This window comes from Pinus tabuliformis, chromosome 1_1 (genome assembly GCF_031772625.1).
Source record: "Pinus tabuliformis cultivar Carrire ecotype Pingquan chromosome 1_1, CPIR1, whole genome shotgun sequence".
Classification (NCBI taxonomy): Eukaryota; Viridiplantae; Streptophyta; class Pinopsida; order Pinales; family Pinaceae; genus Pinus; species Pinus tabuliformis.
This window is the reverse complement of record NC_142297.1, coordinates 412,258,153-412,328,183: the sequence shown is the minus strand read 5'-3', so window position 1 is coordinate 412,328,183 and position 70,031 is coordinate 412,258,153. Positions and strand designations below refer to the sequence as shown.

Sequence of the window (70,031 nt, the reverse complement as noted above, 5' to 3'; positions counted from 1 at the left end):
TTAAGGATATAAATCATTGTTTAAAATAATAATAATAATAATACTCTTTCACTCCAAAACTATTATACTTATGGTTGACATCATCATCTTGAATCCTATTGATTCTCTTAGAAGTCGATGTTGATAGTACATATATTTGACCACCTCTAAATCTATCTCAATGTCAGTTTATCAATGGATAAGGATGACACCTCATAAATAGATATATATGACAATTATAAGAAGGTGATCTTGCACTTTGTGATTGTCCAAGTACTCATGATATAACATTCCCCCCTAAATCAAAAGTATAACTATACCAAAGAGGCAACATGAACTAGTCAATAAAATGGCATCATTTCTATCTTTAATCTAAAACTCCTACAACTAAGCTTCAAAGAATATGTACCTCAAAACCTACTACAATGGATGTTAAATGGTTCCATTGAAATGAACTTTTGAAAGAGACCAAAAATTCTAAAAATGAATAACTACCATGTCTAAACTTCTTGTGAACAAATAGGATCAGCAATGAATGAATAGGATCACCAAATCACTTTCCAAATTAGACACAATTAGGTGTTGAACAACATCCCAATGAATAGTTGAATATCATTGAGAGGAACCTTGATTCCATGTTAAAACTTCTCGAGTATGTTGATTTCGTTAGTTTTTGTAGCATCCGATGTGTTCTAGCCATGAAATTTGGTGAAGAGGCTAGAATGAATGAGATCTCCAAAACCCAGAAATCGTTTCTGGAAATTCCACCTAGAGATGAATTAATTAGATTATTAATTTGTTTTTAATGTTTCCTAAGTTTAAACTTAGGAAAATTAGTTAATTAATCATAATTAATTAAGTCAATGTGAGAATAGTCTAGAAACTCACACGGATCGACTTCAAGATGCTCCTAGCCCTTGATTAAGATTTAATCTTGGTCGTTGGAGTCCCAATGTAGGATTATAGGAAGAAGTCGATGGGCACTTGGAGAGCAAACCAGAGACACTTGAGAAGTTTGATTTCCTTGGCAGATCGATTTCCAAAGAGCAGCAATAGTTGTCGGAGAGCAAAAGATTGAAGCAGAGATAGTGAGGAGCAGGGATAGTGATCCAAAGGAATATTTCCAGATCCAGAGAGGCAACAGCTAGAGGTTGAGTTATTCCCAGTGCAAGCAGCTCGAGTGCGGGCAGCGCAAGTGCAAGCAGAAGCCCGAGTACGGGCAACCGCGAGAGTATAGGCCTAAGCCCGAGTACGGGAAACCACACGAGTACAAGAATAATCAGGCAACCGTGTGAGTACATGAAGAAGCCCGAGTATGGGCATAAGCCTGAGTATAGGCAGTTACACAAGTGCAGGTAGCATAAGTTATCGGGGTTGCAGGTGGAGGAAGGGAAATTACCTTAGATAATTTCAGCCATATTTTCTTGATGTGGGATTCCAGTTTCACACATCCATATTGTACTCATAATTTCATTGTTGCTTAATAAAAGCCCTTTGTTGTTGCATCAGTTTACCTAAGTTTGGTTTTTTTTACGACTTTTGTCCAAAATAATTGCGTCAATTTTTTGTGTGTGCGCTAATGTATTCTTAGTTTCCCACACTATTTTCTTCCGGAATTTATTTGTGAAAATCATAGTGTGAATTATTTGGTATTTGTCATAGCAGACAACAAATAAATTGTTAAATAAATTAACAATTAGAGAAATAGACGAAATTTTCACATGGTATTAGAGCGTGAGTGATCAACTGAGAAGCTCAGAAGTGAAGGAGAGAATTTCGCTACTCATAGGGAGCAGCAGGGATAAATTCCTAGAGGTTGTGTAGTTCATTGATAGGGAGGCCAAATTGCTGGGGCAAAAATTTGATTTTCAGTTGCAGGTTGGCAGAAAAGTCGAGTTCCTTGGGATAGTGATTCCAACAGTCAGAGGGGGGAGCAGCAGCGCAAATTTTCGCTAAGAAGATTCCTTGGTTGGATGCAGATGGTTTTGTAGCAGCAAAATCAGCGTGGGGTGGAAGAGAAATTGCACACAAAAGGAAAATTCTCTCAGAGGATTTCGAGTTTTAAAAAATCAATTTTTCCAGTAGCATATTGGCAGGTGGTGTGAGCAGAATTCTTCACTCCATAAGGGAGTGCGTATAGAATATCCAGCAATCGAGCAGAGGGAAAGAGGGAGATTTCCATCCCATTTTTTAAGTTTCTCATATTTTTGCAGCTTTCCAAAGGTGGACAGAGGAGATTGCCAGATCAGTACGTACGAGTTAACCATAACGCAGATCTGGGTAGTAGATCAACATCCAGTTGTCGGAGACAGGTGTCAAAGGAAGTATGAGTTATCCAGTGCGAGTTGCAAAGCAAAGAAGGGTCCTAGCCAGGGACTAGTCTCAAAAGGAGGTAATAGGGCACCAGATCCAGGAGGAGTATGAGACTCCAGTGTGCCAGAATGGGCAGGGTCCAACGCATTTGCAACAAGGAGATCAGTCAGATTAGTTCTAAATTGTTGCAATGGGACTATCACCTTTTCTACAAGGGCCCACATTACCATAGTAGCATATTCATTGTTAGCAAATGCAGCTAGTCATTCAAATGACAGCTACATAGCTAGTTGCAGTGACAAAGGCAGTGTGAATTTCTCAATTGCAATATGCAGGTGCAGTTCCAGCCAGAAGATTCCCACCGCAGAGCTTCGCAATCCAATTTCCAATGCAACAAGATAGTGTAAGTTTCCAAGAGGGAGTAGAGAGATTTCCCATTGGGAAATCAAGACTCTGAGGGAGTGTAGCTACAGAGTGGAATCTAGCGCTTCAAGATCTGGGGAGATCAGACTCATTATTGCACGAGTTGTAGCAGCAGTGCGAAAGCATTAACAGAGTAGTAGCAACAGTATGAATATATCAAATTTCGTTATGTTTGCAGTTGTACCTCCAAGAGTGAGTTGGGGTGATTTGGTGGTGTAGCCTCAAAGAGCTACAGAGATTGGGTTGGGTCCTTGAGGAGTCCACCTCATGGATCATTACCTGGCTACGAGGGCCCACAGTATTCAGGAGCAGGATGGATCAGTGGTAGTTGATGTAGTTAGTACCAGAGTGATAGTTACAGACTAGTAGCAGTTAGAGGTTGAGGAGTGCAGAGCAGTGTTGACAGCAGAGCAGGTGGCTCAGTGCAGAGTTGGAAGCCGCACAAATTCTTCAGAGACAATGCAAATGCTAGTAGCATTCAGGGCTTAGGAGACAGATGCATCACATTGAACACAGTTGATTCAGCATTTATTATGCTTAGCAGTCAGAGCAACAATAGATGAAAGGGAGTTGCAGTGTAGATGCGGTGTTCGCAACAGTATGGCAGTGTCAGTGGCAGCACGGATGCAGCATCAAAGTTGCGCAGTGGTTGGTAGGTAGTAGTATCCAAAAACCAACAACGTGATAGGAGATGACACAGAGATAATGTTGTGATATGGTGTAAAATACTAGAACATAGTCCTCGCTAAGAGGGAGTATTATTTTTGGTAGCATCGAATGGGTTCAAGCCACAAAATTTGGTGGAGAGGCTAGAGTGCATGAGATCTCAAAACCCAAAAAACATTTCTGGAAATTCCACCTAGAGATGACTTAATTAAATTGTTAACCTATTTTTTAATGTTCTATAAGTCTAAACGTAAGAAAACTGATTAATTAATCATAATTAATTAATTCAATGTGAGAATAGTCTATAAACTCACACGGATCGACTTCAAGATGATCCCAGCCCTTGATTAATATTTAATCTTGTTCGTTGGAGTACCAACAGAGGATTATAAGAAGAAGTTGGTGGGCACTTGGAGAACATGTTAGAGACACTTGAGAAGTTTGATTTCCTTAGTAGATCGATTTCCAGAGAACAACAGCAATTGTCGGAGAGCCACAGATCGAAACAGAGACAGTGAGGGGCAGGAATAGTGATCTGGAAGAATATTTCTAGATCCGAAGAGGCATCAATAAGAGGCCAAGTTATTCCCAGTGCGAGTAGCTCAAGTGCAGGCAAAAGCCTAAGTACAGGCAGTAGCATGTGTATAGGCAAAAGCCCGAGTACAAGAAGCCGAGTGAATACAGGTAGAATCTTGAGTACAAGCAACCACGCAAGTACAACAAAAGCCCAAGTACAGGCATAAGTGTGAGTACAGGCAGTGGCGCGAGTGCAGGCAGTGCAAGTTGTCAGGGTTGCTTGTGGAGGAAGGGAAATTCTCTTAGATAGTTTCATCCAAATTTTCTTGTTGTGGATCGCCAATTTCAGGGATCCAAATTGTACTAAGAATTTCATTGTTGCTTAGTAATAAAAACCCTCAGTTGTTGTACCATTTTTTCCAAGTTGGGTTATTTTGGGGACTTTTGTCCAAAAATAATTATGTCAAATTTTTATGTGTGTGCTACTATTTTCTCGGTTTCTTGCACTATTTTCTTCTGCATTTTATTTGTGAAAATCACAGTATAAATTATTTGGTATTTGTTGTAGCAGACATCAAATAAATTAACAATTAAAAAAAAAGTCCAATTGTTGTGATATATGAAATTTTCACATATTTGATGAAATTTATTAAAGTGGACATATGTTGGGAAGACTAGTTGTCTCACTAGAATTCCCTACTTATAATTGAATTTTGATTGATATAACATGGAAATGCTTGATTATCATCATTGAAAATCTGCCTTGTCAAGTGCAAGTTGAAAAATATATGAAAATAGAGCAAGCACAACACAAGATAATAATTGACAAAAAAAGGCTTTAGCTATCTCAAATGATATCAATTCATAGCACATGTATTTGAACATATATAAATTTAAATCTCACTAACAACTCATCAATAAATAAGGATGACAACTTACAAAAAGCTGATGTTGGACTTTGTGACTATCTAAGGACTAAGTCTAACACACCCACTCTATCTCTATTGAATTGAGTATATGTACTCCTACTTATACATTTTATCATCCTTCTTGATCTCCCTGTGTTAATGTTAAGAGGGTATGTTCAAATTATGGTAATCTTCACATTGTAAAAAAATGTATTTCGACCTTCCATTGCATATACTAGTCACTGATAGTTTTCTCCAAAAGATGAACGACTTGAAAATAACATTCTTTCAACATATTGGATCCACTTTTTTATTGAATTGAGTTATCGCAAACCTATTTTCTTCCTACTAATTTGGAAATGCCCACTCACTTTACTCTTTTCTCTTTTGAACATTTCCTTACCAATAGCCATATCAATGTCTTGTAACTCAAAATTGATTCACAGTTCATTGGCAGTGTTTCCTCAAGAATTAAGCAATTCTATGACAATATTGTTCTTCATATGCCCATCCACATTTATATTTAAAATGAGTCATCTCATACTTCTTTATGTTTTCAGCAGCATTGTTTTTTATTGAATTGGGATGCCCACTTATTACATACTTTATCATCCTTCTATATATCTTCATGCTAAGATTAACAAAGATGTTTCAGTTATAGTAGTTTTCACATGTAGTCATTTCTGGTTAAACACCACCATTATTGATTTGTATATATTTGAGAGGTCAACCTTAGTGTGCCCTTTTTTATGAGTCCACAACCACCTCTTCGAGGTGCACATGCTTTTTTCAAAGTGCATCTCATTTGAACCGTGTATAAATATTGAGTTATATATAAACACAAAATTCAAGCTCTCATTTATATAATCTCATCATATTGATTCACAATGATCAATTCTTTATCTTATAGAGTTCATATCAGATGGTTCTCTTGTTTATAAATTGATCTACCCTTCTCTTTACGATGTGCTTATGCTTCACACTGATTTAGAGTTTGTTGGTGGTATTATTCAATCATTCAGTCTTATGATCTCAAGAGGCATGTGTTATTAACAACCCCAAATCTAGATGAACTAATTACTTTGCAAATGCTAAGTACCAAGCATGAGTAATTAACTCCATGTCTAGATAAAGTCCATAAAACTCCAGCTCTCATTTATATAATCTCATCATATTGATTTGCAATGACCAATTCTGTATCTTATAGAGTTCATATCATATTGTTCTCTTGTTTATAAATCGATCTACCCTTCTCTTTACGATGTGCTTATGCTTCACATTGATTTAGTGTTTGTCGGTGGTTTTATTTAATCATTCAGTCTTATGATCTCAAGAGGCATGTGTTATTAACCATAAATCTAGATGAAATAATTACTTTTCAAATGCTAATTGCTCTCAACAAGCATGAGTTATTAACTCTACGTCTAGATAAACTCCTCACTTTGAAACACTAGGTGGATAATATGAAGCTAAAAATGGAAGGAAACCATGTTTTCAAATTATGAAGAATGTTTTCAATCTAGCTATGAGTTAAGCATTCCTAAGAAAGATTTTACAGATAGAAACTTCAACCAAGACATCTATGCTACAGAAAAATAGAGGGAATATATATATATAAAGAAGCCAAAAGAATTCTCTATGAAAAATTTATATGATTAAGTGAAGAGGGTTCACTTTAGTCAAAGTAGTCGGAACAAGTTGATAGAATCCCATCTCCCATGTGCCTCCCCATGTTGCAACCTACGCAGGGACATGGGGTGGCAAAAAAAAGAGTTAGGGTTTATCTTCTGCTATTTTGGATATATTGAGGCCTCCATCCCCAGGAGGCCTACACAATGGGCTATTAGCTTATTTGTTATATTGGTGTTGGTGTAGGGGTAGGCCTCCATACCCAGGAGGCCTGAACAGAAAGCAAATGAGGAGAAGGTAGCAGTAACAACAACAACAGAAGCAGTCACATAGTAAGGGAAGAACCAAAGAACATCATAAGGGAAGGCCGATGAAAGAAACAAAACAAATACAAAAGAAGGGTCTTCCAAATCATATCAATCTCATGTCCTTATCAAGATAGATGGATGGGAACGTTGGACCAAAGCAAGCAAATTAGTATTTTGGATCGATCGAGATTGACCTGATACCAGATGATCACACCTATAAACTCTCTTATTTTTTCATTTTTATCGCTAGTTCTTCGAAAAATCTGAGGGTTCTCTCAAATGCCAAGTACAAGTAGTGACACAACCTCGGTTCCACAAAAGTTTGAGCTTGGTTATAAGGTGTGGTTGCATTTATAGATAGAGCACCTCATACGCTACCCCAAGATCACTGTGCGGGTTGCGATGGGTGGGTTATGGTTGATTTGCCTTACCGAATGAAAGCAAGTCTAGATTATTGGTCTTCAAAGATATTGCATGTTGACAAACTTCAAGCATTCAAGGACCACCCACTTTGCCCACAATGCATATACATGTAGTAACTTGTTCACTTAAATGCGTGCAAAGATCACAGAAAATGCATGTTGACTGCACTTTGTTTAGTCATGTTGTTGCCCATACCATTAACCATGTGCTGCAAAATGTCATATCAATGTTAATTTGGAATGTTTCAAGGCCCTTTTACTATCTCTTGTATCTCTTTAGTCATATTATTATCCATTCCATTAACCATGTGCTCCAGAATGTCGTATCAGCATTATTTTGGCATGTTTCAAGGCCCTTTTACATCTCTTGCATCTCTTTAGTCATATTGTTGTCCATACCATTAACCATGTATTTAGTCATATTGTTGTCCATACCATTAACCATGTTTTACATCTCTTGCATCTCTTTAGTCATATTGTTGTCCATACCATTAACCATTAACCATGTTTTACATCTCTTGCATCTCTTTAGTCATATTGTTGTCCATACCATTAACCATGTGCTCCAGAATGCCGTATCAGCATTAATTTAGCATGTTTCAAGGCCCTTCTACCTCTTGCATCTCTCTATATTGTTATTAAACTAAATAGCAATGACCATGTGCTCCAGAATGCCGTATCAGCATTAATTTAGCATGTTTCAAGGCCCTTCTACATCTCTTGCATCTCTCTATATTGTTATTAAACTAAATAGCAATGTTTGTGTGTGTTTTTATTAGTTCTCTATGACTTGGCTCCCTAACTCAAGACAGATACTATAAAATCACAGATACTTTAAAATCAAAGTTACATATTTTTGAAAAAAAATGAATACTATAAATAAGACAGATACTATAAAATCACAGATACTTTAAAATCAAAGTTATATATTTTTGAAAAAAAATGAATACTATAAATTAAAGTGAATGAAACTTCAACAAAGCTAAATTAACAATTTTTGGATTTTAATTATATTTATAAAGATTTTTAAGAAACTTCAACGAAGCTAAATTAACAATTTTTGGATGTTAATTATTTTTATAAAAAAAATTAACAATTTATGGATTTCAATTATATTTCACAATTTTCCAATCAAAATTTTATATTTATAATGCATGTGATTGTGGAGAAATTTGTTATCGTCTCCCCTTACATTTAAACTTCATTCTAATATCAAAACAGATACAAAATCCACCTTGAAAAAATCGCTAACAAATTCCACTAAAATATATCTTTAAATATAAATTGTATTTCAATACCTATGAAGGTTTATTAAATCATTAATATAAAAATAATAAATCTGACTTCCAACTTTTTATATCAAATTTGGTGCCATCCGCTGTCACAACTTTTAACATTTTCTGTAAAGAATCAAACGCAACATGTAACTTTCGCTATAAATAATTATATACAACTTCCAAACTCTCCCCTGAAATTTCAAAGAATTGGACTCGTTAATATAACAATAAAAAAACGTGCGAATCATCTTAAAAAAGCCCACCCGCCTGTTCACCGTGATAATTGGCAACTAATCTATGGGGTATATGTTCAAATCGTTAGTCTAAACTCCCCCTTGAAATTTCAAACAATTGGACTCGCCAATATAACAATAAAAATTGCATTGCCAACAATCTATTTAAAAGCCCACCGGCCTGTTCACCGTGATAATTGGCGAATAATCGAAAGGATATATGTCCACACTATTTTGCTTACAGTAAAACGCATTTGGGCATAATTTTTTGTAGCATTTTGGTCTGTGTCTTTCCTTTGTTTTGCAATATAACAATAAAAACTGCACGGCCAACAATCTATTAAAAAGCCCACCCGCGTTCACCGTGATAATTTGCGAATAATCGAAGGGATATGTGTTCACACTATTTCGCTTACAGTAAAACGCATTTGGTCATAATTTTTTGTAGTCTATAACACTGAACCTCCTACATTAAAGATCGTAATCCCGTCACAATCCCATCCAAGGAATGCGAAAGGTAGGGTACTACTACTCAACGTTGCGTCATATGATACTTTCACGAATTTTGAGTCACTGAAAACTATTACTAGCACTAAACAATTTTATTTTCTTTATTTGCCTTTGCAAACCTTATGCCTTATACTCTCCTGCTTTCTAGGTACCAACATCCTGGGCTATGGCTTGTAAAATCTGTACTTCGCCGTTTATAAAACATTTCAGTTCCCTTACAATTTCGCTCCCAGTGACCCAGAGCACTCTCTAAACGAACCCCTTCATAAAGAAGGGGTGAGTAGTAAAAGTCTATTAATTTGCATTTTTGCTATTTGAACAGAAGACAAATCCTACCCACACGAGTAACCTTATTGAATACTATCAAATAAACTCCTAAAAAATAAGAAACAAGACCACACCCGTCAGATGTATATTAAAAAGACAATGAAATTCAGATAACGAGCGGTAAAGATGATTGATTTGCGTTTTTGTTCGTTGAAGAGAAGACAAATCCTACCTATACCGAATCCACATTGTGGAAACTCTAAAATAAGAGATTAGACCACACCAGTGAGATGAATACAAAAAATCAATGAAATTAAGATAACAAGGAGGTATAAAGATCATGTTAAGATCATTACAAAACAAACAAACAAAAATCCCACCAAAAAATTGCCAAGTTAGCTTAGCAGAAAGCCAAAAAAATGCCAAAATGTGCACCTACTGAACTGGTAAATTTTGACACAAGCAAGTCCTTTGGAAACTTTCTTTGAAATTAGTTATTGATATCCTGATCTCCAAAAAGAACAAAACAGAAATTCCAGCTTCTACCAAGTTACATGGGACCTGCTAGGTAATCATATTCTTACCTGCCTGCCTTTTCAGAGTGGTGACATAATTGTACATTATAAGTGAGCCAAATGACTAAGGTGGGCACTGATGGCCACCAACTTTGATTATGGAAAACAAAAGCAAAGTTATCCTAATGATAAATGTAGTGGGAGCACATGCTAGTTAAAAAACAAAAAAAAATCTAATGCACACGAGTCATCTTTATTTTTGGCATCGACTTCTTCAGCTGACGCTGACGATCCTTCTCTTCCTTCCTCCGGATTGCCTCCGCACTTAGCTTAGTGTCAGTCTCCTCTACATTTTTCTTTCTCTCTTCCTTTCTTCTCTGAATTGCTTCCTGTCGAGCAATCTGCTGTTCTTTATATATCTCCTGAGTGACCTTTACTCTTGCAGAATCTGCCTTGGCACGAGCCTGTCACATGGTTAAATAGAAAAAGTCAGTGACTTTCAAACCAAAATTTCAACACAAACTGCATTTACATTAACAAAAATACAACTGAACATTGTACATAATTATGCAAATAACCTGAGTGCTTAGCTTGTAGCGCCCAACAAGATCAATATAATATGGTACAATCGCAATCAAACGTGTCATATCAGCCATATTGCTGGCTGATGGAAGAGCGAACTTAAACCTGAGCATCTTTCTATGTGAACCTGATAGGTTTTGATCTGTGAAATGTAACGAAATGAGACCTCTTCCATACTTGGCAAATGCTTTTTCACCAAAAACCTGTACCATGTCAAAAAGAAAAGGCGTTATTTTCTCTTATGCATCTCAAAGAATGTAAAATGCAGCTTAAACATTGCAAGCAACACAAACGTGTCATATATTCAGATTCCTGTAATTGGTGTTGCCTACAAATGGCAATATTTCGCAATTCTACATGTTTTAAATGTACTTGAGACATGGTATCCTTTGTTGTTTAGATTCCGAGTACCTAAACTGATGACTTAAGTCCGAGGAATGATGCTACTTTATCACTATATATAACTGAGATACAGACGAATACCCAGAAAGGGCATAAAGCAAAAGACCAGATGTGCGATACAATGATTTTTCATATTATTGGAAAATTCGTCTGCACTTAAATTTACTTAGAAACTGGTGAGAACTAAGAAATTTGATGAGGTCTAAAAGACTAAAAACCTAAACTTGATTTTACATCTAAATTCAATTTCCTTCCATACTCATTTAACTCTGTATAAATCATGTCTCCCCTGGAGAATAAATTCTACAAAACGATATCAGGAAGAATCACCCAAAAAGAAAAAGGAATGCCATAAGCAGCCAGTATGATATTCTAACCTCTTTGAATAGAGCTGAAAAGCTCAAAACGAGAAGCCAACCTCTAATATGCATTTAAATACACTATAAATCATGAGATAAAATGGTTTCTGATTTTCGAGTTATCGTACTAGATGACTGATCTCTATTAGATATTACTAATAAAACCAAGAGTGGTATCTAAGCATTCAGACCCTTTATTTATTTTTTTAACACACCATTGGGGGCAAATAGATTTAGACCCTTATTTAATATTTTCAGCTTGATTGATTTTTTCTATTGATAAAAGGATATTGACGAAACTCCAAATTTTACAACGGAGAATTTAACGTGGAGATTATTTCTTATTAAGTTTCCAGTATTTTCCTAGTCAGCAAGGTCAAGGTAGTAATTTTATGCAGTTCTCTCTAAATTTCTGTTTGAAAATGTTCCAGCCTCACTAATTTCTCCAGCAACAAAACTTAACACACTAATCAAAAAGTTAATATGGGTCCCGTATTAACTTAGGGTCCCGTCTAAATCAAAAAGTTAATATGGGTCGATTGACTTTTTCTATTGATAAAAGGATATTGACGAAACTCCAAATTTTACAACGGAGAAGTAACGTGGAGATTATTCTTATTAAGTTTCCAGTATTTTCCTAGTCAGCAAGGTCAAGGTAGTAATTTTATGCAGCTTTCTCTAAATTTCTGTTTGAAGATGCTCCAGCCTCACTAATTTCTGCAGCAACAACAAAACTTAACATACTAATCAAAAAGTTAATATGGGTGTATATATTTGCTTCTTTGAAGGTGTTGAAGGTGTATATGGGTTTTGAAGAGATATATATTTGCTTCTTTCTGCATTGATTTTACCTCTGGTAACAATAGACATCTATTTCAACGTATTTGTTAATTTGACATACATGTTACCTCATTGTACAGATCCTCGAGGAACACTCTGCCTGAAGTTGGTCCTTGTTTTAATGTTCTCTATGTTAAGTGATAGTTTTGAGCGCAGGTAAAACGTCTCAAGGACTCGAGCTGTGTCTACATGTAATTTTTATTTTGGGACATTAGAGCAATATCATCTACATAGAATGATATGTTGACAGCAAGCCCAGAGTCCCACTATGATTCAAATTTTATCAATACAGAGCCTGAAAAGTATACAAGAACTTCTTTCATACATCTGTTCATAAACTGACAACCTTTCAAACCCTTCCACATTAGCTTTATCTTTATACTGCCAATCTCAATTATTCAGGGATTCAATCTTTCCATATAATCTGTCCCAGAGTTTATACTTTAGAATGGCGTCTAAGGTTTTTCTCAACCCTCCAACTCATCATATCAAAAGACACAAAAAAAATTGCACCGAGGCACTCTCCAACTCAGTATGGAATAGATGTTGTAGTGTAAACATAGACATTTTGACTTTGTCGAATTACATAAAAAGAAAAATAAAAAATAAATTAAGTTAAATTGAGGTCATAGAGTCAGTTTACTGTTGGTAGTTTTTGGACTTCAGGTTTTGACAACCCATAGTTTTGCCAATGGTGTGTGTGTGTCTCTATAAAACCAACCTAAATCCATTTTAACTCTGGATCTATCAAACACCAAGAGGGATAAAATCTATCTGTGTAAAGTTTTTCTCAAGTTTTGAACTCAAAAAAGAGGTTTGCACCTGGACAGACTTGATCTCTCTCAGCACTTGATAGATCTAAAGCTATGAAACCGGATCGTCCCCCAGGCCCTATGTGTCCCGAATCTGGCGAATCGGACATAATTCGGGTGGATTCATGTTCAGAAATCAGGACACATCGTGTCTGATCGGAACACTTCGAATCTGAAACGTGTCCTGATCATGACACTTTGAATCCGGAATGTGTCCTGATCAGGACACTTCTATTTGCACATTCACTTGTTTAGTTTGTTGTGAGTTTGTTATGGATGTTTGGGAGCAAGGAGAAAAGAGTGTAGGAGCAATTTCAAAGAGATTCAAGCAACAGGTAAGTGTTAGAGCCTATCAGATTTGATGATGGTGATACTATAGAAGGGTGATCCTCCACACCAGTAAATGCAAAGATGACTTTAGATATAAAGGAGGATGCAATAGAGGAGAGCAGTGGTGACCATGATGATGAGGACAATGATGTTGATTTTGATTATGACTATGAGAATTGATTACTCATGAGTCATGAGCTACCTATTGCCTTGAAGCTTGTATACTTGTAGTTGTAATTGTTTTGTATTTGCTATTTCTATTTGCCATTGGCATCGCAGTATCTATATAAACAGTAACACATTTTGATTTTGATGATTTAATGAGAAAACTACAATATCTTTATCTTACTATCTTGTCTTTCTCCTATTGGATCGTTGATGAATTGAATATGTATTATTGATGCAAGAGGATCCGGACTTAGCCAGCAATGTGAAGGTTTGTTGAATGTTCACATATTGTGGCTAAACAACTGAATTTCATTGACTTGATGGGTCAAAAATCAGTTTTAGTGAGAGGGTTTAATCTCTCAATAAATGAGTTGTATTTCATTATTGTAACAAGTTAGGAATTGTCTTATTTAGGCTCAAAAAAATGAGTTGTTAGCATAGGTGTGAGATAGAACTAGGAATTAGAAGATTTGTTGTTAGATTTATAAAAAATAGGGATTGATTTGTTAGATACAGTTAGAGTGGTATCAGACATATAAAAAGGAGGAAAAATGTAATGAAAAAGAGAGAGGATTGAGGAGTGGATTTAGTAGAGCGAGAGCAAGACAGTGTGTGGATTGTATTTTTGAGACAAAAGTCTTTATGTGTAATCAAGTCAAGGCCGAGACTCTGTAACTATTTTATTATGAATGAATTGATGTTATGCGCATAGTTATATACATGCAGCCCGTGGAAATACTCGAATGCTTGTTTTTCTCTGTATTCGGATGATATTGGTGCTAGCTCTGTGTTTTTCATACTTTATAATAGAAATATTGTGTTAAAAGATCAACCGGCGAGTTCATTCCATCGTTTTGGTTCCGCAAGCGGAAAACCCAAAATACACTAAGTATTGGGCACAAAACACATTCGGATTTAGAATCCAAACTTCAAATTATTATGGGCAGAAGTTTTTAACGCTATCGGGTCCGTGGAACCCACATCGCATCGCTCCAGTGTAAAAGAATTGACTTGTTGCATCATCGAATTCCGAAATCGTGACATAACCAGATCCGAAATGTTATAGAGACGGGTTGATATTCTATCGGGTCTGCAAGCGATATTGCATCACCACTTTAAAGCGCAAGATGTCTGTAGTTGGACTTGCGATCAGGCTATCAAACCTCAGTCGTTGGATCGCGATCAATCGCGATCGTTGGATCGCTCGACAAACCCGCTACAGTGGATGGTTATCGAGCGCGTTGAAAGCTGTAAGCGGTTTTAAGTAGTCCAGCCCCGATTCCATTGAGGAGGTGCCACGTAGCAAGGCGGAATAGAACGAAACCATATATTGGGCGGTTAAACCTCGATATATTGACCCACCTGAAATCTTTGACAACCGTCAGATCTCGCGGTTCCATATCGACAACCATCAGCGCTCGGTGCATTGACTTTCGTGTACGATAAGCACACCAATAAACAAAAGGTAAATATCAATGTTTTTAGTGGGTTTTCAATGTATTTCGGTTAAAAGGGAAAACAATCAGATATAGTTAAAAAGGGTGATCCGCAGGGTGATTTGGGGTTTTTGTGAATTCGCTTCCGCGTTGCGTCAATTTGTGGTATCGGAGCAAAGGGAATGGTTGTTTGCAGCAAAAATGTCGCCAAGAAGAGGCATTGGTCGAGGAAGACCTGAACCAAATGCAATTCTACTGGAAGAGGTACGGAGTCTGTGTACGAGAATGGAGACAATTGAGACTGCCCAAAGAAGAGCACCTGATGAAGGAGATGAAAGTTCTTCAGAAGAATCTCCTGCAGAGGAGGTAGTAGACGAAGACAATGAAACTGCCAAAGTCCTTAAGATGTTGGCGAAAGTAGGAGGAAAACCTAAGGCGGAAATCCCTATGTATGAAGGGAGTCTGAACACAGAAGAGCTAACGGATTGGATCAGATCCTTAGACCAGTACTTTGACTATGAAGAGATTGATGAGGGGAAGAGGGTGAAGTTTGCAGTTACCAGATTGAAGGGTCATGCAGCTATCTGGTGGGACAAGTTACAGACATCAAGAACAAGGAAAGGGAAGTCCAAGATCAAGCTATGGGACAAAATGGTAAGTAAAATGAAAGCTATGTTTTTGCCTAAAGACTATCATTTGAATCTTTTTAAGCAATTGCAAAATTTAAGGCAAAAAGGAATGTCTGTTAAAGAATATACAAAAGAATATTATAGATTGAATATTAGAGCAGGGTATGTAGAGGATGATGTGGAAAAGGTAGCTAGATATATCAATGGCTTAAGGTATGACATACAAGATGAGATTAGCTTGTTAAGTCTGAAGACTGTTGAGGATGCCTATCAAGCAAGTTTGAAGGCAGAAGAGAAGATATTGAGGAAACAGAGTCGAAGGAATAGAGGAAAAAGCTCAGCAAGAGGTAGAGGAACTACCAAACCAAGGGGACAACAGTATCAACATGAAGCAGGAAGCTCAAGTAGCAGACCACCATAGAGGGGAGACTCTAACAGAGGAAGATTTGTGCCTAGAGGAAGAGGGCGAGGAAGAGATGTTCGATGTTATACATGTGGAGAATGGGGACATATGTCATGGGATTGTCCTCATAATAAACCAGCAAGTCAGAGGAATGTGAATGTGGCTGAGGCAAAGCCAGAACCACCTCGACTTGTGGAAAAGGAAGAACCCCTTGAAGAAGGTGAATCACTGTTATTGAGAAGGACTTTGCTTAGGGCAAAGCCGGAGATTGGAGAACCAACACAGAGGAAGAATTTGTTTAGAACTACTTGTAAATCCAAAGGTAAGTGTTGCAAAGTAATAATTGACAGTGGAAGCACTGACAATCTTGTTTCTACAGAGATGGTGGACAAGCTCAGACTAGCAAAGACCATGCACCCTACTCCTTACAAGGTATCATGGTTACAAAAGGGGCATCAGATTATTGTGATAGAACAATGCAAGGTGGAGATACAAATTGGTACGTATAAAGATGTGATATTATATGATGTAATGCCCATGGATATATGCCATGTATTGCTAGGAAGACCATGGCGATTTGATCGAAAAGCTATTCATGATGGAAGGAGTTAACTTATATTCTGGAGAAGGACGGAACTAAACACACATTGTTTCCATTGAAGGATGATGCTAACAAAGGAACACCTGGAAGCAGTATTATGCTGATAAGTGGAAAGGAGCTGCTATAGGAAGTAGTGAAGAATGAGGAGTTGGATTTTGCTATTGTGGGAAGACCAAAGGTAATTTTGACTTCCACAAACTTGGATGATTTGCCTGAAGAAGTGACAATGTTGTTAGATGATTTTGTTGATATTATTGTGGATGAGTTGTCGAATGCATTGCCACCGATCAGGAGTATTAGTCATCATATTGACCTAATACCAAGAGCAAGTTTGCCAAATAAAGCAGCATATAGATTAACTCCACAAGAGAATGCAAAAGTTGGAAGACAAGTGCAAGCGTTGATGGATAAGGGGCTAATCAGAGAAAGTCTTAGTCCATGTGTTGTACCAACAGTACTCAGTCCAAAGAAAGGAGGAGACTGGCGTATGTGCACAGATTCCATAGCCATCCACAAGATTACAATGAGGTACAAATTTCCTTTGCCACACATGGATGATTTAATGGGTTGTTTGAGTGGATCAAAATACTTTACTAAAATAGATTTGAAGAGTGGATATCATCGAAGAAGAATTCGAGAAGGTGATAAATGGGAGACTGCATTTAAAACAAATAGTGGGTTGTATGAGTGATTAGTGATGCCTTTTGGACTCACTAATGCACCTAGCACATTCATGAGATTAATGAATGAAGTCTTGAAGGAACATGCAGGGAAGTTTGTTATTGTTTATATTGATGATATTCTAGTTTTTAATAGAAGTAAACAAGAACATTAGAGCATCTTAAGTTGGTTCTAAGAACTCTACAGAAAGAGAAACTACTAATAAATCTGAATAAATGTAGTTTCATGAAGGAAGAACTGGTTTACTTGGGATTTGTAGTTTCTAAAGAAGGCTTGAAGATGGATCCAGAGAAAGTCCAAGCAATTTGGAACTGGCATACTCCCATAAATATATTTGAGGTAAGAAGCTTCCATGGTCTTGCAAGTTTTTACAGAAAGTTTATCAAAGGCTTTAGTCAGATTTGTGCACCAATTCTTGAAACAATCAAAGAGATCAATCAGCCATTTAAGTGGACAGAAGCAGCAGACAGGAATTTCAATTGGTTGAAGAAGAAGATCACAGAGGAACCAATTTTGGCTTTACCTGATTTTGAGAAAGTCTTTCAAGTAGAAACAAATGCTAGTGGAGTTGCAGTTGGAGCAGTTCTAAGTCAGGAGCAAAGACCGATAGCATACTTCAGTGAGAAATTGAATGATGCAAAGAAGAAATATTCTTCTTATGATAAAAAGTTTTATGCTATTGTACAGGCCTTAAAGAAATGGAGACATTATTTGTTGCCAAAGGAATTCATATTGTATTCAGACAATCATGCCTTACAGTTCATCAATAACCAGCAGAGGCTGAATCAAAAACATGCCAAGTGGGTAGAATTTCTGCAAAGCTTTACTTTTGTAATAAAGCATAAGAGTGGTAAGTCAAATAAAGTAGCAGATGCATTGGGCAGGGTAAGTTTTATTGTGCAAGAATTCAAAGTAGGTGTTGTATGATTTGATGAAATGATTGAAATGTACAAGGATGATGCAGATTTCAAAGATATATATACAACAGTTCAGAATCCAATGAGTCATAACATAAGTCAGTGGTTGGACTATCTCATTCAAGGAGGCCTATTGTTTAAAAGCAACAAGTTGTGTATTCCCAAATGTTCCATGAGGGAGAATATAATAAAAGAGAAACATAGTGGAGGATTATCTAGTCACTTTGGACAAGATAAAACCTTTGCTCAGGGGAATGCTTTTTATTATTGGCCAAAAATGCAGACTGATGTTAAGAAGTTTGTTGAGAAATGCAGGATATGTCAGCATGCTAAAGGAAGGAGTCAAAATACAGGATTGTATCAGCCATTGCTAATACCAGACAGACCGTGGGATGCAGTTAGCATGGATTTTGCTCTGGGATTACCAAAAACCCAGAGAGGGAATCACTCTATTTATGTTGTAGTAGATAGATTTTCCAAAATGGCACATTTCATTGCTTGTAAAAAGACTAGTGATGCAACACATATAGCTAATTTATTCTTTTCAGAAATTGTAAGATTACATGGATTGCCTATAAGTATTGTGTCTGATAGAGATACAAAGTTTGTAGGGCATTTCTGGAGAACTCTTTGGAAGAAACTGGGAGCTAACCTCAGTTTTAGTTCAGCATACCATCCTCAAACAAATGGACAGACCGAAGTAGTAAACAAGAGCTTGGGGAATATATTGAGAAGTTTAGTGAATCAAAATCCTAAGCAATGGGATTTAGCACTAGCTCAAGCTGAGTTTGCTTATAATGATACTCCAAACCCAAGTATTGGAATGAGTCCATTTCAGATTGTTTTTTGAATGAATCCAAGAGGTGTGTATGAGCTCAGGGATTTGAGTAAACAAGAGACTAAAAGTGCAAAAGCTGAAGAGTTTGCAGAACGAATGCGGAGATTACAGGAAAGCAGCAACAAATACAAACGGAGGGTAGATCTGAAGAGAAAAGAGAAAGAATTCCAAGTGGGAAATTTAGTGAAGATGTATTTAAGAAAAGAAAGATTTCCTATTAAAACTTACAATAAACTGAAAATGAAAAAGATAAGACCATGTAAAATTGTAAGAAAGTTTTTAGCTAATGCATATGAAATTGAGTTACTAGAAGGGATTGGAATATCACCCATCTTTAATGTTGTACATTTGTATACATACAAAGAGGCAGAGACAGAGCTACAGGAGGAAACTACAGGGGATGAAGTTCAAACTGTGAACTAGAAAGAACAAATGCCAAAGACAGCTAAGAAGGAAGCAGACGTTGTTTTGGAGAAGAAGAGAGTATCCAAAAGAATCAGAGGACAAACTTATTTCCAATATCTAGTCGAATGGAAGGGACAGCCAGTAGAGGATGCTAGCTGGTTGACAATAGCAGAGTTGCAAAAGTATGAAGTAAGTCCCGAAAGTTTGAAGGACGATTCTTTTCTTCCCCAAAAGTCTGATGCAGGAGCATCCGGACTTAGCCAGCAATGTGAAGGTTTGTTCACATGTTGTGGCTAAACAAGTGAATTTCATTGACCTGATGGGTCAAAAATCAATTTTAGTGAGAGAGTTTGATCTCTCAAGAAATGAGTTGTATTTCATTATTGTAATAAGTTAGGAATTGTCTTATTTAGGCTCAAAGAAATGAGTTGTTAGCATAAGTGTGAGATAGAGCTAGGAATTAGAAGAATGGTTGTTAGATTTATCAAAAATAGGGATTGATTTGTTAGATACAGTTAGAGTGGTATCCGACTTATAAAAAGGAGGAAAAATGTAATGAAACGGAGAGAGAATTGAGGAGTGGATTTACTACAGCGAGAGCAACACAGTGTGTGGATTGTATTTTTGAGACAGTGGTCTTTATTTGTGTAATCATGCCCAAGGCCGAGACTACTCTTTTATTATGAATGAATTGATGTTATGCGCATAGCTATATACATGCAGCCCGTGGAAATCCTCGAATGCTTGTTTTTCTCTGTATTCGGATGATATTGGTGTTGGCTCTGTGTTTTTCATACTTTATAATAGAAATATTGTGTTAAAAGATCAATTGGCGAGTTCATTCCATCGTTTTGGTTCGGCAAGCGGAAAACCCAAAATACACTAAGTATCGGGTGCAAAACACATTCATATTTAGAATCCAAACTTCAAATTATATGGGCAGAAGTTTTTAATGCTATCGGGTCCATGGAACCCACATCGCATCACTCCAGTGTAAAAGAATTGACTTGTTGCATCGCCGAATTCTGAAATCGCGACATAACCAGATCCGAAATGTTATAGAGACGGGTTGATAGTCTATCGGGTCCGCAAGCGATATCGCATCGCCACTTTAAAGCGCAAGGTGTCTGGTAGTTGGACTTTGCGACTTGTGATCAGGCGATCAAACCTCAGTCGTTGGATCACGATCAATCGTGATCGTTGGATCGTTGGACAAACTCGCTACAATGGATGGTTATCGGGCGCGTTGAAAGCCGTAAGCGGTTTTAAGCAATGTTTTAAAACTCCGACTCGGTATTGACTCAGCCGACTTGATTTCAATGACTCAGTGATTGTAAAAAATACATTAAATATTTATTTTTTATAAAAACACATAATTTTAAAGATTTCATTCATGTTTCCCAAACACACAACATTAGAATATAGATAGAAGACAACATATGATCAAAGTAGGCTCATGAATATATCCATTATATCAAAATGGCACCCAGTGCACTATCCAATACATACACGATGATGATATAGAGATCAAAACAAAAACACATAACCAAGGAGGCTAGAAATGGCCTCTACAACAAAAGTCTGTGACCAATACTACTGGCTACTACTCGAGTTGCCAACGTTATCTAGCTCAATGTTACTTGGGAGCAAGAGCGAAAGTGGGGAGCGGGAGCGAGAGCGACATTTTCAAAAGCTCCCAGTTTGGGAGTGAATCCCGAAGGAGTTCGACAACCAATGTCACTAACATCAAGGTACATAGAGGGATTGGTGCTCTGATTAAATACGAGTTCCATACCAATACATGACAAAATTCAAAGGAAACATTGCAATCCCCCAATCCTGAAATCCTGATAAGTGTGCTGGATTTTGAATGAAATCTAAAATTCTACTATCTCCATATGAAATCCAATGACGCCGGAACCACTCTCAAACATCCTGAGTCATTTTATGGTAATGATAAAAATTTAAGTAAAAGGATGAAAATGAAGATTAAGGAGAATGTCACTTTTACTTTAAGAATTTAACATTACCATGAATAGCATATCAATACTAGGGATCAGAATCAGACAGGGAAATCCATGAGTCAGACAGGGAAGCCCAAGGAGTCCCCAAAAATTTAAAAAAAAAAATCAAAAAAACGTCGTTTTTTTGGGTTCACTGGCCGTTGTACGTAACCCGGCCGGGTTGATATGGACTCGGCCGAGCCGACCGGGTTAATACCGAGCCGGCCAAGTTGTGTAACAACTCGGCCGGCTGAACCAATTCAATGGCCGGGTCACAAAATCCAACGCTGGCTCGGACCAACTCGGCCGAGTCGGTTCCAAGCCAGCCGTTTTTTAAAACACTGGTTTTAAGTAGTCCAACCCCGATTCCATTGAGGAGATGCCATATAGCAAGGTGGAATAGAACAAAACCATATATCGGGCGGTTAAACCCCGATATATTGACCCACCCGAAATCTTTGACAACCGTCAGATCTCGCGGTTTTAGATCGACGGCCATCAGTGCTCAGTGCATTGACTTTTGCATAAGATAAGCGCGCCAACAAACAAAGGTAAATATCATGTTTTTAGTGGGTTTTCAATGTATTTCGGTTAAAAGGGAAAACAATCAAATATAGTTAAAAAGGGTGATCCGCGGGGTGATTTGGGGTTTTTGTGAATTCGCTCTCGCACTGTGTCAATTATAAATGTATCATTTATCATTTATCATTTATGCCACAATTGTATTTGTAATTTTGTTTATATAATGTTACTCTGTAAAACTTACATATAGATAAAGATCTATGTTTGAATCAATGAATTTGTATCATGAATGAGAATTTCTGTAAGAAATATCTCATTTTTAATATTTATATATATATATATAACGTAAGATACTGGAAACGGCTCCCTAAAGGGCCAAAACGCCGTTTTACGTTTCAGATACATATTCACCCCAGAAATGGCTTAAAAACGTTTTTGGTGATTTGGAAACGTATCATATTTTTTAGCCGTTTTTCAAGCGTTTTCATGGAAAAAACCTCCCGTTTAAAAAAAACCGATACGTTTCAGAAAATCCTAAAACGTATTTCAAAATTTTCAAAACGTTTTAGCAAAATCGTGATACGTATTTTAAAAATTTCAAAACGTTTGGTCGCTGATAACTTGCCCGCCGGGAACAGATTTTCAGAATTTGGCATTTTAGGTTTTGAAGTGGTAACTTTTAACTTTACGGCACAGTTTATTATTCATTCTACCCTAACCTAATCCCTAAACGACAAGAGCGCTGACTGCTGCCGCTGAGTTCACTGTCGCCGCTAAGAGTTTCGCTGCCTGTTGAAACTTTGAAAGTTACTGTCACTGAAGTTTGAACCTGCCGGCATCATTGGACAAGGTACACAACTTATCATTGATCAGCTGTCTATTTTTATCGTTTGATTCATCTCCAGAGTCTACACTGTTAGCAGCCAGGAAAAAACGTTGATTTGTGGACTTCATTTGATGGTATTAAAGTTTAAAGCAGATACTGTATGTGTGTGATTGCTTCCCTTAGTTTTTGAAGAAGGTTCTGCGAGGTCCTCTTTACACTGGGTTATGGACTGATATTTTGCACACACAGTGTGCTCTCCTTCAGCTAGAATTTCAGCCTCTTATATGCTCCTTCACCACTGGAAATCGAACAGCTTGGATAGTCAAATCTTTGCTCTGAAACATGAGCTTGTTTATCAAAGAATACTCACACCTGTGACACAAATCTCCTTCTTCAACAATGCGATTACAACTACTTAGAACCTGCCCCGAGAACTCACTATAATCTGCTCAGAAAACTGGCCCGAGAACTCACTAATATCTATGAACAATTGATATTTGATTGTCACCTACGATTCGAGCTCCTTAGCTTAAACTCGGCCTCCAAGGGATTCAAAGTTCAAACGATGTAGAGTCTAGACTCTTCCTTGTTCTCTGCTATAGAGTTTCTAAAGGCTTTATAGTATATACTAGTCTTTGAACAGGAGGGTTTGACTTTGGGACAAAAACATGTTTAGAAACAGTTAGTCCAAAAATTGTTTGCAAGTCTCGGACCATAACTATGTTTGTTGCCCACAGACTTCAAAGTCCAGACATTGACATCGTAGCAATCTCAAAGTTCTAACTCAAAAACAGCAGGCTAGGCCAGTATATGTATACACTATACAGGAACACAATGCACATGCATAACGGTTAACGTTACCTAGCCCTGGCTTAGACACATTTTTTTAAAGCCCTTTGCAGCAAATTTTGCTTGTCATTGACTTGTTTAACTAACAGCAATGGACCAAGCCTTCTAATTCTCACTACAACACACAGTCCAATTCACCTAAACGTGACTACTTGCTCTTGGTTACATAGAAACAAACCACCTAAGCATTTTAGTAGCAAAAGGCTTTTGGAAAACACAGTAGAAAGCTAAGAATCCACCTCACCAATCTAGAGAGTGGTAGGGCAGTGAAAAAAATTCAAGATAATCAAAGAGTGGATCTTATGTTGTCATCTAGTGAATCCTAACTTAGAAATTAGAATATGTGAAAAAGACAAACATTAACAGTTAACTGCTGCTAGTGCTGACTAGTTCTTCAGTTCTTCTTAATAAAATTAACTCGAACTAGGAAATTTACATCATAAAGAGTTGTTGCAACTTGCTGGCATACACAATTATTATTACAAACATAATTCATGTTCAGAGATCTTATACAAAAAATACATCTCCTAGCCTGCTAGTGCTAGATATAAAATTTACAGATGTCTTTGGGCAAAAACTTAAAAGTCCTGTTCTTGCTGCAGTTATTAATTTGATAAAAGACTCCTAAAGTCCTGTTCTTGAAGCCTGACATTAAATAGCAGCCAGTAGCCAACCTTGCTTTCCAATTTCCATAATCTTCAACTAGCTAGTGCACAGTTTTTTCTTACTTTAACTCCCCATGGGCTGAAATAACTGACATTCTTTTATTTGAAGCTCCTGACTGGGATCTGTTGCTCAGATTTACAACCATATTCTTCGTCATACTAGAATCATAGAATGTTCTGCTTCTAAGGTGGCTATTTATTGTTTCTGCTGAATTAAGGTGCCCATAATTAGAATTTACACAGATTGTGTAAGAGTTCTGTGGTCATTGTCATGTACCTTTGCAGTGACTGAGAAAAGGAAGGTCCTGAGTCCTGACTCCTATTACACTGATTTTGCTCATGATTGTTGATTTTGTAGCTTTGGAAGTTCTTATGTATAGGGCCTAGGCTTGTGCCTAACATGCAGGAGAAGAAGACTTTTAAAGTTTTAACTTTTTTCAGTTTTCACTTGTCACAGTTCACTGTCACAGTCACAATTCACTGTCACTGTCACAGTTCACTGTGTTCAAGTCTTCAAGACTTAGAAATTGCAAACTGTTTATCACAGATTTCACTCATTTTTTATTTATTGGAATAATAACTAATCATTATGGAACAGAGTAAAGAGAAAGGCATATAATTTTACAAATAAATGATGACATAATTTTATTAACATCCAGAAATGACCAAATAAATTTTTTTAAATAGTAAAATACATATCTGATATTTGTCAATTTTCTTTTTTCAGTTTCAGTAAATGTCATCATCATTCATGGCAACTTCAAGTTCAGCCATGAATGAGGCAGAGGAAGTGGCACAGGAAACTGAATCAACCCAGAAAGTTGATCCAAAGTCACCACTTTGGAAATATGTCACTACTGTTGGGAAGATCCAAGGAGGTGGATCATTGGCATGGGTTTGCAGTGAGTGTAAAAAGGAGTTTAAGGGGTCATACACACGGGTTAAAGCACATTTGCTTGGGTTAAAAAACAATGGGGTTCGAATATGTAGTGGCCCACCTAAAGAGAATGGGAAAGATGGAAATGGTTTAAGCAAGGTAAAAATTGCAAAATATCAGAGAGAACAAGAAGAGGCAGATGCTAAAGCAAATGAAGCAAATCCTGCCTCCCATTTAAAACACCCAACAAGGTTGGGAGCATCTTCATCAAAGCCTCCACTTTATTCTCATGGAATTGTTGGGTCAAAGCGGTCAAATTTGGGACCGCTTGAGAAGAGTTTTAATAATGATGCTCGAGAGATAGCAGATGCAGCTGTAGCCCAATGCATTTATGCAAATGGCCTTCCCTTTAACCTTGTGCGATCTCCTTACTGGGCAAAGATGGTAAAATGTTTGAATGAAGCCCCAAGAGGGTACAAGAGCCCTAGGTATGAGAAGATACGCACCACATTGTTGAGTGCTCAAGTTAGATTTGGAGGCTAAATTAGCCCCTACTCGTGATTCATGGCTCATTTCAGGGGTGTCCATCATTTCTAATGGATGGAAAGATCAAAGAAATAGGCCTTTGATCAATGTGATTGCTCAGAGCCCACTTGGGGCAATGTTTTTAAGGCAGTGGATTGTGAGGGGCAGATGAAAGATTCTCAATTCATTGCTAACATCTTGATTGAAGCAATTGAATTGGTGGGGCCTGAAAATGTTGTCCAGGTAATAACTGACAATGCAACGGTGTGTAGAGCAGCAGGCCTAATTGTTGAAGGAAAATATCAACACATTTTTTGGACCCCTTGTGTTGTGCATTCATTGAACTTCATGTTGAGGAAGTTGGGGAAGCAAATTGAGTGGATTCGAAAAATATTTGAAGAGGCAAAAGAAATTCAAGCCTTTATCACAAACCACCACGTCCCAAGGCATCTACAGGGAATTTGCTAAGTTGGAGCTCCTTAAGGTACATATGCTTAAACTTTAAAGTTTAAAGTTTATTAAATATTTCATAAATTCTAATTTGTGACTCTAAATTCAAATATCTAAATTGGATTCTCAAATATCATGATTCGTGAATCATAATAGGTTATTCAATCAAATTATGATTTTTGATTTTCAAATTGATTGAAATTTGAAACATTGGCAATTTGACACATGTAGGTTGCTGAGACTCGATTTGCTTCTCACATCATAGTCTTAACAAGGCTCATGCAGGTGAAAGATGCATTACAATCAATGGTATGCAGTTCTCTTTGGAATCAATGGAGGCAATCCCAATCTGATAGAGCACAAGCAATGAAACGGTTGGTTGTTGATGATGAATGGTGGGATAAGGTGGAGTACCTCTTGGCATTTACTAAGCCAATTGTGGATTTGCTCTGTATGTTTGACACAGATATGCCTAATCTGGGAGAGGTGTATGAGGGCATTGATTCCATGATAGAGAAGATAAAGTTGGTTATAAATGCCAAGGAGAATGACCCAGATGAAATCTTTTACAGAGAAGTAAAAGATATATTGACCAAAAGGTGGAACAAGATGACCACCCCATTGCACCTTTTAGCCTATGCACTGAATCCAAAATATTATGCTGCAGAGTTGCTACGTGATCCAAAAAGAAGCGCACCAAACAAAGACCCAGAAGTCACAGAAGGATTTAAAAATGCTTTTAGAAAGCTTTTTGTAGATCCTGAAATTGGGCTTCGGATTCGTGCACAGTTTTCTCATTTTGTGGGATCAGAGGGTTGGGGTTGTGATATTGAGTGTATGCGGGACAAGAGCAGATTAAGTCCAATTGAGTGGTGGAACTTCTATGGTGGGGCACTTCCACATATCCAAAAATTGGCCATCAAGGTCTTGTCACAGGTTGCTAGTTCTCACGGCTTCATCCATTCAGTGAAGCGAAACAGACTGGGCTCTAAGAAGGCTGAGGAACTAGTGTATATTCATTCAAACCTTCGCCTTCTGTCACACAAGAGAGATGAATACAAATTTGGGCCCACCAAATTATGGGACATGGAACCAAAGTTGTCTGACTTGGATATGACATTGAATGCCATGTCTCACATGAGTTTGTTTGATTCGGAGACATCAATGGGAATAGGTGCATCTTCAAGTGGACATGGCAGCAATGTTCCTAGTGCCACTTCTAGAGAGGATGTGGAAGTGGAACATTATAGTGGCATGAATGAAGACATATTTGATGATATGTAAATGTAATTTATGATGGTGTTTTAACTTTTAACTTTTGAACAACCATATGAATTATGAGTAATGATAGTAGACTGCCAGTGATAGGTCATTTTGTACTTTTATAGTATGTAGTAATTAGTATGCATTATTAATTTTGATAATGATGGTGTTTGTGTAACTTGTCATGTTGATAACTTGATGTTTGAAATTTGAAGCAAAAACTTGATGATGTGTTGAAACTTGAAACTTGAAACTTGAATCATGAATGTTATAATAATCGTTAATGATGATGGCAATGTTGAATGTTTATGCCATATGGCATATGTTGAAAGTTGAAACTTGAATTGATGATGATGAATCATGATAGATCATAGATGATAATTTAGATTCTGAAATATGAATGCTAATATGAATTTTTTATTTTTAATATATATATATATATATATTATGTGCCGTTTCCTGCCGTATCGTATCCAGATTTTTTGAAAATTTGCCGTATCCGTTTCAAACCCCATACCCATATCCGTTTTCTAGTAACTTAGTATATAACGTATCTGAACATGTCCTGTTTTGGGGGATCAACGTGTCTGTATCCAACACTCGAATCCCCGTATCCGTCGAATCCCAAATCCCTGTGTCAGGTGACTGAGATCTGAAGTTAAGATGGATCTAGGCTGGTTTTATTTTCCCACTGAACTTAAAATGGTGTAAGATAAAATCTACTTTTCCGTTTTGAAATTAACCTCGGGAAGTTGTGCAGAGAAGAATTTAAGAGCTAAAGTTCAACCAAACCAGCTGTATACTGCAGTTTTTATATATATGCTGTAGCTAAAAAGAGAAGCGTATTCATCTGACATTACTTACAAAGATGACAAGATTGCATGCAATTATACTTGTGTGCATGCGAACAGGATGCAGGAGCATGCTTTTATTGCAAGGATATTGAAAAATGGAATTGTTTTGGGCATCTTCTTTTGTTAAGGAAATAAAAACAGAAGTTTATATATAGTTCTTATTTTCAGGAGATATTTTTGTGATGATTGTAGAAAATAACTGAGATGTTTTATATTGAGGGAACATAATAGATGCCAGCATGCATTGAATGAAATTTGATTCATGGAATAATAATGTCTAATAATGTCTCCAGATTCTTGAGCGTATGTGGTTCAAAGAATATGAATAATATTATCTCCAGTCTCTTCAGTGTAAGGAAGGGGTTCCCAGAATCTGAATATTGTATTCTAGGTAAAATTATTTGATTTGTATTTTTTAATGCTCTTTGGTTAATTTATTTGCAGTTTTTTTTCTGTTTTTCCATACATCATATGGTATCAAAACAGGTTCTGATTTTAGTGGCAGCAATAAAGAGGACAAAGAATTGAGTTTACAGCAATTTCCTCTGAAAAAGAGAAAAATGCCACCAAAGGAGGCAAACGATTCTAGTCTAAATACAATATTTTGAGGAATAGAATTGGTTGTTTTGCCAATGATAATTTGAACTAGCCTGCAAAACAATGTAGCTCAGGCCCATTGACATCTGGACGAAGTGCTAGACATACATGATGGTGACCTTACACCTTAAAGACTGCATACCTCATTCAAAATATATTTTCCTTAACTTCATTAAAGGTGGGTTTTAAACATTTGGGACTTTAGCTGTAAAAAGCTTTTTGATACCTTTAATTTAATAAATGTAGAAAAGTGCAAAGTTTGAACCGAAACAGATGTCAGTGGAAAAGTTACATCAATTGAATGCTATAACAGAGAATCAAGCATCCTATGACATGGAAAGATTTTATAGGCACAAGACTACGGGGGAGTTAGGTTCAAAAAAATTTGAAGTATTAAATAAAAGTCAGATGTGTATATGGATAGAATTGATTGTTTGAGTACCAAAGGAATGTGTTTGCGGGACCTCAAAGAATGGCAACCAGATTCATAAATGGTTGGAGAATTCCCATCCAAAAGAAAATGAGATTTATGAAACTAGTGAATTTGGAGAATAAATTGCAACTGGCATTAAAAGTAGAAATGAAATTGCAGAAAGACAACTCAAGAAGCGGTGGGCAACGCAAACAAGGAGGTCAAGGGATGTAGAATTCATCTTCCAAAATTGCTAAACAAGAAGATCAATATGGTCATCGGAAAAATTTCAGATAAAGAAGAGATTGTTTCAAAATCAAAATTGTGGATGTGGTCCAAGTACACAAATGGTCAAGAACAATAGTAAATTGAAACTTTGACCATTTATTGAATCCAACAAATCTCCAATAATTCACTAAATCCATAGAAATAACTACCCTGGTGACTATAGAATAAATCTGACCCCTTTTTTTAGTTTCATCCATACATTTTGTTGTTGTTGAAAGGGAGGGTTTTCTGCCATGAGCATGTTTAGATCATGTTTCAAACTTTCGAGGCTAAAACAAATGTTTGGATTTTCAATGGCTTGAGTTCAAAAAAAAATGCTACAAAGAAGACAATCCAAATTTGCAAAGCGCAACTTCATTGGAGCTGAGCTTTTCTGCATGGGAGACACGTAAAACATCTAAGAAGCTCAGACACGTAATCTTGGACGTAGTTGAAAGATCTTTAACTATTATTTTTCATTGTATCTTTTAATATTTTCTAACATGCCATACATGGTGAAGGCGAATTTGATATTTTTCAAATTCTATAAACCTACCAATATAGTAAACAAATGTCATATTCCCTAAAGCTTGTAACATGGTGAAGGAAAGAGAACTTGTTTGGGCATATGACAAGGATCTTACGGGGAAAAGGAAATGGCACATACAAGGAACTTTGGCATACAACATCCGAGAAGCTTGTTAGTGTTTGTATCTCAGACAAGTATTTCCATGAGGTTGTCTACTTGTGGAAATCTTCATTAAAAGTATCCTATGCTTTTTCAGAAGTTCACTTTATTGATTAATTAATAAAGTGAACATTCTTTTATTAAAGTGATTTTTAAATTAATAAAGTAACTAAAGTGGGTCACTTAATAATTTATTTAAAAGAGGGCCATTGATCTCATGGTTAGATCTCAACCATTGAAGATCAGGTTTTTGGCTTATGTCAAAGTTATAAAAGAAAGAGAAGACAAAGGACAAAGAAACACAAACATTCATTTCACAAATCACGTGAGTGAAGGAGAAAATCAGATATCTGATTTTAAGCCACTGGCGAGGATTTCAGCAGAATTTCAGCAAGGAGAAGGCAGTCAGTGTTCAGTAAGGATAAGCAGCCAGTTAGCAGCAAGGAAAAGAGTCAGGCCATACCACCATACGGATTTAAGGGCAAGCTGCCTCGATTTCTGTACAAACTGTAAATTTCAGGTTTGTTGATCATTTGATTAATTCTCGGGGCCATTTTTCCCTGTAAGGGATCTCATGTAAATTCTGAAGATAATTTTGAATGATGAACTGATCTAGAAGGGCAGAAATACAAGTACACTGTGTTTGATTGTTTTTCTTGTTTTCCACTGCATGGAAAAATTAATATTACCAGCAAGTAACTAGATCTCATCTGTTTGCTTAAACAGCTGGTTTTAGGATAATATTTTAACATGGTATCAAAACTGCAGCTCTGAGAGAAAAGCAGATCTATAATTTTCAAGTTGATTCAGCAAGCTTGAAAGATAAAGCTCTGAACAGCTCTGAGAGAAAAGCAGGTCTATAATTTTCAGGTTAATTCAGCAAGCTTGAAAGATAAAGCACAAAACAGCCATGTCAGTAACCAGTGTGAAAGTCGAGGATCAACGTTTCCTAGCAGTGATAGTAGGTCCAAGGGAGTTTTGGATTTGATATATTCAGACTTGTGGGGTCCTATGTTAGTGGCATCTTAGAGAAGTTATAGTTACTATGGGACCTTCATTGATGATTTCTCAAGGAGGACGTGGATCTACTTCATGAACACCAAGGATGAGATCTTTAGTCAGTTTCAGGAGTTCAAAATTCTTCACAGTTCTCAGGCAAAACCACACTGGGAGGAAGATCAGAGTTTTGAGATCTAATAATGTGGGTGAGTATACCTCCAACGACTTCAAAAATTTCTTCAAGGAGGCAAGAATTAAGAGGGAGCTGCCTGTACCTTACAACCCACCACAAAATGGAGTTGCAAAGAGGAAGAATATGGCCATTGGCGGAGTTGCTAAGGCAATGAAACATGATCAAGATCTTCCCATGTTCCTTTAGGCAGAGTCGTGCAACACTGCAGTGTATGTACAAAAACGAGTCCCTATAAGGTCTTGGAGGACAAGACTCTTAAGGAGTCATTCACAAGGTTGGACAATTCTGCATCTTCAATTGTCCAGTATATGTCCATGTACCTTCAGAAAAGAGGGCAATGCAATGAAATTTGAACCCTCAGCACAAAAGGGCATTTTTATGGGGTGCAGTGAGACTTCACAGGCTTACAAGATATACATTACACCACAGAGAAAGAGTCTGGTGAGTCGGGATGTCAAGTTTGAGGAGAGTTAAGCCTTTAGGAAGTCACATGAACCCCTTCTAACAGCAACAAAGGATAAGATGCAAGAGGCTCAAAAGATTGAGGAGAGACCAGCTCCACCAAAAGTAGGGACTTAGTCTTCAGATCAACAAGAGGAGTTTGCTCCTTCCAGTTCTATTAGGAGGAGGTCGAGATGGTTAGTGCAGACACTTAGAGATGCTCAAGAGCATATGGAGGCTCCTAGGAGTATTTTCAGGGAGAGCAGACCACCAAGTAAGTTTCCCCATCACATGATGCTCATGAGTAGTGTCATAGATTTCGAGCCTACCAATTTAGAGGAGGCAGCAAACTAGCAGGTTTGGAAGGATGTCATGGTGGAGTATGCCTCCATGAAGAATGATGTCTAGAATATTATGCCAAGGCTAAAGTGGAAATCAGTGGTTAGCTCCAAGTGGATCTTTAAGAACAAGCATGCTAAAAATGGCAGTATTGAAAAATACAAGGTGAGGTTCATGGCAAGGGAGTTCCCCCTGGAGAAGGTAGTGGACTATGAGGGGGCGTTTGCTCTAGTTGCCAAGCATAATTCTATTAGGGCTATGATATCGGTTGCTACAAAGATGGGTTGGAGGATACATCAAATGGATGTAAAAACAGCCTTCATCAATGGAGTTATTGAGGAGGAGGTGTACATTGAGCAGCCTCAGAGCTTTGAGAGCGAGGGGAGAGATTCTCATGCGTGCAGATTGAAGAAGGAATTATGCGAACTCAAGTAGGCACCGAGGGCATGGTAATCAAGAATTGATGGGTATCTTGTGAGCATGGACTTCACCAAGAGCGATTCAAATCCCAACCTCTACTACATACATGTTGGTGATGATCCACTCATCTTGGTACTTTATGTGGATGATCTATTTCTCAAGGGGTTAGAAAAGCTCATCGAGATGCGCAGACAAGATTTGGCTTCGGAGTTTGGGATGAGGGACATCTACATGATGCACTACATTTTAGGATTGGGGGTGCGACAAAAATTAGGCAAGATTTTCCTTGAACAAGAAAAGTCTACCATTGATAACCTAAGGAGGTTCAAGATGATGGATTGCAAGCTATGTCTACACCCATGATCACCAATCTAAAAAAGATGAATGCTTCAAAATCAATTTTAGTGGACCCCACTTTGTATAGGCAATTGATTGGTTCTTTGATGTATATGGCCAACACTAGGCTAGATATATGCTTTGTTGTATCAATTTTAGTGGACCCCACTTTGTATAGGCAATTGATTGGTTCTTTGATGTATATGGCCAACACTAGGCCAGATATATGCTTTGTTGTGAATTCCCTGAGCCAGTTTCTAGTCAAGGAGGGTGCATTGGGTTGCAACAAAGCATGTGCTTAGGTACTTGTGTGGTACAATGGAGTATGGGTTGAGATATGTCAATAGTGGTGGAGTGTATTTGCAAGGCTATACATACTCAGTTTGGGCTAGAAGTGTAGTGGATGGGACTGGGAGTGCAATGGACAGGAAAAGCACCTCAAGGTGTTGCTTTAGCTATTGAAATTTGGTACCAGAGGACAGGTGGTTCCCTAAGGCTTTAATCTTTGGCCTAGGGAAAAGTGTCCAAAAGAATTTAATTTTTCTCCTAAAGTGACTTTATAATTTTTATAAAGTGAAATCTAATTTAAAAATGACTTTAAGTGATAAAGTTACTAGAGTCTAATTTTAAAGTGACTTTATTAAAGTCAATGAAAAATTAAAAAGGAAAAGTGACTTTGGAAATAAATGACTAAGTGGATCTTTATTAAAGTGGGGTGAATTAAAAAATACAAAGTGAAATTTAAATGAGCATTTAATCTCAGCCCTAGATCTCAATCTATTTCAGCCATTGGATTTAGGGATTACCCAAAAGTCACTTAGGGTTAGACTAAGGGAGGAAAAAGTCATTCATTCTTTCATAAGCAGATTGAGAGAAGGAGAGCAAGAGAGCAAGGGAGATTTCTGGACAGGGAGGAGAAGGAGGCAACAGCTTGGCACACATTCCAAGGCAGCATTCCAGCAAGTCCATACAGCTGAGTTAGCACACAGTGAAAGGCAAGATTTTGGCACGATTTTCTAGAAAGGCAGTTCAGCGTTTTTGGAGCAGGCCGTACAGTGTTTTTGGAGCAGGCCGTACAGCGTTTTATAGCAGGCCGTACAGCAGTTTTCAGCAGTCCGTACAGCAGTTTCCAGGCAGGCTGTACAGCAGAATTTCACGCTGAAATTTGGCACAAAAATCAAGGAGGCCGTACAGCATTTATTGCTGTTCAGTTTTGTTGTTTGCAGTTTTTCCAGTTGGCTGTGAGGCATGGAAAACGAGATAAGTTGTAAAATTTGCTTGCTGATTTTTTGCTAAATATTTCTCACTGTAAAAAGCATCTTCCAGAAATAATAAAGAGCTCTCGAACTGGTTTTCCCCAAGAGTTGTAGGGCATTTTTCCAAGGTCACCTTGACCAAAAATCACTGTGTTTAAATGAGTTAAATGGTTGTTTGTATGTGCTGATTTTTATATTTCTGCATTTTCCAGCATTCTGTAAAATTTCCAGAATTTTTGTTTTCAGCAAAATTTATTTTTCAGTTGTTAAATGTATGGATATGGGAAAGGGCATTTAACTATTTTGGAGAAATAAGGTGAAACTGAAAACCGGGGTGGGAAATGAGAAATTTTAACATTAGCTTTGGACCAACAATGATTTCACGGTTCAATAATAAGCAAGCTTCCATGGCACACAATTCAACAGGGGCAGAGTATATGTGAACACGTTTGGCGAGTTGTGTAGCTATTTGGATTCACAAGATGCTGACATGTTTATTAGATCTTGCATTGGATCCTACTGTGATACACAATGATAATCAGAGTTGCATAACACTCTCAAAGAATCGATTGTTCTAAGAATCGACTGTTCCATGATAGGTCCAAGCACATAGAGATCAGATATCATTTCATCAAAGACAAGGTCTACAGTGGAGCTGTAAAGTTTCAGTATATACCCATAGAAGAGAAGGTTTAGAAATTCTCACTAAGCCCTTGGGAAAGGGGAAGTTTTTCTTCTACAGAAATAAGCTGAAGGTGTTGCAAAATACCTTCCTTGCTAGGAAGGAATGTTAATGATTGTAGCTACTAGCAACAAACAAGAACTTCTACACAAGTTAAGCGTCAAGCATGAAGGAGTAGTTCAAGACCTTCATAAGAGCTTGCTAATGTTGAGTGACTATTTATTATGATAATTTTCCCAAATTTGACTTAGGAAGAGCACATTGATTAATGTTGGCTATTGCGATAAGGTTCTCTAAGGAAAAGCAGATTATTTACTTTAGTGATCTAGATCTATTCTCAACCATTCTCCAGTGGGTTAGAATTTAATTCTAGCCATCTATCACTTTGGCAATTAGGGTTAGGGATCTAGCTCAATGGAGAATTATAAAAACGGCCTAAGGGAAGGAAAAAGACACATTATAATTGCAAGTGATTTCTAGATTTGAGAAAGAGATTTTACCAAGAAGAGTGAGAGACTCCTAGGCAAAAGAAAAGGTTAAGTTTGTAGCTAGAAAATTTCGGAGAAGGAAACTCAAACAAGGTTGAGACCATACGAGTTGTTGAGCACCAAATCCACAAAGGGGCAACAATATCTAGCTCCAGGAGAGTCGCACAAGCTAAGGATTGTAGAAAAATTATGATATACACCCTTAACCCAGTTTACAAGTTTGCATGTGTTTGTTTAGGCCCAACCCGCTTGTTTTGTCATGCTGATATAAATTTCAGTATGCATTAATAGTAAACATTCAAAGAGTACTTCTATAATTTTTCACTCTTTCCTGTCAACTGAAAATTAACACATAATTTTTGCAAACATGCACACATGTGAAACACTTATTGTGGGTACAAATGACCCTAGAAAACCCACAGCCTCTTGGGGAAAACCAATCTTCAAAGGACAATTTTATTGATTGAGAAAATTAGTCTAAGTACATAAAATAATCACAGTACTTATCTCCTTTAGCAACTGAAGCATTAAATGCAAAACTGAAAATTTGTGCCCACTGATTTTTTTCAGATTTTCACAAAATCTCTTGCCCAAAATTTTTTGCACTTTCTCACACTCGGCTCCTCGAAATCTTTGCCAAAAGTTGCCTCAATTTTGCGCTGAAGGTGACTGTTATACCCCGATTTTTGTGCCAAGAGACGCCTCAAAATATGTGTTGCTTGTAGCAGCAAACATGAAATTTTTGCCTCGAATTTTGGGCCAAGGCAACACTAGACCAACCCTCAAAATTCATGCCCAGGTGCCTCAAAAATCATGTTGTTGCCCTTGATTGTTGTTGCTTGCCTCGAAAATCGTGTTGTTGTTTTCCCTCCTTGAAAATTGTGCCCTAGCACATCTCTCCTCCTTGGAATTCGTGCCCTCTTTTCTCTACTGCAAATTCTCCTTGAAGTTTTCCTCTCTTCTCCTCATTCTCTCTTAAGTGTGAAGTGAAGAATGAACCTCCCTTTTCCTCTTTTGTCTCCTCAAAAAAGATTGAATCCCTAAACCTAGGATCCAATGGATGAGATTTAATCTCCAAATTTCAAGGTGTGGTTGAGAATAACTCTCTCAATTGACCCCCCTCACACATTGGCCCCATTACTTAAAAGCCTCCTAGTACCTTTTTAAGTTGTGTACCTTTTTCTATTTTTCACATAAAGTAATTTTTCAACTCACTTTAATATTAGAAAAGTACACTTAGTAAATTACAAATAAAGTCACTTTATAAAGTACAAGTGACTTTAATATTAGAAAAAGGTAAATGGTACAACACTTGTAAGTATTTTTTCCATCCATGACATTAATATAACTCATAAATGTCACCAAGACAAAAATAATTAATGTGTCTATTACGTTAAAAGGGATAAATGCCTAGTAACACCTCTCCTTAGTACTATTTCCAATACTCCCTCTTACCGAGGAAGGTGTTGTTCACCACTCCCATCTTGTCTCTAAAGAAAACATGCTTTCCTCTTCGCAAAGACTTGGTGAGAATGTATGCTACTTGTTCAGCGGTGGATATATACTCAAGCTTCATTGCCACTCGCTAAACCCAATCTCTGATGAAGTCGTATTTGATCTCTATATGCTTTGACCAGTCGTCAAATACTGGATTCTAGAGTTCAATACAACTCTGGTTGTCACAGTAAATCATAGTTGGTCTCAACATCTGACCAAATAATACATGAAGCATCTGGCGAAGCCGTATTGCCTCGCACCCTGCCTAACTAATTGCCATATTCTCTGCCTTTGCGCTGCTCAATACCATCGACTTTTGTTTCATGTTGAACCATTACACAATTGCCAAGCCCAATGAGAAACAACATCCAAAAGTACTCTCCCAGTCACCGACATTACCAGCCCAATCCGAGTCTGTGCAACCAATCAATCTGACTCCATCACATCTGACATAGTCCAAACCATAATCCATTATGCCCTGTAAGTACCTAAACACATGTTTTGCAACCACCCAATGTACTCTCCTAGGCTCCATCATAAATTGACACAATGTGTTGACTGCGAAACAAATATTCGGTCTAATATTGACCAGACGCATCAATGAACTGATCAACTGACAATACAAAGTGGGATCCACCAACTCGGAATCATTATCATGCAGCTTCTTCTAGTTGGTGATCATAGGAGTAGCCATAGGCCTACAACCATCCATACGGAATCTCCTCAAGATATCTCTTGCATACCTTCCCTAGCCCACAAAGATGTGCTCATCCTCCTGCCAAACCTCCAACCCCAAAAGTAATGCACCAACCCCATATTAGTCATATAAAACTCTAAAGCAAGATCTCTCTTGTAGCGTTGGATGAGATTATCCTCCCCTGTAATAAACAAGTCACCCACATAAAGTACCAGAATGAGTGGATCGTCACCTACCAGGATAAAGTATAGGTTCAGATCTGCATCACTCTTCTAGAAACCCATTTGTTGCAGGCAGGCATCTATCCTCTCGTACCATGCCCCTGGTGCCTACTTCAGTCCATACAAGGCTTTCTTCAGCCTACATACATGAGACTCCCTCCCATGCAACTCAAAGCCCTCAAACTGCTTAATATACACCTCCTCCTATATGACACCATTGAGAAAGGCAGTCTTCACATCCATCTGGTGGATCATCCAACCCATCTCAATTGTTATAGATATCACTGCTCTAATGGAAGTATAACAAGCAATCGGTGCAAAGGTCTCCTCATAGTCAACTCCCTCTACCTGTGAGACTGTCGCGCCACAAACCAAGCTTTGAACTTCTCAACGCTGCAGTCTACAGCATGTTTGGCCTTGTAGAGCCACCTGGAAGTCACAATTGACTTCCCATCAGGACGTGGCACTACCTCCCAAACATCATTCTTCATGATAGAGGCATACTCCTCCACCATGGCATCCCTCCATATCTATTGTCTAGTGGCCTCCTCAAAACTAGTTGGCTCTGTCTCCACAACATCTGCCACAAAGCCACCCAACCTCTCTGGCGATTTACTCTCCCTCGTTGACCACTTGGGTCTCCCCACTGCCTCCTGAGACTCCTTCGAGGTCTCCCGAAGCCATCTTGGCTTCCTCTTCCCTGTAGTAGTCTCCTGTGGTGGTATGGGAAAATCCTCAACTGGCGCCTCTCCTCCTGGCAAGGAAGGCTCTGAAATAACCAAGGGAGACCCTGAGCTCTGAGATATTATGCCTAATGAACTTGTCGCCCCTGAAGAAGGTGAACCTCCTGACTCCGATGTACCACCTGATACCCCTAAAACCTGTGGTGTGCCCCCCTGCTGAGGAGCCTATTGCTCTACCTAATCAACCTCCCGAGACCTCCTCAAGACAATCTTCCTCTGTGTAGGAAGATATATGCAGTAGGCTCTGCTACTCTAGTTGTAACACATTAGAATACCCCTCTCTGCAGTGGGTTCCAACTCCGTCTTCTTCTCCTTAGGGACGTGTGAATATGTAAGGCAACCAAATATCATGATGTGCCCAACTTCTAGTTTCTTGTCGATATACACCTACTCAGGAGTCTTGCTCCCCAAGACTCTGTGCGAGCTCCTATTCTACCACATAAACAACAGTGTTACACGCCTCGGCCCAAAAGAATAAAGGTAAACTTTGATCATGCAACATGGCTCTAGCTACACCCACAATGGTCATGTTCTTCCTCTCTACCACCCCATTCTGTTGAGGGTTGTAAGGCACAATTAGCTTCCTCTTGATGCCAACACTCCCACAAAAATCTCTCATCTCTGCTGAAGTGTACTCACCCCCATTGTCTCATCACAACACCCCTGATTTGCCTCCTTGTTTGGTTCTCCAAAAGAGCCTTAAACTCTTGGAATCTTCGTAAGACCTCATCCTTGGTCTTCACGAAGTAAATTCGAGTCCTCTTGGAGTGGTCATCAATGAATGTCACATAATACTCATATCCACTCAATGAAACATGTGACATAAGACCACATACGTCAAAAGGAATCAAGTCAAGGACACTTGTAACTCTGTTGTCACTGCTCTAGAAAGGTGTGTTGGTGTACTTTCCCAAAGCACACCCCCTGCATACATCATGATGCTCTATGCTGAAGTCAGGCAACCCTGTAACCATCTTCCTCAAAATCCTGCAAGCTCCATGATGCAAAGTGGTTCATCCTCCTGTGCCATAGCTCACATAACTCACTGCTATTGGTCTGCGCTACCATAGCTCTAAGAGATTGAAACATGAGTTTGTATAGTCTCCCACTGCAAGCTCTAATCACACGAGCAGACTCAATACTAAATCCCCTAGGATATATCAACATATGTCCCCTCCAAAACAGTACCTCATACCCCCTGTCCCACAAGCTAGAACATAAAGAACATCTGTCACCTTCAAAGGAGGTGATGACTCCTTCTGAAATGAAACTGTCCCCATACCTGCCACCTTGACTTTGGAGTTGTCGCCAAGCACAACCTCCAAGTCAATGTCATCCTCCAAAAGGCTCGTGAAGTGCTCTCTAACTCTGGTCATATGGCAGGATGCTCCACTGTCTATGAACCATGCACGAGAAGATGTGACATGAGTGGCTAAACTCACCACCAAAGCACACTCTGAATCAAACATAACCGCAAAATCATCCACATCTGTTGAAGCTGCAACTCCTTGTTTCTTCTTACCCTTCTTGTTGGGACACTGAACAGCATAGTGACCCATCTTCCCACAAGCAAAGCATTTCACTTTGCTCATGTCCTTCTCCTTAGCCTTTTGCTTCCCCTTCTCTTGCTTTGCTCCACTAAAAGACCCCTTCTTGATCTTCTTACCCTTCTTGCCCTTTGCTGCAAGAGCAACATTCTCCTCTTCACCTCCCCCACCCCTCTTGATCTCCTCTAGGATGAAATCATCCCACATCCTCCTCCAACCAGGAAAGTGCTCTCTGGCCACCAATTCGTGGATAAAACCATCCCACTTCTCGATGAACCCATCTAAGGTGATCCTAACCAATTGCTCCTATAAAACAGCCTCGCCAACAGGAGCTAACTCATCCTTCACCTGTGATACTCTAGCGAGGAAAGATGTCACACTGTCAATCTTGGTCATCTTGGTGTTGCGTAGTTTTTGTCTCAACACCATCTTCTTGTTCTCATTAGAACTCTGGTGCAAAGAGACAAAGGATTCCCACATTTAATATGCATATCTCATATCTGAAACATGAGGGAATAAATGGTCCTTGATGGCATCTAGAAGGACCTTCGTTGCCTTCACATTCTTCTTGTTGAACTCTACCAACCGAGTTGGATCAGTGGGTGCTTGCACAGCTGCTTCAACAACATCCCACACTTCCACCTCCTCCAGTGAAAGCATAATCCTCTACTTCCATGGCCCAAAGTTTCCAACCCCCATCAATTTGTCCTCTACTCTTAACCCAATAGCCATGACCCCACAACCAACAAAATGAATCAAATCTAGAAGCTAGAACCTTCCTCCCTCTGAACTGCTGAAGTCTTTGGGTTTTTGGCAAAGTTTCAAAGGTATGCTTCATTATTTGAAGACTTTAGTAACTTGTTGCCCTCTTTATCAACTCCCTGAAATTAAATATTTAAGCCTCAACTTGGCTCAACTCGACTCCAATACCACGTAGAAAAATTATGATATGCACCCTTAAGCCAATTTACAAGTTTGCATATGTGTGTTTAGGCCCAACCCACATGTTTTGTCATGTTGAATAAATTTCCGTGTGCATTAATTGTAAACATTCAAAGAGTAATTCTACTATTCTTAACTTTCCTATCAACTGAAAATTAACACAATTTTTGCAAGCATGCACGCATGTGAGAGTCAGTGAGACACATATTTTTGGTCAAGGTGACCCCGAAAAAACCCCACAGCCTCTTGGGGGAAATCGATCTTCAAAGGAGGATTTTATTGCTCGAGGAAATTTGTATAAGAACATAAAATAATCACAAGTACTTATCTCCCTAGCAACTAAAGCATTAAATGCAAATCTGGAAATTTGTGCCCGCTCCAATTTTTTTTTCAGATTTTCATAAAATCTCTTGCCCAAAATTTTTTGCACTTTCTCACAACTCAACTGAAATTTGTGGCTAGAATTCTACCTCGAAATTTGCGCCAAAAGTTGCTTCAATTTCGGCGCTGAAGGTGACTATTATACCTCAACTTTCGTGCTAGGAGACTCCTCCAAATTTGTGTTGCTTAGTCTAAATACATAAAATAATCACAATACTTATCTCCCTTAGCAACTGAAGCATAAAATGCAAATCTGGAAATTTGTGCCCACTAAATTTTTTCTTCAGATTTTCACAAAATCTCTTGACCATAATTTTTTGCACTTTCTCATAGCTCAACTCGAAATTTGCGACTACAATTCTACCTCTACATTTGTACCAAAAGTTGCCTCAATTTCTGCACTGAAGGTGACTGCTATACCTCAATTTTTGTGCCAGGAGATTCCTCAAAATTTGTGTTGTCTGTAGCAGCAAACTCAAACTTCTGCCTCGAATTTTAGGCCAGGGCAGTGTTGGAACAACCCTCAAAATTCATGCCCAGGTGCCTCGAAAATCATGTTGTTGCCCTTGATTTTTGTGTTGTTGTTTGCCTCAAAAATTGTGCTATTGTTTTCCCTCCTCGAAAATCATGCCCTAGCCCAGCTCTCCTCCTTGGAATTCGTGCCCTCCTTTCTCCGCTGCAAACTCTCCTTGAAGTTTTCTTCTCCTCTTCTTTTCATGCTCTCTCAAGTGTGAAGTGAAGAATGAGCCTCCCTTTCCCTCTTTTGTCTCCTTGGAAAAGGTTGAATCTCTAAACCTAGGATCCAATGGATGAAATTAATCTCCAAATCTCAAGATGTGTGGTTGAGATTAACTCTCTCAATTGATCCCCCTCACACATTGAACCCGTTACTTAAAAGCCTCCTAGTATCATTTTCAAGTTGTGTATCTTTTTTTATTTTTCTCACAAAGTGATTTTTCAACTCAATTTAATATTTAAAAAGTACAGTTTGTACTTTACACAAAGCCACTTTAAAAAGTACAAGTGAATTTAATATTAGAAAAAGTACATGGTACAACACTTTTAAGTAACTTTTCCACCTATGACATTAATATAACTCATAAATGTTACCAAGACAAAAGTAATTAATGTGTTTACTAGACTAAAAGGAATAATGCCTAGTAACATCTCTCCTTGGTAGTATTTCCAACAACGATTTGCGCGAGGATAGTACTAAGCTAAGCTAAATTCAGGCTGCATTTATGGATAGTACTGCTCACGAGCCGCACATGTGACGGCTATGGGAGACTCAAGTTGTGTCATGTGTGGATGCAGTTTGGATTTCTCGGGCAGCCAAATTTCTCGGTTTTGCTGCTGTAAAAAATTGACTCTGTGTGGCCCATTACCCCTATAAGGGAGCCCTTATTTATTCCAAGAAATTAAAGTGAATGATAAATTGGAGCATTTATAATTTCTGCTACGTGGTTGATTTTTCTTCTAGTGCTCATGTTGTTAATTTTATTGTTAAAATGCCAGTGTGTTTATATTCAACAATTTCAAAAGAAGAAAAATACCAAATTAACTAAATTTCTGGGTTATTAAAAAAAATTGCTTGGTGAGGGGCGAGCCTTGAGGGGAACAGCAACTCGGAGATTGGAACCCTAGCCTCTGCAACTGTCATTTTGTGTTGTCAGTTCCTCTTTCTTTCTGGTTTGTTGTGCTGCCAACAAACGGTGTCCTCTCTTACGCGCCTCCATCGTGTTGTCATTGCGTTTTCATGGGAGGTTTTGGCATTGGGGGCCGAGGGCTCAAAGGCTGGATCCCTAGCCTTCGCGACCCTCCTTTTAATGTTGTTGGTTCCTCTTCTTCCAGGTTTGTAGTGCTGCCTCAGAACAATGTTTCCGATGTGACTCTTTCACGTTGCCGCTTTGTTTTGGCGTGGGTTGGTTCATCAGCTGTTACGTCTGTCCGCTTCTGCCAGTTGTGGTTGTTGCTTCTGTTATTCGGCTTCCTCTTCCATGGTTTGCTCTGTGTATTGGGCTTTTTGCTAGTGTTTGGCTAGGGTCATGGGCCCTTTTCTGTACATTTGGGTTCGGCCCTTCTGGGTTCAGTCGATTAAATGTTTGGTTCCTTTTTGGGATTTTGTTCGTGGGCCTCTGCGCCAGGCCCGTGCCTCATTATGTTTGTATTGAGGGTTTCAGCAATGTTGTATGGATTTTTTGTGTGGACCTCTGAGGTTTCTCTGTTAAGGGACTGTATATTGGTGCTTTGAGCTGGGTTTTTGTTGGCCATGCGGCTATCTTTTGAATGCACTTCAACATATACAAAATGTAATTTTGTTCTCAGCAATAAAATTACGGTTTTTTTCCTTGGAATAAAAAATTGCTTGGGATATAAATCAGATTTGGTATTCAGAAATTAACATGGGAGTCAAAGGAACCATGTCCATGGGACATTGGCTCAAGTAATGTGATACAAAACATAAGTCATTGGTAGGACTTCAGCTGGATGATCCAAAGGAAACACATACATGATTTATTTATTGTTTTCTGTTATATGCAGTTATTTCAGCTCTGATGGGATATAAATTAGATTTGGTATTCTGAAATTAACATGAGAGCCAAAGGAACCATGTCGATGGGACAATGGGACATTGGTTCACGTAATGCAATACAAAACATAAGTCAGTGGTAGGGCTTCAGATGGATGATCCAAAGGAAACACATACGTGATCTATTTATTGTTTTCTGTTATATGCAGTCATTTCAGCTCTGATATGTATGTTTTGTTTCTCTATCAGACTTGTGTATTTTTACTTATGTAATGCCATGTGGGCTGGATTTTTTGTCATGCTGACACAGGATACTACTTTGGTTTTTTTATTTTGTAATTGTAAATCTCTCAATCTGTCAGAGAGATTCAGTGGGTATCAGTGACAGTTCTTGTTTTTACAGCATGCCAAGAGCACATGCAGTTGTAATTTTATTTATTTTAATAAAATTACAGTTTTTCTTCGGAATATTCAAAAAAAAAACATGGGTCATTGGAAGCAAAACAAGCACAGAGACACCAATTACATATGCCTATGTTAAGCTAGAGCATTGTTTCTACCAAACTTGAGTACATGAAGGTATTTTAGCTGCATTAGCCAAGTTAGAGATCTGTTCCTAAAATTGGCAACTAGGGCCAACTTCCGCTTTATGACAGCTCATATGATGGAGATGATTATTGCATTGGATTCCTCTTTCCGAAAGGTACAACTTTGATATAAAGATCATCTCATTATGACAAACAGAAATGGAATTTTGAATTTATTCTCTCATGGACAAATTGTCAAGGTCGACCTTAGTCAAATGTCGACCTTAGTCAAATGTAGACTCATGAAGCCCAATGGATGTGTCTCCTCACCCTCAACGAATTGTATAAATAGGAGTGACCCTTCTCTCATTTGGACATCACTCATCTCATCACATCATCTTCTCTCTCCTCTCTTGATTGGTTTGTACAACTTGGAGGCTCTCTTCTTTGCACGTGTGGAAGGAAGGCAAATTTCTGGACTGGTTTTGGAGGCTGAAAATTTCAGAGATTGGGGAGCGTTGACTTGGGCAGTTTGACCATGCGTTGACTTCTATTTTGAGGGCAAAATTTCGAACTTTGCAGGCCGCATTCTTTGGCATGAAATTCGAGGTGATTGAGGACTGTTTGACCATGTTGACTACAGTGTTGACTTTTGATTTGACAGCAAATTACAGAAGACTTTGACTGAATTGACTGAGCTTGTTTTAGGTTGACATTGACCCTCTTTGGAAGTCACATTCTTCTGCTGTTGACCGAACTAATTGGAGGATGTTTTGGGGCAGCTTTGACCACCGTTGACTTTCTGGTTAGGTCTGCATTGACTGTTGATTTGGCAGATCTATTTTGGGCATGTGTTTCTGATATTTGTACTCTCTCTCTCTCCTGAACTATTGAAGAATAATAAAAAGATTTAATCAAAGGGTTTCCCCACATTGGGGTTTGTCCCTAGTATCCGCCACATCTTGTGTCCTCTTGTCTTGGCTTATCTTTTGCATATCATTTTATGTTCTATCTGCATTTACTTTCAATGTCTATAAGTGCTACTGAAGATAATTGTAAATTTCCATTGTGCTAACAAGGATCATTGAAGTAACTTGTGCTAAAGAATAGAACATACCATTGTTATCTAAAATTAACACAATATCAAAGCTAGGGTGAACTTTGAAGGAAAAGCCCAAGCAAAAGTGAAGCAAAGCAATCACTATGGGAAGTTGTTAGACAAGGACTTGGATCTAGTCCCAATGATGGCAACATCTTTCTTCAAATCCGAGAACAAGCTTAAGAACAAATCTGACTATCATGCATGGAAGATGACTTTGGTCTTGACTTTGGAAGAGAATAATGCCATGGAATATGTCAAAGGAAGAATACCATAGCCTCCTTCAAATGCATCCGTTGCTGCACAAACCAAGTACAAGAAAGGGGAGGTAAAAGCTAAGAAGATTATTATTGATTCCACTCATAAGCCTTTTTGGTTGCCTATATTTCTGATTTGGAAACATCTAAGGAAAAGTATGAAAAGTTGATTGGGATGTTCAAAGTAAACAATGCAAATCAAATTCTCTTTCTCAAGAACAAGTTGAAATATATCAACTTGGATAGAAGAGAATCCATCCAATCCTACTTCATGAGGATTACCGAGATCAAGAATGATCTCCTATATATTGGTGAAGTCACTAGTGACCGGGAGCTCTCTCTTATTGCACTTGGGGGGGCTTACAAGAGATTGGGATGTGTTCAACACTACCATTCTCAACAATGACAGAATTCCGAGAATTGATGAACTATTGGCCAAATGCACTCAAGAAGAAATAAGGATGATGGAAAGAGACAAGCCCTCAAATGGAAACAATCCTACCGCCTTCTCTACTCATTCTAAGAGAAGGAACAATGTTGATCCAAGGAATCAAGGTCAAGGGTTCAAGCCGGGATCAAAAAAGGAAGAAAAGGAAGTTGCTTCAATTGTAACAGGTTTGGCCACTTCGCTAGAGAGTGTCCTCACAAGAAGGATACTCCAAGAGAGGATGACAATAATAACAACTTCTTCAAGGGCGATGTGTTAAAATTGACAACTAGGGCCAAACTCCATGTGGGGGTCATATTATTTATGGTTGTTGATATTTTTCTTGGATCCCTCTCATCAAGAGGTGTAGGATTGATCTAAAAATCATTCGATTCCAATAAGTATTCATGGAGTTATGAATTTATTTGTGTTATAAGACAATTCGTCAAGGTCGATCAGCAACCAAATAAACCCCACATGTGCTCAACGTTTTAGTATGTGTAAAAGGAGATGACTTGAGAGTCATTTCTCACACACAATTCTATCTTGATTTCTCTCCACTTGTCTTGGGTTTTAATGGAAAAGAAATCTAGGAGTGGAAGCCCTAAACGTTGGAGGAAAGAACAATACGGGAGTTGCTCTAGAGGAGATGCCCTAGCCCTAGACGCTGTCAAAAAAGAGGTCAAAAACGTTGTCAAGGAAGCATGCCCTAGCTGCAGTTTTGGAGGAATCTTATCACAGCAAAGGGAGGCCCTAACGTTGTCCAAAAGGTAGCCCTAAGCACTGTCAAAAGGCAGCCCTAAACATTGTCTAAAGGCAACCCTAACACAGTCTAAAGGCAGCCCTAACGCTAACCTACAGTTTACTAGATGCAAGCCTAATACAGCTAAAAAGGTGGGTTGTAGGTGACCCTCAAAACAGGGATAGCATGAGAGTTTGAGGACTCAAACATGCCCAAGAAAGCAATGCTAAAAATGGGGCAACTGGGCAATGCTAAAAATGGGGCAACTGGGCTACATGGTGTTGCTAAGACACATGGGATAGCAGCAGGTATGGCAAGGCTAAGGGGACAGCAGCAAGGTATAGCGTGACTGTTAGGGACAACAGCTACACCTTATATCTAAGCAGCAGTGGCAAGGGACAGTTGTATAGTAAATGGGACAACAAAGGAATGCTAAGGCAAGCATGGCAAGCATGGTGCTGCAAGCACATGAGACATGCTGTGTGTCAACATGGTTCAGCATACCACTTGGGACAGCTGTGTGGCAACATGATCAGCTTCAGAACAATGATGGGACAACAGCATGTTGGGACAGAACTATGATGGGACAGCAATGACATTGTGCAACAGTGGCACAATGGGATGGTAGCAACAACAAGGTGCATGGTGCAGCTAGGTGCAGCAATAGTACTTGGGACAACAATGATGCTTGGTGTAGCAAGTACATGGTACAGTCATGATTGGTGAAGCATGATGAGATGCAACATAGTGATGATAGGTGCAACATGATGACAAGATTCAACACAATGATAGGTGAAGGAGTCACCTTGGAGAATCAATTGAGGCAACATGTCTTCAACTGATCTCACGTATCATCTTCTTAGAGATGATCTATGCTCTTATCTAGATAAGTCAAAATGTTGACTTCTGTTGTAAATGTACTCTCTCTCTCTCTCTCTCTCTCTCTCTCTCTCTCTCTGCCTACTGAACTATTGAAGAACATAAGAAGAATTGATCAAAGGTTTCCCCACATTGGAGTTTGTCCCTGCCTAGCGCCACATCTTTTGTCCTCTTGTCTTGGCTTATCTTCTGCGATTTATGTTTATGTTCTATCTGCAGTTTACTTTAATGCTGATGTTATTGCTAATCTAGAAAAGATATTGAACTAACTCTGAAAATTGAAATAAATTGCTCTAAGCATAGAACATACCTAAAATTAACAAGAATCAAACAGGAAAGAAGATCAAAATATTGAGGATCAAATATGAGTCAAATGAATTCAAAGACTATTATAAAGAAGTTGGCATTAAGAGAGAGACCACTACCACATTTACTCCTGAACAAAATGGTGTTGTTGAAAGGAAGAACCATACTATCATAAAATCCACCCATGTTATGCTTCATGATCAAGGTCTTCCGAAGTTCTCATGGGGAGAAGCTGCCAACACCGTTGGGTAAGTCCAAAATCGATGCCCACATCAATCTTCAAACTTCAAGACACCTAAAGAAGTTTTTACCGATAAGAAACCTGATGTTTCTCATTTTAGAATTTTTGGTTGTCTCATATATTTTCATGTGCCGAAAGAGAAAAGAAACAAACTAGACGCATCTGGGAAGAAAGAAACATTTGTGGGCTATAATGAAACTTCGAAGGCATATAGAATCTATGTGCCTAGTCAAAGGGAAGTATAATTAAATCATGATGTCACTTTCGATGAAGACTCTGCTCTTAGAAATATCTAAGATGATGATGTTGATGCAGAAAAGCAAGATGAACCTCCATCCGATGAACCGATGCCCAATGTTGAAGGTCCGATGGATCCCATTGATCCACCTCCTAGTGAGCCCTCTACTTCAAAAAAAGACCTTTGCGGCTCAAAGATGCTAAGAAACATATTGCACCAAGGGGGTCATTTCGTAAAAGCAAGAAGCCGAATAGGTTTCAAGGGTATTTAGCTGCCATGAGTACCATTGTACAATCTAAGACTTGTACATTCATAGAAGTCATGAATTAACAGGTTTGGAAGGATGCATAAACGAGGAATATGTTGAAATTTGGTACCGGAGGACAGGTGGTTCCCTAAGGCTTTGATCTTTGGCCTAGGGAAAAGTGTCCAAAAGAATTTAATTTTTCTCCTAAAGTAACTTTATAATTTTATAAAGTTAAATCTAATTTAAAAGTGACTTTAAGTGATAAAGTTACTAAGTCTAATTTTAAAGTAACTTTTATAAAGTAAATGAAAAATTAGAAAGGAAAAGTGACTTTGGAAATAAATGACTAAGTGGGTCTTTATTAAAGTGGGGTGAATTATAAAATAGAAAGTGAGATTTAAATGAGCATTTAATCTCAGTCATTGATCTAAATCTATTTCAGCCATTGGATTTAGAGATCACCCAAAAGTCACTTAGATCACCCAAAAGTCACTTGGAGTTATATTAAAGGAGGAAAAGGAGGAAAAGGTCATTCATTCTTTCATGAGCAGATTAGGAGAAGGAGAGCAAGAGAGCAAGAGAGATTTCTGAGCAGGGAAGAGAAGGAGACAACAGCTTGGCACACATTCCAAGGCAGCAGTTGAGCAGATTTGTACAGCTGATTCAGCACATAATGAAAGGCAGATTTTTGCACAAAAATCAAGGAGCAGTTTGCTAATTTTTCTGCACACAAAACGGAGGCCATACAGCATTTATTGTTGTCCTGTTTGCTGTAATTTCCAGATTGCTGTGAGGCACGGGAAAGGAGATAAGTTGTAAATTTGCTTGTTGATTTTTTGCTGAATAATTCTCACTGTAAAAAGGCAATTTTCAAAAATAAAGAAGAGCTCTCAAACTGGTTTTCCCCAAGAGTTGTAGGGGGTTTTTCCAGGGTCAAGTTGACCAAAAATATCAGTGTTTTAATGTGTTTTAATGGCTGTTTTTGATTGCTGATTTTTAATTCTGCAATTTCCAGCATTCTGAAAAATTTCCAAAATTTGTGTTTTCAGCAATATTTATTTTTTCAGTCTGTTAAATGTATGGTTATGGGAATGGGCATTTAACTTCATGGGAGAAATAAGGAGAAACTGAAAATCGGGGTGGGAAAACAGAAATTTTTACAGAATATGAGTCGATCATGAAGAATGATGTCTGGGATGTGGTTCCTAGACCTAAGTACAAGTCAGTGGTCATTTCGAAATGGCTCTACAAAATCAAACATGGAGTTGATGAGAGTGTTGAGAAATTCAAGGCCAGATTTGTAGCTTAAGGCTTCTCTCAAAAGGAAGGAGTAGACTATGATGAGATATTTGCACTAGTTGCCCGATATACCACCATCCATTCGATCATCGCCCTTGCTGCCTCGCAAGGATGGAACCTACATCAAATGGATGTCAAAACTGCTTTCTTGCATGATTCGCTTAAGGAGGAAGTATATGTGAAACAACCCGAGGGATTCGAGGTTCAAGATCATGAGACACATGTATGCAAGTTGAAGAAAGCCCTTTATGGGAAGCAAGCCCCTAGGGCTTGGTATGAGAGGATCGATAGCTATCTTATGAAGCTGGGATTTACAAAAAGTAATGCTGACTCGAACCTATACTTCAAGGTTGAAAAGGACAGACATCTCATTTTGGTCCTTTATGTGGATGATCTCTTTCTAACAGATGATGACCCTCTCATTCATCAATGCAAAAGGGAGTTGGCTTTCGAGTTCGAAATGAAGGACCTAGGACTAATGCATTATTTCCTAGGGTTGGAGGTCTAGCAGACTAGCAAAGCCATGGGAGATTTTCCTTTCACAAGGAAAATACAATGTGAAGCTACTTGAGAGATGTGGGATGGTGGATTGCAAGTCTGTGACTACTCCGATGGAACTCAACTTTAAGAAGCTATGTGGAAGTGTTGTTGGACCCGAATTGGCAAACCTACCAAGTATCGTCAACTTGTGGGAGCCCTAATGTTTTTGGTCAACTCCCATCCTGACATATGCTTCGTTGTGAACACATTAAGTCATTGCTAAAGGACCACTTCGTTGAAAATCAAGATTCCTTGGCTGTTGTTGTGGAAAATTGGGACAAGAGTGGAGTTTAGCGTACGCAATAAGGCACAAAGTTAATTCAGCTAGATGATTGGCAAGAGGACAACTCACTCAAATGATGATTCAGCCATATCAAGAATCGCCAATGAATGAGGAGGCATTGGCCACCAACGAAGCAAAGCAACCTTCCATTGCTAATATAGCGGCCAGCACCATGTCTGAGACAAGGATGATAAGCTCACCTTCCTCAGAACTTTCTCAAAAGCACTTGGGTGATTTTGAAAAGCATGAAGTCCTAGATTTCAATCTCATAAAGGAAAAGGCAATGTCAACCAAAATCAATTTTATGATGGAAAAACATGCAGGAGATTTGGCCTTCTCTTCAAAAGAAAGAGAAACAACAAATGAAGATGACAGCATACTACCACTCAGTCCTTCTCCTGGTGGTTTGCAGAAGAACAACAATGAAGAAAGTTCAAATACTCAGTCTGCAACAAAACATAAGAAGTAGCAAGCCAATAAGTGGTAGTAACAAGTAAAAGAACAAGAATAAATGGTTCGCATCAACCAAAACATCCCTCATTTGTTATTGTTGCAGGAATAAAGGCCACAAATCTGCCCACTGCTGCTATTATGAAGTATGTTCCTTTTGTGAGAAGAAAGGCCATCTTGAGGCATTTTGTTGGAAGAAACAAGGCACATTCCATAAGCCCAAATGTTTTCAGGGGAAGAATGGCAAGAAGACTTCCCCAATACAGTAGCGAATTCAGAGGCACATGGAGAAAAAGAGGATGCCAAGCAATCAACGTAGCACCAAAATAAATGGGCATTAAGAAGCCAAGTGTCGGAGGCTTCACTGAGAAATTCATCCCAATAACCGCACAAAAAAGAGAAGATTGTGGAGAGACAAGAGTAAAAGGAATGAAAATCTCCAGTTATTCCAACCCAAGGAGCACAAAACCCTCTGAGGAGTTACATCAGCACAAGAGGAAAGCTTCACTTGACTTCCAATTGACTTGATGATAAAGAATGAAATCCATTGAATTTACAGTGACTAAGAAAATACCATAATTCAACTTGGCTTCCATTGGCTACCAAGACAAACCATCTCCAAGTCTAAAAATGGAAAAGACTTGCACATTGAAGATGGGAATGGATGTGTATGTCTGTGTATTATATATATATATATATATATATATATATATATATAAATTTACACAGGCAAAAAAAGGGAACAAGGTAGCAACAAGGCAGCTAACAAGTTAGGTTTAAGGTTTGCCCAAAAAGCCATCCAAAATAGTTGATAGAATTCCTCAAATAAAGATTATATTACCATCATGGTGAGAATAAAATGAATGGTATCTGTTCAAATGAAAAAGCCTACCAATTGTGATCCTACATAAGTAGTTGTGGCTAAACAGGAGAGATTTGCACCTGAATTGCTATCAGAATTACATCAAAGAAATATGTCCTCCATGTTAAAGATTGAACTAGGTATTTGGAGAAATTTCAAACCAGCAGGGTTTAATATATGAATGCATAATTATATGTATGGTGTCTAAACCATTGAAACTTGAGAGGCATGCCGTTTGATGGGGTGGAATGGGTCAAGGGATTCATGATGAAAACGGGGTTTATGAAGGTGTATTATCTTAACTTCTTTATGTGGATCCCACAGTCCAGATATTGTGTTCTTGATCTATAATGTTTTTATATTATTCTATTATTTTCTAATTCCTCCCTTCATTACAAGACCTAAGTGATATGATCAGCCAAGCTTGTACAAACAAACCTTGAAAATATAACAATTTGAAAGCATCAGTCGTGTTATCACACAAAATCAGTTAAAATACTACAACTTGTTTTCCCTTTGCCGCTGTTTTTTTCTTCGTAGGGAGATGTAATAGACACTCCCTTGGGATGTAGAACAAGTTGGTATATCTTGCATTTTCAAGTCCATGTAATAGCAATAATTGAAAATATAACAATTTGCAAGCATCAGTGTTATCACATAAAATCAGTTAAAAATACTACAACTTGTTTTCCCTTTGCCGCTGGTTTTTTTTCTTAGTAGGGAAATGTAATAGGCACTCCCTTGGGATGTAGAACAAGTTGGTACATGTTGCATTTTCAAGACCATGTAATACCTACTTTTGTTGCTTAGAAGCACCTGTGTGCTCCGTGGGTTCCCCCTTGTGATTTGTTGTTTTTGCGTTGCCTTTGTAATTGGAAGCTTAGTATATCAAAGTGGCATATCCCTTGTTGAAGCGTTTGATTCAAATTAATATGATTATATATATCATCTGTAAGATATTAATATCCTGTAAGATATTAATATCCTCTCTGATGAGAATGTAGATGCCTAGTACGTATGGAGTTCCATCTGATACCTGATCTTCACCAGCTCAAAATCAAATTAAAAACTCAAAATCAAATTAAAAACTCTCATAACCCAGCACAAAACAAACAAACAAGCAAAAAACCAACAAGGGACGCTTTTTCCAATACCTGATCAAGCACGGTATCCGTGACCAAATCCAACGCCACCTCCCGCGACTCGGCAATTGCAACGAGCTCCTCGCTGAGCCACTTCCGATTCGAAGGCGGCGTAAGCAAGCTGGCATACTGTTGGAGATCCCTGGTATCCTTGTGCATACTCTTGGCAGCCTTCTTCCTGGCCAGCGCAAATACGACAGCATCCATACCATCCTCATTCATATAAACCTCGATATTGACCTCATCCTTACAAGGCACTATAGAATTATACATCCTCGAGATCAGATCATGCCTGCTCTGAAGCTCCATGGTCGCCAACAAGCCCTGGCAATATCGGCGCCCGCTGGCATAAAACTTGAAGACATTCTGTCCTTCTTTCAGCAGCAGGGGAGTATCGTTTCCGTCCCCGGTACCTAATAGACTAAAATTTTTCTCAAAGATCCCGTCCTTCGTTGCAAATTGCGCCGCCCAGGCTAGGGCGATCTGCTCGTTTTGCCGTCGGCCCAGGAAGTAATTGACAGCAAAGGCGATCAGGAAAGTGACGCAGAAGAACTCTATGTAGTAAGACTGAGGGCCTGCGGGGGCCAGATTTTTGGGTTTCTTGGAACCCTTATTAGCTTCAGGGGTTTCCGATGGGTTAGTGTTTATGGGCGGGCTTGGTTCGAAGGGAGGCAAACCTTCAAATTCGTCTTCGTCCCAATAGTCGCTGTGGGATTTAATGGCGGATTTGGGGGTTTCAGTAGGGTTTGGGATTTCTGAGGATTTCGAATGTTTGATTTCTTCTTCTGGGGGACCTCGGTCGGTCTCGAACCCTGATTGAGTGACGACGGGAGGGGGGACGATAACCGGGTAGACGGAAGAGGCCTCGTCTTCGAGTTCGTCGGAATCTTCTCCAAAACCTTCGAATTCAGCAGGGCCGGCCATAGCGGACGAGCGAGCAAGCTCTTGACCGAGCAGAGCTATAGCGGAGACCAGTGCCAGGTACCACCACAGGCGATCGAGTCGCGGAAAGAGCACAGCCATGGTCGTTGGTACGAGTCCTACGAGCCCTCTCTTCGCCATCGTTGAAATGGAGAAATAACCGGACAGACATGATCACGAACAAGAAAGCGCATATATATGAGCCCCTGTCCACGTGTCCCGTGGTCATGTCGAAGCAGTTGGGTGATAAAAGTTAGGCGAGTACTTACGGAAAACGAAATCCCAACCATTCGTCCCGTGTCATGGTAAGGAGCTACCGTTATTATCGATATTACATGGGTAATAGCTACCATCCAAAGCTGGTTAATTAAGCTTCATGCATTTATTTTGTTAGGTACGCCTCACTTAGTTAGATGGATTGGATGAACTATGCATTAGTTGGCAATGTGAAAATTGAGTGTTTTGCTGACATTATTAAGTGCAACAATGTGGATATCAATGGTTTTTGTCAAAGTGGAGTGACAATGAATCATGACATATTTTCTTGGTATCTTCAAAAAGTAGTGATTATATTAGAGGTGGAGATGAGAATATGAAGTGGTAGGTAATAGTTAAATGTCGACGAGGTGTGGTGATATTAGCAATGGTTTGTTTAGCTAACGTGTTCAAATAAATAAATAGGGATGAAAGTGTTCAAATAAATGGGGTTGAAGTTGCATTTAAGCATAAGCTATTAAACTCCTATGAATGATGAATAACATAGCATTGGATGGTTGGAGGATTATTTACGGGCTCATCATAGCATTGGATGGTTGGAGGATTATTTACGGGTTTTTAGGACACAGTTGGAGAATTATTTATGGGCTTTTATGATAGTTGGAGCATTATTTACAGGGGTCTCATCTATTGGGTTTATGTTGAAGTGATTTAGCTTTGTTATAACATTATAAGGGATTAGTATCTAAGTTCAATCCATTTGAGTTGGTGATGAGGCAATAAATCCTTTATTTTTTGATGGGCCAAGTGTTCCATAAGTTATGGCAAATCGGGTAGATGGAGCATGGGCTAACTTGGTGTCTATGATCGAATAGAATAAATGTTGCACAAATGAATATAGACCAGCCTAGTTCCCTATTTTAACTCTAGATCTACCAAGTGCCAAGAGGGATCAAATCTCTTTTCACTCTAAAAGAGGTTTGCAACTCAAGAGATTTGATCCCTCTCGGTGCTTGGTAGATCCAAAGTTAGGATGGATCTAGGTTGGTTTAATTTCTTCCTTTAAATAGGTTATATTCCACATGAGTACCATGGGTCAATACCGTGGGTTCTCATAAACTTGGAGGTCAAAACCCACCGGCAACTTGACCAAGTCAAGTTTACCTTGTTATTTTAGTTTTAAGGTTATTTTTATTTAATGTAGCCTTGTTTTTATTTTCATTTTATTTTGACAGAGTAAAAATGTTTAACGAGGGTTTTTTTTTGTTTTACCAAGTGAAAATGTCTATAGGACATTACGTTACAACGTCTCTACATATTGGGTTGGAGAGATCCTCTCAGCGTAATGAGGTTTGAAGTTTGATATTATTGAAAAAATACTTCTTCCACTTAATTGAGAATGGTTTAAAGCCTCAACTAATATGCAAAATATCATCTATCTAGATGTATGGAGGACCATTTAAAGTATTGTCCAAAGTTGCTTATATATTGACCTTATTAAAACACTTACAAGAACATTGTCCCATGTTCCACATTAGCCAAGTATAACCTTGTTTGGCATACCCAAAAGATTTGAGTCAAATAAGGCATCTCAAGCATCAATTATGATAATTAACAAACCATACCAAGGGGTGAACCAAAATTATTCTCACAACATAATGGGATTCAATATGACAACTAGATGTGGATATTTGGTTTATTTTATCAATTCGTCATTTAGCAAACATAATTGTAGATAAATGAGAGCATCGTGGAAATTTCGAGATAAATTTTAGGAGATAAAGTAATTGGCTCTTTATGCACTATAACAAAACTTTAACTTTTTTCTACATTGATGGAGATTATGACGTTTTGGGTGTGGAGGATGTGAGACACATTAGTCGCATGACAAAACAAACCACCTAAACAGGTATTGTTTGAGGTGATTTCAATACAATTGAAGTGTTAGATAATTGGCATAACAAAAACTTGGGGTGTTTGCTAGGTTAGGTGTGAGATGTCTTGAAAAAAACAACTTGATTGGAAAAATGGTTTTTAAAAGGATGGATGTGTTTGAGTGGTGCGTCCCTACACCATGATGGATTGCCTCAAACTTCTTTTATAGTAGGTGAAAAGGTAACCACATGAAGCAGATGTAGGGGAGTAACAGCAAGGCGTGGAACAATAATATCAGTTAGCGAATATGTGAGTTGGAGTAATGATTGGTTGAAGTAATCAACATGAATGTATCACTTGAGTTGTGCAAAGGGCCAAGACATGTCATTCAAATTAGCACCAACATAGACACCTTCATCCAAGTTAGACAACCCATGCCTATAATAGGGGAACCCTAATAATGTACATAATGTAAAAAAATAGGACCATTTGTCCATTGAATAATTTTTTAATGTCGATGCAAACATGGAAAATAAGTGACTTAGTTGAGAACACCATAGATACTTTGTGGTTTAGGCATTGTTGCGAATGCAAGATGACCATGGATAGGTTTAGCACAATTATTTGCGACAATCCAAACATAATTGGCGGGATGATTGAGCTAATTTAGAAGTACATGGTGAGTTGACTTAGTAAGATGAACTAGGTTGTTTTGGGATCGCTTGGAGTGTTAATCCAATTTGAGCAAGTGGTTCTATTGGTCAACTTGGATGAGTATAAAAGGGTTAAGGGACTTAACAATTCAAAATTTTCATCAAATCAAGGTTCATTAAACCAAGTCTTAGTCGGAGACTTAATCATAAATTGGTAGGTGGAGAAGGGCATGAGAGCTTAGGGTTGTTAAAGAAAATGAAATTAGAGGGAAGATAATTTAGCTAATGACATTCTCACAACTAAATTAGACCTTATTGTGTTACATTACTCTTGGTTTTTTCCTTGCACTAATTTATGGTTAAGTCATTGACATTATCGATGAAGTTTAACTACGATCTTTGCATTGTAACATGACTCCTAGTGTTGAAAATGGGGTTTTCCTCACAATAGATTTCCTGCTATAAACTTGGACATGATATGGTTGGCAAGTATATGTTTGTGGTTTAAGAAAATAAATAGATATCATTGTTTTGGATAACTCGTTGGCTTCGTATTTGAATTGAATAAATATTGTTCAAGTGTCATAGCTTGGTATGGTGATTAACTTATGTGATATAATTTAATCAAATAGGTTGAGCAATGTGATGAGCTCTAGTATTGCAACAAGCATGTTGCAACTCCCAAGGCTACCAACTTTAATCTATCAATTTGAGATTCGTACAAACTTAAGAGGTGATAGTGTTGTATGCACAATAAGATAAGTTATACTTAAGCTTCTTTGAGGCAGTGGATCAAACCAAGGTATACAAAGACCATTTTGCAAACTGAATCTATGTTTTTTCAAGAAAGGAAATTCTAATCTGCTTGCGAGAAATGTAAATGTTGCATAAAAGGAAATGTTAATCTACTTGCAAAAAATGTAAATGTTGCATAAAAGAAAATGCTAATCTACTTGCAAGAAATGTAAATGTTGTATGAAAGGAAATTCTAATCTACTTGCATGAAATATAAATGTTTGAAATGGAAACCCTAACTTATTCCAGAAATTGAATGACAAAGAAATAGCCCTAGTCTAGTTGCATAAAGAAAATGGCATGAAACCAATTCTAAACAACTGCATTCAAAGGAGATTTTATGTTAATGACCCACCCCAATAAATGCTTTGAGAAATGACAATGCAACCTATCCATGTGTTGTTAAATCCATGGATTCAATCACTAACCCTGATTGCATAAATAAATTGCAATGATGAAAAGAAAGGTCCTAAGTGGTCTTTGATCTTCCTTAATCTTGGTTTCAAGGCCTAGGAGACGTTATGAAGGACTAAGAGGCAAAATTAAGCTTAAAGGACAATTTTGGTTAAATTTTGAGGGGTTTGGTGTGGTGTTAGAGGATGCCACATACCCTTGCCTTATTTTGTTATAGGATTGGATCTGAGAGCATTCCAAAGGATTAAAAGGTGATCTAAATGTGAGGAAGGGTAGTGGAAGTTGGGAGAAGGTTATGGGAGTTCTTTCTAAGCTTATTAATCCTCTAGAGCCCATCTTGCACAAGGAGGGAATGAAAACAGTGACCTCTAACAAATTTGTCATGAACTTTCGGTATGCAACCCACTTAAAGGATTTGATGAGGATGGGAAGAGGGTTTTGATGGTAGGGTTAAAATTGAAAATTATAGTGCTATGCCTTGCAAATCAATAATATGATCTACACACCACAAAGATTACTCAACTTGCAAAGCATCTAAAGCATGTTAACAATACTAAGTGCAAGAAAACAAACTAGAAAGGAAAGGATGAGTTGAATTTTATTCAAGACCTAACTCTTGCATCAAAGGAAAGCTACCTTTTTGTGTTTGCTAATACAAGGCCTACAACCACACTTTTCACAAGAGATGATTGAAAAATCTGCAAAGGCAACTTTTTTATATCAACAAATCTTGCAAGAAAGGAAATACTACTAAACTAAGTACAAAAAAGAAAGATGCATAAAAAAAATGTACAAAGGAGAGAGACTAGAGTGCTTGGATTGGACCCTAACCCAAGGGACTCAACCCTCTAGAACACACTCATATTAAAGGCAACAAAATACTTCTCATTGATCTCAAAAAGTGCTCAAGTACATGATATGGAAATGAAAATGACAAGTACAAACTCCTAGCTCTAACAGTCACTATGCTCCTCTAAAAAGTCGAATCCTATTGAGCTCTTGGGCTCCTTTATTTATACAAAATGAGTGAGGGGGAAGCCTCCTTGGAAGGAGGATTGCTTCCCTCTAAAATCCTTATAAAAGTGGATCTAGTCTCTTGAGATCCTCGCAGTCACTGAGTGTGGTAATTGTCTCATAGTCAGCCGAGTTGTTGGTAAGTTAATGCGAGGAACCAACCTCCTACATTCCCTCTAGCTGGTCTCCAACATACTTATACACAATAAATATTATTTTTCTTGCACATTAATCATGTTAGGCCACAAGATATGATAAACATTCCTTAATCTCCCTAATAAACACATTATAGTCCAAAAAGGTGTTATCAAATGCAAAGAGAGAGGTAAATGTATGTTGAAGGATGGCCAGATGGACCTTAATTTATACCTATTAATGAGGCCTATCATCACCCAATACTGAAAGTGTTTCTCACCCTATAAGAAACTCAACCACTTAATTGCATTTCATTCATACCCCTAGTGGCCTCCCTAGCATATCAACTAGAATGCCCCTTTGAGGGTGGAACCTTGCATTCTTCTCTATCTTTGCCCATTCTTGTTTCTCTTCTACCTGCTCTCTTCTTTCTTGTAGCCCCAATAGCAAAGGAGGGTTGAATTTAAGCCCAATCTAGTTGATATTCAACCTTTGAACTATTATTTTATACAAGGGTGTCATTTCCAAGGCATTCCTCAGTCTTTCTAGAGAGTGATACTCTCTAATTTTTAGGTTATGTGGTAAGGAGTGCCTTCTCCTCTGACAAGCTGAGAAACTCTAGCATTCCTCAGTCTTTCTAGAGAGTGATACTCTCTAATTTTTAGGCTATGTGGTAAGGAGTGCCTTCTCCTCTGACAAGCTGAGAAACTCTCGGTTCCTAGTAACCTAAAAATGTCCTCAAAGTGTAGGATGGCTTATTCTTGCCTTTCTATGTAGATTGGTTCCAATTTAAGGTCCTCATAAATGATTCTATGGTTGTTGGTGATAAGACAAGGGGCTCTCAGTTCTGCTATGATCCAGAGGTGTTATTTGGTTTGTCTTGTCCTAACCTCTAGTGTCTCTTAAGCCTTTGTTTCCTCACGAATAAGCCAAGAGGCCAATGGCATTAATTATACATCTCCCATTCTAGAATTGGGATCCCATAATTTCATATCAGTCAATATGAAATTGTGCATATATAATATAGTCATTCTAGCCTTGTCCTCCACACTGGATCTATGATAGAATTCAATAAATTTTTTGTAGTCCTAAAAAGGGAGTGAACCATATAGTGCAAAGGTCTTGATTTGAAACTAAAGCCGTTGTTCCTTGAGGAACATTGCGTAGGTTTCTGAGGGGTGTCTGCATTGGACGGCTTCCATATCCAAGCTTGCCATAGTGGCAAGTTGCCCCTCTTTCTCCTGTAGTTGTTCTTTCAATCTCTTGTTTTCTATCTGCAATTGTTCCCTAATGTTTGCCTCTTTGAGTCTCAAATCAGCCATTTCGTCACCCATCTTCTCTTTTATCAGATCCACATCATCAAGTCCTTAAGACCTTGCAATTTGCATCCATTAGTGGCTTCTACTTCTTTCTTTGTCTAGCTCAAGGAGGAGTGGGACTACAAATTTGGTGGCCATTATTTGTCATGCTTCAAATAATTTGTAATAGGACCCAATATATAGTTGGGGATCATGTTCTTGAAGCTCTCGTGGCCCTTCACCTTCCTCCTTAGTTGGTGCAACACTTTCCTATAGCACTACCCCGCTTTCCTGTAGCACTTCTTTGCCTTCGTTTAACACATTTTCGCCTTCTTGTAGCATGGAAGATTCCTCCTATAGTTTTCTAGTCTTGGCTCCCCTAGTGTTTGTCCTCCTTTGTGAGGCTTGGGATTGTCTTCCCTGGACCTTGAGGGAGGTTATTTCTTCAATTTGTTTCTTATCCTTCTCAAATTCTCCCTCTTAGTGGCTAGTTGACCCCTCAATGGTGATGGGGGTTGTTGAGGAAGGTTGAGGATTTCCTTGCTTTAATATATTGCTTCTCCTCTTTTTGAAATATAGAGGGCCATACATTGGCTAGCTCCCCTTAGGCTTTGTAACAACCCCATGTTAAAATTTCATGTAATAAAAGTTAATAGAGGCAAAATAGAACCAAGGTCATGGGACACGTATTCCAAGCTTAATGTTGGGCAAAGCATCCTAGTGGGTGTTCATTTGGTTTATCATGGCTAGGGAAATTAGAAAAGACAATGAAAAGGCAAAGAGGCATTATTTGGCATTTTATTTATGAAAATAAAGGAAAACAGGAGAAAAGGGAGATGAAAGGTTGCACATTGCATGAGAATGAAATTGAAGGAAAGATAGAGGAAATTGAAGAAAATAGAGGCCCCAATAATAAAAAGTCTTTGGAGGATCAGTTCACAATTTTTTGTCAGTGTGGCTTTTGTAGAGCCTCCAAAATGTATTCAAAATATCATCCACTTTCACTTATATCGCCACCATTTCACTCACATGTCGCAACTCCATGACCATATAACCTTTCATTAGCCTCCATTTCATAATTATATGGGTTCCATTTGTGTTTTCCAAAAGTTAATGATTTCTAGTATTATAAGTGAATAAATGGTTAAAACTTAGAAAAATGGCATATACTTGCTAATACTTAAAAGTGGTTTGAGTTTCATGACATGTGTAGGTCATTTGGAAGCTTTCAAGGCACCCTTTTTTGACCTCCAATGCTCAAATTCGAATTCTCTTCGAGATATGGAAGAAGACTTGGATAAAGGTCAAAGAGGATATGTGTCTCATCATTACCTATTTAAGTTGTAACTCTATGAGATTTTCTAGGGATCTATGGAGAGAATAATGGACCTCCATTAATGAGGTAGCTTCTTATGTTTTTGTATAAATAGGAGAGCCTCCTCCTTTCAAAGGCATGTGTAAAGTTTGGGAAATGCTCATGTTTTGAATATAGAATTTGGAGTTGGCACCATGCTCATGAGTGATGTTCACTTTGATTTGTTTATGCTTGTATTTGGATTCTCTCAACTTTCCATCCTTCGTGCTTTTGGATTGGCCACCTATAATGTGTGAGATTTATTGTTTTTCATAGATTAATATTTATTGCTTTCATAGATTAAGATTTATTTCTTTCATATATTTTCCTGTGTGAATAGGTTAAGAGTGATTGTTTTTATTTGCTTTCATATCTAGAGGTTAAGAATGATTGCGTTTGCTTTCATTTCATATCACGTGGTTTTGATTATTCATGTCATAGGATCCTGATTTGATAATGCACACATGATCCCTTAGAGTAGATTTCATTTCATGCAATTTCATTTCTAAAAGAGTGGTGTGCTTTTCAATTCCTGCAAGTGGATGATCTAGAATTTATCCAAGATAAAGAATTAAAGGTATTACAGACTCATGTGCATGGATGTGCCTATGTTACTTATGCAACAGATTGATAAGATTGCTAGAATACATAGACATCGAGGCAATCAGAGAGAACATAACAGTCAAACATGTAAACAAAACAAGTTTAATAAGGAGTTCACCCAATGCTCCTAGGCTACGTCTCCTAGTCCAGCCTTTCAGTGGTGGCCTCTCTATTATGTTTTCAAGCGGAGTTTTACAATAGTGAGCTCGATTCGAGTCTCACTAACCGAATGAAGTCAGTAGGAATGGAGTGCACAGACTCTCCTTGCTGAACTCGACCTCTAAGGGTCATAGTAGTATGACAGGCCTATACCGAGGAGCTTGCTTGAACCTCTCAAGCCTTCAATGGAGTACATAGACTCTCTGACTCTCTCTGGCTCTGTCTCGTTTGATGCTGCCTTCAGGTCAGCTCGGCTTCTACTCTCTGTTCTCTGCTATTAGCTTTCTGCGTCTCTTCGTTGTCTGCCCCTCTATTCTCTGTTATGTCGCCTCTCTTAGTTCATGGCTTTAAAGCCAATCTATTCTTTGACTGCTTGTTTCCGCTTCCCGACCTTCTAGTTTCCTTTCTTCTGTCCGTTCGAATTCCTTTGCTCTGCGTCATCATCACTGGGTAACACCTTGCAGGGAGGTGGCCACCTATTTTGCTAACGAACTAGGTGTCAGATTCCCTGAATCATACTCGAAGGGTCATTAAATCTGTTTGCTTCAAGATCGCCCGCGAACACGAATTGTTTGCCAACTCATTATCCACATCAGACATCAAATCCCGTCATCTTGCTTTTCAACTTGTCAAATCTGGTCAATCATCGGGACGCATCTCCGCCGTCGATCTGGACCCCCCAGATCCTACAGTCGTCCTTTATATCGGGCAGATAAGTCGCACGGTGTTTACCCATCTGATGCGGGTGGTTTTGGACGCGTGTCACTCGATGTGTGGCATCGGGCGAGACTTAGTCAAAATTGCTTACCGCCTCGAAGCCTTCCGATATCCTGTCGGTTTTGGGAATCTCATGCTATGGAACCGAAACAATTACTTTTCCGAATTTTATAGCGTTTTCGGGTCTGGGCGCTTCGGGGCTTTCCTTCACTGAGGGGGACGCCCTGCGATACGCAATTAGCGCTAATTGCGTATCAAAATCTACCTCTGTTTCCCAAATTAGCCTCTGATTTTGCCAGTTTTGTGCCTTTGCGCTTTACCATGGGCCAACGGTCTGTGCGCTCGACCGAGGGTCCTCGTTGCTCCGCTCTGGCCACAACTGCAATTGTTATGAGGATTCCTTCTGATAGCTTCGATCTTTTATAGGCCTTGAATTTTTAACAAAATTTGAAAGAGTCATGAAAACTTAGAGAGTTTTTAGGATCTAATTCAGATCAGTGGGGTAGATTAAGATTTCAATTCATGCAAGTGTGGTAGATTAAGATGTCAATTTTGCACTGTGTACTATAATTTCTTTTGAATTGATTGTTGAATTAGAATAGGTGAATTTGGTTTGTCGTTATTTGGTTTCATAGTTAGGTTGATCTAAATTGGAAGTTAATTTCTAGCATATATAGTGCATGCATGCTTCACAAGTTTTACGAAACCCCCGGGTTGACAATTAAATGCTAGGTAATTAATTTTCCTCGAGAACTTTGGAATTGGTTTTAGGGAGAGAAGAGCACCAAGAGGAGAAAACAAGCAAGCAAGCAAAGGAACACAAGGATCAAGTAAGGAAAAGTTGGATCAAGTAGCTTCAGCGCATGTGTGTATTTGGTTCTATTGTTGTCATTAGCATGGGTTTTGGCAAGTGTGATAGTGGTTTTAGCCTTGCCTTGCCATTTCCGAATAGCCATGATGTGATTGGGTTCTTTCAATCCGTTGATCTTTAGATTTCCATATCGTTTTGAAACTGGGTGAGGTGGTCTCAGGAAAATTCCCAAGGGCCTAGGAATCCCTTGACCAATTTTGGTGGGATTGCGGTAAAGCCTAAGGGTGGAGAAGAGCAAATTCCTCAAGGTATTGGTGAAGTAATTAGGAGGCATCCAAGCTTGTTGTAAACCTAGTGATCCATTGACCGGTTTTGGCGAGATTGTTGTAAAGACTGAGGGTGGAGGTGGTTTAATCTCTGGGAAGCCTTGGTTGTTTATGTTCTTGTTTTGGGCCTAGTGATCCTTGACTAGTTTTGGTGGGATTATGGTAAATCCTGAGGGTGGAGGTGATTTCATCTTTGGGAAGCCTTGGTTGTTTTTGTCTTGAGTTTGACATTCATGCTTGGAATATGGCACTGGGGTGATTGGTCAAAAGAAAGATTTGGTTCAGCTCAATCTATGGTCGGGTGGTACGTGGAAGTCCTTGACTTGGTTGGCTTTTGCATATGTTAATAAGAGTTATATTCCTCTTGTATTTTATGAGTACTTGTACTTTCTATTATGTGGCTTTCATGGTTGTGCTATTATGGTTATATGTTGGTTATAACCATGGTTTCACAACAAGTTCTCGTTATGGCTCTGGACATGTTTTAATTAGTTGATGAATGCATGAGCTAACAAATGTTATTGCAGCTATTGTGAAAGGGCATTAGACCTTCTCAATGATTCTTAGATAAGTATCAAACCCTTATGCTCGGATATGCATTCATGACCTGTAGATTACATGTTTGACGAGATGCTTGTCATGTTCTAGGCAGTTTAGGTTAGGTTCTGCCTTCAAATTTGTATCTCTAGCATTGTTGTCATGTCATTATTGAATATGAGAAGTTACTAGAAGTTCTGGGCAGTGGCCTGAGGCCCGGCCTAGAATTTAGGCTCAGAATCCTGGAGCGCATGCTCCTAACTGGAAAGTTTGGGTTGCAACTACATGGATGTACACTTGTGCATGCAGTTGGAGGCTCCCAACTACATGGAGGCCTTGTTGTGGGAGCGGTTGAGGCCGAGGGTAGAGAAGGAGGGGTCCAACTCAAGTTTTGTACACCTAGGATGGTTTCTCAGCCTCTAAGTGTCATGTAGCCCTTGTATAATGTTGTCAAATGTCAGTTTGTCATCACTAGTCGAACCCACTTCCTTAATGGGACTAGGAGGTCGGGTCATGTCATAGTAGCTCTCAACTCATGTTTACCCCGACAGGCTGGTGAAAGTGATTAAAATGTGGGAGGGGTGGTTACATATTGGTATCAGAGCATGGTTCAAATACTTGGATTGAATGGGCAAAATGTGTTTGTCATGTATGCATGTCAGTGTCTATATGGTTGTTATACATGCATTGTCATGGTTATGGTTGTCATGTATGAGGTCATGCCATGCAGTTGGTGTTGTCATGCATGATGTCGGTATATTGATATGATTATGTATAACATGTATCATGCTAATCTAGATTGATTTTGCAAATGAGATAATCTCCCCAGAACTTCACTAAGGTATGTGTTGGCATTATGGCTAAAGTGTTGTCCTTGATGGCAACCCATTCAGGTGATAGATCACAGTACTTCAAGTCAGCAGCAGAGATTGATGATCAGCTATCAAATATTGAAGAAAATAAGGGGTACGCAGGTACACCTTGCATAAGGTGCGTACACGCAGGTCAGTGTTACATAAAGTGCGTACATACCCGCAGTTATCCCGTTCAGGAGGTGCGTACCCCCAGTGCACACATTTCAAGGCAAATAAATTCACATGTGGGGTTTTCTTATGTTTTACTCTTGGTATTTAGCCGACGGTATTGTGTTATTATGGTGTCGGCTCGTGGTATTGATCCATGTTTTAAGGAAGAGCTTTCCTATATAAAGCAAAGGAGATCATTTGGCTTGATGCATGTTTTTGGTTGAATATCTTATGAGGGCTAGATCTGGTCCAGATCTAAAGAAGGCGAATCTTCTGATGGACCGAGATCTCTTCGGCGCATGTTCAGATCTGTAGATCTGACTGTCTGGGTTATTTCTGAAGTCTTGAAATCATCTATGCCCGAAGGTACGAAGGTACAGTGAGAGAAAAGTGCGTACATACACAGGAAAGAAGCGTTTCAGGTGCGTCGGTACGCAGGCACAGAAGGGTTTCAGGTGCGCCGGTACACAGGCACAGAAGGGTTTCAGGTGCGCCAGTATGCAAGCACAGAAGGGTTTCAGGTGCGCCGGTACGCAGGCACAGAAGGGTTTCAAGTGCGCCGGTACGCAGGCACAGAACGGTTGCAGGTGCGCCGGTACTCAGGCATAGAAGGGTTTCAGGTGCGCCGGTACGCAGGCACATAAGGGTTGCAGGTGCGGAGGTCCGCAGGCAGTTCAATGGACTCAGAGCGAGGTACGCAGGCTAGCAGTTGAGCAGGGTGCGTACATAAGCAGGCTAGCAGTTGAGCAGGTTGCGTACTGTAAGCAAGCAAGCAGTTGAGCAGGGTGAGTATTGTAAGCAGGCTAGCAGTTGAGCAGGGTGCTTACGTAAGCAGGCGAGCAGTTGAGCAGGGTGCTTACTTCTCTTAAAATCTTTGTTTATCATTGTTGTGTTCTGGGTTTAGTCCTATTATTGTTGATCTGGTTACTACAGTTGACTGGGTGATTCTCTTATACTTGATGATCATTTGATGCTTATGGATCCAGTTTGAAAATTAATGAAAAGTGGTCCTTGTAAGAAAAGAAGTAGGGGGTTGTAGCTCCCTTCTAGGAGAGACTGAAAACGAGAGAGAGAGTTGTAGCTCTCTGCAGGTTGCAGCCTGCGTGCTGGTAAAGGACTGCACCAGTACAAAACCATTGTAAAAGGAGTTTCTAATTTTAAAGAAGATAGAGACATATTACAGCAGGTGGTTTTCACCCACATTGGGTTTCCACCTTACATCTTGTGTTCTTTGGTGTGACTATCTGTTTTCTTTTGTTCATGCTTATTATTTTATGGTACTGACATGCAAAAATAATTCAAAGATCAAATAAAGAAGATTTATTAAAAGAATTAGATAATACTAATTCACCCCCCCTCTCAGTATTATTTCCAACAACTGGAATCAGAGCAGGTCCTTCAGAGAAGCTTGATCGCTTGAAGGTAGATCGTTCATCATGAGCAACTACGAGAGAGAAGCATCAATCAGGCCACCGGTTTTTGATGGGACAAACTTCAATTATTGGAAGGTAAGAGTTACTGCCTATCTTCAATCTCTTGGTACAGAAGTTTGGGACATCGTAGAAACAGGCTACGCTTTTCCTTCAGCTACTCCTACAGATGCAGCCGAGAAAAAGAAGTATGAAACAAATGCGAAAGCAGTTAGTACTCTATTAGGATGTATATCTCAATCAGAATTCATGAAGGTAATGCACTATAAATCCGCAAAAGAGATATGGGACAAAATTGTCACAAGCTATGAAGGAGATGAACAGGTAAAGCGTGCTAAACTTCAAACTCTCAGAATTCAGTATGAGACTCTCAAAATGTATAATGATGAAAGTGTGGCTAACTATTTTCTTCGGGTAGATGAGGTTGTTAACTGTATGAAAAATTTGGGTGAAGAAATTAAAGAGGCTATTGTGGTTGAAAAGGTTCTAAGATCATTGTCCCCCAAGTTTGAATCTAAAGTATCTGCAATAGAAGAAAAGGAAAATCTACGAATTCTTACTATGTCTCAGCTATGGAATTCTAACTGCTTATGAAATGAGAAAGGGAGGTCCATCAGACAGAAGAGAAGCTGCTTTCAAGGCATCAGGCAAAGGAGATTATTATGAAGCAAGCCACGTCCCAGAAGAAGAGGAAGAAGAATCAAATTTTGTCAGAAATCTTCAAAGGGGTTCTGGAAGGTTCAGAGGTAAGTTACCTTTTAAATGCTTTGCTTGTGGAAGAGTAGGTCATTATGCTGCAAAATGTCCTTATAAGGATAAAGGAAAGGAACCTGCTAGATGGAACAAGAAACAGAATGCAAATAAGAAAAGCTACTACACTCATGAAGATAGTGATGGTCTATCAAACAGTGATGAAGATGAACAAGGTAATGAATATAAGTTGTTAATGGCATTTGAAGATGATGATTATATGGATGCTATAGATGTGGATAATCTTTATGATGAAATTACTAGACTCAAGAGATGTATAGAAGAAAAGAACATGATCATTGATACTCTACAATTTCAAATTGATGAAAAGGAAAAACATCTTGAAAAATTAGAAGGTGAAATTGTTGGTCTTAGAAAAGAGATTGAGAAAACAAAAGCTATTAATCTCAAGTTTGTCAAAGGATCTGAAACTTTGGATGAGATTATCAGTGTGCAGCGGTCTCCACTAAACAAGACAGGTCTGGGCTATAATGGAGAAACTTCTCAAGCATCCACCTCAAAAAGTTATCTTGATGCAGCAAGAAGAAATGAGCAAAAGCACAATGAAGATCATCAGGTAAAGCAGGGACGAATTACAAACAGAAACTATCAAGGGCAATCCATCTTAAGGGTGAACAAAAGCTACAACCAGCCACAGGTAAAATCTTCTCAATTTGGTTCAAGAATAGATGACAATAGAAATTACAATCAATTGGCTGGTAGATTTGATAACCGCAGAAGTTTCTTCAATGGACAATGCTTTTCTTGCCATAACTTTGGTCACAAAGCAGCTCAATGTGTTGCATATAAAACGATCATGACTAGGGAAGCTCAAAAACAAAGAAGTATGACGAGGATTACAAAAAGGACCTATAACAACTTTTCGGTTCTTGAAAATGAAGTTGAATGTTCTATTTGCAATAACTTTGGTCATGAAGACTCTGAATGCAGGAGCAGGTTTCAGCAGAAAAAGGAACAAGCCTCAAGCACCAAAACATGGAGAATAAAGGAACCTCAAACAGAAAGATGTGGGATAGCATTTTATGCAGAGGGACAGGAAAATCTATGGTACATTGACAGTGGATGTTCGAAGCATATGACAGGTGATAAAGAAAAACTTGAGTCTTATTCTACTCTAGAAAAGGGAAAGAAAGTCTCTTTTGGAAATGATACTCCTGCAACTATAAAAGGAAAAGGCATTGCTCAGTTAAAAGAAAAGGTCAAGGCTGGAAATGTTTTGTATGTTGATGGATTGAAGCATAATCTTCTAAGTGTCAGCCAGATGTGTGATCAAAGAACCGAGGTTATATTCAGATCAAATGGATGTCTTGTTCGTGATCTTGATACAGGTAAAACAGTGATCAAAGGCAAAAGAACTCCAAATAATCTGTACATATTTGAAGAAGGACAACAACAATGCTATCTGAGCAAGGATGATGAGCACTGGTTATGGCATCGGAGGTTGGGACATCTAAGCTTTTCACAAATAAGGAAAGCATGCAAATATCAGGCAGTTCGCGATCTTCCAGATATCAAAATTCCTGACAACACCATATGCAAATCATGTCAGTTTGGAAAAC

General features: G+C 38.6%; 1 protein-coding gene across 1 annotated transcript; it reads right to left on the bottom strand.

The window, feature by feature from the left end:
- Positions 1 to 9,918: 9,918 nt before the first annotated feature.
- On the bottom strand, positions 9,919 to 54,525 carry LOC149213439 (uncharacterized protein At5g49945-like). The gene is made up of 3 exons (XM_089392000.1): positions 53,431 to 54,525; positions 10,545 to 10,751; positions 9,919 to 10,430 (listed from the first exon to the last, which is right to left on the bottom strand). The coding sequence occupies exons 1-3, from the start codon at positions 54,478 to 54,480 to the stop codon at positions 10,200 to 10,202; spliced, it is 1,488 nt and encodes a 495-aa protein (XP_089248126.1). The 5' UTR covers positions 54,481 to 54,525; the 3' UTR covers positions 9,919 to 10,199.
- Between the last annotated feature and the right edge of the window lie 15,506 nt (positions 54,526 to 70,031).

What these genes read in the sequence shown, in the direction of transcription:
- LOC149213439 (XM_089392000.1), bottom strand. Translation starts at nt 54,480, where the DNA reads ATGGCGAAGAGAGGGCTCGTAGGACTCGTACCAACGACCATGGCTGTG. An exon ending in CGGATACCGTGCTTGATCAG is followed by an intron (nt 10,752 to 53,430) that starts GTATTGGAAAAA and finishes GACATGGTACAG; the next exon opens with GTTTTTGGTGAAAAAGCATT. An exon ending in GCTACAAGCTAAGCACTCAG is followed by an intron (nt 10,431 to 10,544) that starts GTTATTTGCATA and finishes ACCATGTGACAG; the next exon opens with GCTCGTGCCAAGGCAGATTC.